The sequence below is a fragment of the Melozone crissalis genome, unplaced genomic scaffold (assembly GCF_028551555.1).
Source record: "Melozone crissalis strain CALT ecotype California unplaced genomic scaffold, PUWL_Pcris_2 ptg000013l_1, whole genome shotgun sequence".
NCBI classification, from domain to species: Eukaryota; Metazoa; Chordata; class Aves; order Passeriformes; family Passerellidae; genus Melozone; species Melozone crissalis.
The window spans coordinates 12774968-12841606 of record NW_026535791.1 but is presented as its reverse complement, the minus strand read 5'-3'; the positions used below and the strand labels follow the sequence as shown (position 1 = coordinate 12841606).

Genomic DNA, 66639 nt, shown 5'->3' with positions numbered 1-66639 from the left:
GTGTCCTGCCACGTATGATCTAGTGAGGAGATCCTGCAGGAAACACAGGCAGGGTTTTGGTGGCCTTTCTCAGGGCCACAAGCACAATTGGATGGGGAAGAACACTCTGCCTTTGCTGGACTGAGATGTGCTTGTTGTTCCAAGCAGATGCCATCTGGATGCACACTCACAACAAGGACCAGAACTACAGCTGCTGTTCCTGGCTCTGTGAAGGGTTGTCTCCCTGGAGCTGCCTTCCAAAGACATGGCACAGGTTGGAACAAATGTGAATTAATATAGTGATCGGGACAAAATCCCTGTAAGTGGAATGTTTGGGGCATGGGAAGGAGGGGATAATGTCTCCTGTATTGCTTGTACTGATTATTGCTCTTTTTGGGGATGAATATCTAGGAAGCAGAGAAATGCACGCCTAAAAAACAGCAAACAAATAAATGGACTGAAATTCTGTGAAGCTATAAATGGAATTAGCATTGCTTCTGAGAATTCAGGGACATGACACACAAGACAAGAACGTTTATTCTGTCCACAGAAGACACAGCTTGAATAGGGGCTTGAATAGGGGCTGTCCTTGTCTCTGAACACAGTGTCTGAATTATTTAGTACCTGGCCTTTCTGTTCCAGCAATAGATGCACTCAGAACTCATCTTGTCTGCTTTTACTTTCTTTTCTTTCATTCTTTCTTAAACAGACTTGTAATTGCTCCTATGTATTATTTATTGGAAATGCTCTGCTTTTGTAACATAGCTGTGGGCGGCACAGGCTCTGTAGGCACAGTTTGCACCCTGTATTTGGAATAATTGTCAGGAAGAAAGAAAATAGTCCAATACATAAGGTATAAGCATGTAAAGAAAAAGAAAAAGAACATAGAGTTTCCTCTCTTTGCCCATGAATTACTGTATTCTGTGCCTTAGATAACCTGAAGAGTTTTCAGAATTTTACTGAATCATCGGTAAAACTGTGCTTAGTTGCATCCTTTATTCTGACTTAATTTCTTTTTTTTCCTTTTCCCTTTTTCCTCTTTCCCTTTCCCTTTTATTTTTTGGGAAGCAGCCTTCTTCTGTAGCATGTGAGGGAGCGATGAAATCAAAGACTCCATCATATCATATTTCAAATGCTGAATTATTCACTGAATGGTAGAGTCTCCACCTCTGGTTCCTGTACCTGCATTTTAATTTACTTGAAAGAAGTTACAGTACTATGAATGTCTGGTCAGATGTGTGCCACCATTGCCTGCCAAGTCTCAGAGAGGATGAGCAGCAGCAAAGGCAGGAGAAACATGAAAAGATCAAGACACAATTCACTTGACCCACTGTTATGTCTAAAAATACCAAGTATACTGATCTGAAAGGACAATTAAATATTTGAAGGTTATTCCAAAATGGTGGACAAGCAGATCTAGGATTTATTTTAAAAAGTGAGGAACATGGACCAAAGGATAACCCTCAGGCAGCAACACACACTTAGGGTGTGCGAGCAGTGCCCTGAAGGGCCAGAATCCACTGTGCATTACAGATTTCTTTTCTTATCCACACCTAGGGAGCTTTCTGCCAGTTTTGCACTTACAGACTGGTTTTAGAAAAGATCACATGTGAACTGCACGATTTTATTGTTGATTCTTGAGAAAAAAGGGTTATGAAAGGGTTATTCAAAGGATGGTTACAAAGGAGATAGAGAATCCCTTTTTACAAGGGGTCTATGGAAAAAAATGAGCACTAATGGGTACAATTTCCTCCTAGGGAGATTCTGATTGCACACAAGAGGATAACTTTTCACAATGAGAACAGTGCACCATTGGAATCATCTCCCCAGAGAAGTGGTGTGTTCCCCAGCACTTGGGGACACTTAAGATTTGGCTGAGCTTCTTTTAAACCATGCTTTTGCCTCGAAAGGTTGGTTGGACCAGATAACCCTTGAGGTCATTCCAGTCTGATATTCCACAGTTGTTAAAACCCATCTTACACATCCACAAGCTGCAAAAATCCTGTGGAGGCTCTGGTGCCAACCAGCTCTGTGGGTTAACAATGGGAGAGGCATTTATTACAGAGTTATCTTGCAAAATGTGGTCTGTTTTGCACCCCTTGCAATCCCATGCAGCCTAAGTGGGCTGGACTCCCCGTGTTCTTTTTTTCTCATGCATCTTCCTTTCTGTAAAAAATGGAAAACTGAAGTATCTTGCCCCCAGAGGAAGAAATATGCCTCTCAGTGACCAGCTGACCAGACAGTCCCTTCCACATGCTGTGCTGAACTCCATCCCCAGCAATGCTTGTGACGTGGAGCTGTCATGTGGAGATTATTGCTGAGGAAACTGCATCTCCCACAGATGTGTTAAAAATTCCCCTGTGGGCCCAGGGAAGCAGGGCTGAATCCCATTTCTTTCTCAAATAAAGGTGGCTAGAGAGCAGCTCTGCCTTACTGCTGTGAGGTGAGCTCTGCACACCTCTGAGCAGCCTCTTAGGAGCCAAACCCAACCAATAAAGAAGGGAAATAAATATTGGCTTTACTGGGACTCTGCTGGCTGCCTTCAGCTGCTCTTGCACAAGCGAGGCTGGGAGTTGTTGCAGCAGCACATTTTTGCCTCTGGTTTGTAAAGTGCAAGGGGTGCAGTCTTGCTAAACAGCTTTCTGTTCTTTTAGGGGATTTTTGTACCTCCTCAGCCACATAACTTTGCTTCACTTGAAAAAGTTGAAATGTTGTAAATACTTTGATGTAAAGAATATTATGGATTTTGGCCCAGGAATGGCGTTTTGACTCATTGTATTTCCACAAGACTTCAAAAAAACGTGCTTGTGTGCATTTTTAAAAATTGCTGTTGTTACCATTTGCACAGAAGGTATTAAAAGCTGATGATACAGTGATTTGTTTTGTACTTTTTAACACAAGACTGGCAGAAAAATAGTCTTGTTGCTCAAGAGGCTTTGAATCCCCACCCTTGAGCTGTGATTCAGCAAATTCCTGGAGCAACCCTGGTCTGAAGCCCGGGTTCCTCCTTGTCCTGTCCTGCCGGGGGTGGATTTCTGCTAGACAAGCCAATGAACAGAAGCTCATTTATGTATGTATATGGTGAGGAGGAAACTTACTGCACAGTCTCCCCACCTCTTCCTGCAAAATATTAGCTCTCGTTCGCACCGATCCCTTCGGGTCCTGAATGGAAAGGAGTGAGCAGCAGCGGAGCCGCGCTGTGGGAGCTGCTGATGTGAGCAGCGCTCCCTGGCTCCGCTGCACACCTCGCAAACACTCGCTGTCACCCCATCTGAGCTACCGAGAGAAGCAAAAGCCGCTGCCCGCGCCTTTCTTCAGCAAAGCTGCGGTGCTCCTTCGGAGAGGCAGGGCTGAGCCCTCTGCTAATGACTGACATCACCGAGGAAATACGCTTGTTTGGTTTTTTCTTTTTGGCTGCATTTCCCCCCGCACCGGCAGTATCTTGATGGGGAAGCTGATCTCCAAAGGCTGGAGGAAAAGAGATGCTCGAGTTATCATGCTGGGGCTCGACTTCGCTGGCAAATCCACCCTTCTGTACAAACTGAAGAGCGGCCAGGCTGTGGAGACCTGCCCCACGGTGGGATTCAACGTGGAGTCTCTGAGAACTCCCTGTGGCATTTCCTTCACCCTCTGGGATGTTGGGGGACAAGACAGCCTGCGGGCCAGCTGGCCGAACTACCTGGAGGACATCAACACCCTCATCTTCGTGCTGGACAGCACGGACACGGCCCGGCTGGCCGAAGCCATGGCCGTGCTGGAGGAGGCCCTGAGGCACCCCGGCATGGCTGGCACCCCCGTGCTGCTCCTGGCCAACAAGCAGGACGTGCCGGGAGCGCTGGCTCCTGCCCAGCTCGGGGAGATGCTGCGGCTGGGGGGGCTGGCCAGGCACCGCTGGATGCTCCGGGGCTGCAGCGCCCACACCGGCCAGGGCCTGCAGGAAGTGCTGGCCATTCTGGGAATGCTGCTGCGGGGCTCGGGGCACTGCTCCCTGTCCCAGGAGCAGCTCATCACGGAGCTGGCAGAGAGGAGGCAAGCTGCAGAGCAAACCTGACCCTCACACGGACCCCTCCCTCTCACGACTGCCAGCAGGTTTGTCGCGGGGCATCCCAGCCTCCAGGCACCCCTACAAGGAGCAGAGCTGCAGCTGGGACACTCGGTGGTGTCGGGATCTCTCGCTGCTCAGAGTGACCCCGAGAAATGTTAGAAAGTTTCTTTTCCCAGCCCGGCGCTTGAAGAAGGAGTCAGAGCTCTTCAGTTCTTGGTCTCAAGGTTGTTTTTTGTATCTTATCTACAAAACTCTTTCCCCTGTCCTGCCCAGGTCTGCTCAGCAGGACAGTTCAGGCACTCTGGCTGCCCCCAGGGTGGTGTTATGTCTTTATACTAAAAATTACATATACAATATTTACAATTACTGTCTAATACCTATCACCTATGTTAGACAGTGAGCTTCCACTCTAAATCAATCTAAAAGTGCCAACATCACAGGAAAAGATGGAGGCCAAGATGAAGAAGAGGCAGAAAGGCTGGACACACCCAGATCCCTCTGTCTTGCCCCCCTGAATCCCCATTCTAAAAACCCCAAAGTCTACTTTTTCGCCTTGTGATAAATTCACTATCATTCTACTTAATTTGTCATGGCTTGCAGATCTTCATCTAAGGTTGGTAACTTGCTCCACGGGTCATAATCAAAGCCACAGGCATTTTGGGCTCTGTGCCAGGGTCTCTGAGCCCCCTGGCAGGGGTCTTGGCTGCTCAGGACAGCCAGAGGGATGTCCTGGGTCCTGACATGGGAAACACCCAGCTCCTCACCACCAAAACCCACCAGGAGGATCTCTGAGCAAAACTCCCGTCATGGAGCAGTTTTGGCCACATCTCTTGGACTCTCATCTCTGGCTGCAGCTTGTCCCGCTGTCACCATGCTCCACTCATCCACTGCACTTGTGTGTCCAGAGGTTCAGCAAGGATGCTTTTTAACATCTAATAATTTTAACAGAGCGGTGTGCAAAGAACAGAAGTTTTCTTCATTCTGCAGCTCTCAGCCCAGATACATCTATCCAGATGGGATGATCCTCACATGGAGGGAGCTTGGACGTGCCCCATGCTGCTCCTCTCTCAGCCTGGATCACATGTTCATTGGCTGGGAATGCAGGAAAGCACTGAAAGGAATGGCTGGATGGGAGCACTGTAAGCTCAGGACATCAAATGGGCAAGCAACTAATTGGTTTTAGTGTGGCATCTCCAGGTATAATAATCTTCAAGCCATGGAAACAAGCTGGGATTTGAAGGTGTAATGCAGTTTGAGGATGTGTGTATATTAATTTATGCATTTCTTGTAATGGTTCTTTCTTTCTCGATTCATCATTTTTTTTCAAAGAATTATTTCATGGAAATGGTCCCTCATTTTCCTTGGATTATGTTTAAATGTAAAGAAATCAGATGTGACTTTAGGATGCTTGGAAATATGTCACCATGGCCAGTCAACTTCTAAATATCCCCATGGTGGCCTGAACAGCCAAGACAAACCCTGTTTCTCAGACTTTTGAGACTGCATGAGACCACTCCACATGCATTGGCTGGTGACCATGGGCACCTCTGGGCACAGGCAGGTTGGTGACCAAAGGTCCCTCCATACTCAGCTCTGTCCAGGGCAAAGGAAAACACCTGTGCAGCTCACAGCAGGACCAGGTCCCATGTGGCAGTGATGGTCTTTGTCCAGTCCTGCTCAACCTACCATTGGAAAAACCTATAAAATGTGTATCCAAGATTCTGTGATCCAGTTAAAATTAAAATATTTCATAGTAGTCCCTGCTTCATTATGAGATGAATGGGGGAAGGGGATGGATAGGATTCAACATTTTTATTTCTATTTTCCATTTCTGTTTCTATTCAGAAATCAGCTGCTTTCAAGGAACAGAATACTCAGCCTAGAAACACCAAGGAGAAATACACAGCAAAATCCCCCTCTGTTCATACATTTTACAGTTGTTAAGGAATAAATTGTCCAGATGCTGCTGGTGCTGTTATTAGCTGCACTTCATAGAAGGCAGCAGCTGGAATAGAGAGCTCAGTCACAAAGAAACAGAATCAGACATTTATAGGAAAGTCTCAATAAAAGAATCCTTCCAACTGTTTTAGCTGCATTGATGTAGAACTAAAACAGTGCTGCAGTGACGATGTGGCCTAAGCAGTCACAGTTATGAGAGTATTTAAACAGCACTGAACCATATAATTAATTCCATGACCTGTGTGCATGGTGAGGAGGACAAAATCAGTCTTCACATCTTTGCAGGTGGCATAAGCTGGTTGATCTACCTTCAGCTTTTTGCAGGTGCTCATTTTTTGTCTCTAGCACCCAAGGCTCCAACACATCTGTTGGCCATTTTGGACACGAGTTCTAGAGGCTAGTATCCAAAATGGCCATAAAAGGCTCTGTACTGCATTGCCATGCCAAAAAAAAACATTGTCCTAGTTGAGTTTGCTGGTGTTTTGGTCTTGTGTCTCACATGGCACAAAAGAGAGAATTGTGCAGCAAGGTAAATTCAATAGAGACTGAAAGGCTGTTGTGGTGATGTCTTACTCCTAAGTGTCCCTTGATGCCTGCATTCGGTTCTACAGGATTGTCTGCTGGTAGTAAAAAGAGGCACTGAAGCCTTCCCATTTTCCTGAGTGTTTTCTAAGCTCTTTAAAAAGATAAAAAATAGGCTTTTCTGGCAGCAAATAGAGGTAACCACCAGCCTTTGGCAGACATCACCGATTAAAAACGCAAGCAGCAAGGTGGGAGGTGGGGAAGGAAGGGCGATGGGAATCCTGAGGGTCTGAAACTGATGAAGCAACATTCCATTTACTGAAATTGTTCTCACTTCCCCTGAAGCAGTAATTTGGCAAAACACCCCATCTCATGGGGCACCATGTGATTTACCCTCCTTGTTTTCTGCAATAAGGCTTTTCTGGACGCTGGGTCACATTACTCAGCCCATTTATGCCATTGTTCAGAGACTGTCAGAACAATGATGGGTCATAATATTTGAAATAGAAACACAGAGTTTACTTCCAATGATTTCTCTTTTCTCCTGTGTTGGACAGCTGCTAAAACAAGTCAGTCTAATGAGCACTGCACTGCTCTAATCAAAGGCTTGCTGGACACTCACCCAAGAGCACTTAAATGTTTTGGTGTCAAAACTCCTGCCTGGTTCAAAGGCAGTCTGCAGGAAGCAGCCAGCTCAAGGGAGGGAAGTTTGTTACTCTTTCCTGGCAATTCTGCAGGAGAGACCCTGCCACATGGAGTGATATTAATCCCTAAAACCTCTCTCCTCATGGATTTCAGCCAGGAGAGCACCCTCAAACTTAGTTTCCATCTCCATGGGCATGTGATAGATGTCACAATCTCAGCACCGATTTCTAAAAATAATATAGCTTCTCTCTGAATAGCAGGTAAAAGAAAAATCCTTAGAACTTTTTTCTAGGTTCCTCACAAATTTGAAGCATCCTTCAGGTTATTTGTCTCAGAGCCCACTCTGGTTGTCAAGACCCTTTTTTAGAAACTTTGCTGGATGCACTCTGGTGTGTATTAACCTTTACAGGGACATAACCAGAATCCATAGTTGTGCATTAACCTTCCCAGCCACCCCTCCACTGAGGTGAGCCTTACAATCATCTACTGTGCCTGGAGCTCTCACAGCAGCCTCCCTGCCCAGCCCTATCAGCAATTGCAGACCCTGGGCCTTCCATCCCTTCTCTGTTTTGCAGGGATCACTGCAGTGGGAGTTACCACCATGCCTTGCTGTTTTTTCAAGGACACCAAGACACTTCCCTGCTCTTTCACACTGTTGATGAAAGGACATAGCTTATTCCTCACTGATTTACTAACTTTTCTGTAGGACTGGTTTTTAAAGCAGCTTCCTGAGTATGAACACAACACAGATTTATTTTTTAATTCTTATCAAGAAGTTTTCCATCCTACTCCAGAGAGCAGGAAAGCAGCAAACTGGGGAGAAAAAAAAGCACAACCCCAACAACAAACATTAAAAGCAGGAAGGACGATTCATCTTTCCCTCTTCACCAGCTCAGGAAGGGTGACTCACCTTTTCCCTGCTCTCTTCACAACTTCCATTTTCCAGCCAGTCCATGACACAAAACAGTTTCTACTTGCACAGGAGCTGATTTCTGCTGCTGGCATTGTTGCTTTATTTTCAGATGGAGCTACGTGCCATTTGTCCTGCAGTTCCTGGTGGAGCTTCCCTGATGGGTTTCAGTATTGCTGAAGGGCCTGACACCAGAGGGGAACCATGAGATCCCAGGGCTGCAGGGTGAGGGCATGGACAGTTGCCAAAAGTATTTCAAGAGGGAACAGGCAGGCACAGGGTGCATGAGAGGGATCTGTGACCGGATGTAACACTGGGAGGAGAGTGTTTGGGCAGCAGCCAGAGACCTGGAAAATGCTCAGGGGAAGAAAGGTCAATAAAAAGTTCTTTAAAGGCTAATAAGAGCTTTCTTTTCAAATACAATATGGAAAAAAAAATTCTGATCCCCCTTTTTTTGTTAGGAGACAGGCTGTATAATGCAGTGAAATGTCTTAATTTTTGCTTAATACACCTAATACCTGTAAAGTAATTTCTTCCTCTTGAAGAAACCCTGAAATGCCACTTGCAAAGATTCTGCAGAGGTAATTTACCAACAAAAAACAAGGAGCAAAACCACGTGTGATGCCATCTCTTAAAAAAATCAGAACTGGTGCTAAGTGGTATTAAAAGCCAGTCATGCAATAATGATTAAGACAGATGACAAACTACTGTTCAATACATCACAGGCTTCAAAGGGTTAATTAACTGGCCTTCATCTAAGCTTTCCCACACTTGATTTTTTTCATGATGCATTTGCTTCAGTCAAAGCCCTGAGCCTGCCATCTGGATATTGTTAAAAATGCCAGGTGAAGGCTGGGATGTGGGTTAGGAACTCAGCAATGCATCCATGGCCAGGGGTGCAACATCCCCACATCTCATATTTCACACAGTGTGACTTGCATAAAATTCCTGCCAAAAGGGAAAAAGAAAAGGATAATTTAACCAACTGCTGTGACCCAGACCTGACAAGTGTGTCCCTCTCTGCCTGTGCTCCACCTGCCTCTCTGTGGCCCAAAGCACAAACCCCTACTCCAACCCAACCTGGGAACTCCTCCTCTCCAAAGTTCTAATGCTTTAAGCCAGACCAGCACCATCAATGTGTTGTCTGCTAATTGCTGTGAGGAACAATCTCCCTGGAGCTCCTGGAGCTGATAAACTGTTCTTTAATTCTCCCTTACACCTCAGATTTTTGTTAGGATTTTTTTGGCCTGTGCTGGCTGAACACATTTGGATGTGGCAATGAGGGTTTTTTCCCAACAGGCCACAACCACTTGCACAAAAGCCCTGCTTGGTGAACGGTGGCTCTGCAGCAACACTTTGCCTTGGGCATTAGAGAAATATCTGCTTTTTAATCGAACAGTGGTGGGGTTACAAAGCCACTGGTTTCTGCACAGAGACAACAAAGTCACATGGGTCCATGTGAGGTTTGATAATGGTGGGAAAGGACTTTGCAAAGACCAAACTGGGGGTTTCCTGGGGAAGAAAAATACCTGCTGGGAGGAGAGTTGTGACCCTTATTTCTGGGGGACCAGGGAACAGTCTGTTCTGCTTATAAAGACACAAAATTTATACCTCATGATCTTCTGGCTTTTGACAGCACTTAACAGTAGTCCTTTTGTTTAATAATGGTGTAAATGAAGACTAGAAGTCTTCAGTGCTAAAAGTCCACCTTTCAACACAGGCAGTGTTTTCAGAGATGTGAGATTTGGGTCAGTACAGGGCTGGAGCAAGGGTTCAGCACTGCACCAGCTGTAAGGTGTCTGCACAGTGTGCCTCAGGGTGGAGCTGGCACAAGGATGGAGATGTAGCTTCTCCCTGTTCCTTGGGGAAGACCAATACAGAGGGAAAACATGACAGACCACTCCTGAGGATGCTCCATTTCTGCAAGGTGGGGTGGACCCATCACTAGGAAAGCAAAGGAAGCTCAGCCAGGAAGAGCAGGTGTTGGACTGCAAGCATGGGAAGATAATCCTGAGTCTCCAGAGCTGCCCTGGGAAGAATGGACATGATGTCTGCTGTGCTTCTGAGAAAAAGCAGCTCTGCAAAGACAGTGCCTGGGAATGACTGGGAGGGTGGGGGACATGTCCTGCTGGAGATGGCTGCAGGCAACCCCAGGCCTTTGGGTGGTACAGGCACCTCAGCCTAGCAGGAAGGTGCTGATTTGACCCCTTGGTTCCTCCAGGCTTTCTCCCTTGGGGAGACCTTTATTCTCCTGTATTTCCATCCTGGGAAGAAGCACTTGTGATTTACTTCAATGAGATGCCACTCTGTCTTAAATTTAAAAAAAACAGATTTGTTGCGGCTTTTTTGTGCCCTACCTTTTTTCCACACCACAAACCCACTCACATTGCTATCTGTTCCCCCAGCACCATCAGCAGAGGAAACAAATGACCTTGTTGTACCCTTCCCTGGCAGAGCTGAAGACCCCATTGGCCACCTCCACCACTGCATGGGAGCTCAAGTGCTGCAGAAGACAGGAAAATCACTGGAAAACAGATCCTTAGAGAATTAATTCCCTGGGAAAGATGAGGGCCTCGACCCGAGAGAGAGGCTGAAAATGCCTCAGAATGGCTTCTGACAGGCAGTGCCTTCCTGTGCCCTCAGGGTTGACCCTGGCTCGCCCTGCCCTTGCCTGTCACTGGATCAGCAGCCTGCGGAAATGCAGTCCCCGACCGCCCGGTCCAGGCCACGCAGGAGCATCTCACAGTCCCTTCCATCTTCCTCCCACAAGATGCATCCTCATGGAATTATTTCAGTCTCTTTGGTGCTGGCACTTCATGGATCTCCTTGCCATTTTCTTGAAGGTAACACCCCAGGAAAGAGCTTTAGATGACATGCCTGCTGTGAGCTTTGAGACTGCCTGTTTTATCCATAATAATAGAATAGCAATCTAAATAATACAGCTGTTAAAAAAACCCAAACAAACAAACAACAAAAAAACCAAAACAAACACCCAAACCCTAAAAAACAGGAACAGTGCAGGAAATTTCAGCTGCAAAACAAAAGCTAGGCAGCCTCAAGTCAATGGTTCAGTTCCAGCCATCTGTTTTACAACCCTGAGCAACTACACACTGAGTAAAGAGCAAATTATGTCCACACCAACTTCCCCTGGTGTAATGGAGTGGGACAGCCTGACTTGGGCAGTCAGTCCCCGGGCACAGAGCCTGCACTGACACCCACCTAGCAAGGAGCTTTTGCTCCTCTGCCACTGCTTTCAGCTCTCGCACTCTCTTAGGCTGGAAGGAATATGGAAGCAGTCCAGCAGCCTGTTGTCTGATGATTCCCAACAGAGGGAGAAGAGAGGCACCAGGTCCTCAGTGGAAACACTTTAGTGCTTGCAGTGCTTCTCTTTGAGGAGGTGACTGGGGCTGGGGTAAGAGCAAACAAAGGCCCTGAGGAATACTTTTTGTATTCTTGCAACTGGAAACGTAAGAATCAGCCCCCAGGTTACACCAAGAGAAATAATGGACCTCAGTAAACTTCCATTTCTGAACATGCAGGACTCACATTTGCAAATTTTCTTTCCCATCTTTAAGGGCTGAGTCTTTCTTCTATTAAATTTAAACTAATACACAACTGAGGTGAGTAAAACTCCTGGAGAAATTCAAGAGTTTAGATGTTGACTAAAATATCAAATACAGAGCAAACTGTGACCTTTACAAGAAGTGATTTTTCCCTTTCCATCAGTTATTAATATTTCAAGAACAGACCTCTGTTTGAGTTCACACAAAACCACCTCCCTGGATAACAATAGCCACACAAAGCTCAGTGCAAACTCTTGGCTCCATGCTGCTGACAATGAGGTTGCATAAAACCCCAGCAGTTCAATGGCAAGGAGAAAGGAACACGCTGCTGCTGCAGGAGCAAGATGCCACCTTGGTAATTACTCCCCTTGGACTGGGCCCCTTTCTCACCAAAGGGTTAAATATTTTAGCACAGAGCCCTGAAATGTGAGAATTTGAGACTGATATTACAGAGCTGGAAGTATTATTGCTAAGTATCCAGCACATTCAGCTCCCTGTTAATGTTCACAAACGAGCCTTTTGGACAGAAATTTTTCTATGTGAGATGCAGCATTTCAGCAGCAATTGAAACAAACACACATTAAAAAAGTGGGAGGTTTAGCCACTTTTTTCCTAAAAAATTTTATATTTGTTCCAAACTGGTAAAGGCAGTGACTAAGACATCTGAAACAACTGAAAGAGCACTTTTCTTTTGAAAAAGCAACACATTTTTCTACATATGTGATTTAAAACATGAGAATCAGAGAAGTCCAAATTCTCCCTCTACACCCATCACCTCCTGAGATGTATGTGCTTCTGTGCTTAACATGACAAAACCTATGACCAGGCAAACCACTCTTAGAGAACCAGTGTCAAATAAATACTGTCACAATTACTGGGCCAAACCTCCTGCAAGCTGGGATCATCATGACAAGAAGGAATTTATCCCTTATTTTCAATGTTATAACATGCAGGCAGTATGCAGATTTCAGGGAGCTCTACTGGGATGTAAAAGTACAAAATGCAGGGGAAACCAGCTGCAAACTGCATCAAACAGAATAGAGATGAGTCTAATCTCAGGGCAAGAGCTGCAGCTTCCCCTGAGCATTTCTCTGCACAAACCTACAACTGACCTTGCTGAAGCCCACTGGCAAAATATTTCAATTTCATCCTCCCTCTTTGTGTACAAACAATTTTGTATGGGCGATCATCTGGCTCCATGAATCAGGATTAAAAACAATCAAATACAGCCACTAAAGATGATCAGCCTGCAAATAGCAGGTGCAGACATGAGCTCCCTTACACTTAATTTCAGCATATTAAAAAAATCCAACCACCAGGACCGTACTTAGGAAAGCGGCTGGTTAATCCATGTTCCACACCTTTGTGTGTCCCTGGAGCCTATTTAGTGTACGGAGCAAACGGAGAACCAACTTCCTCCTGCAGCTCCCCCAACACATCCAGGGAAGAGTCCTCCTGCAGGGTTCCTAAATGCTTCACAGAACTTGCCATTCTTCCTCTGAGGTTGTGTGGTGACATTCACCTATTCTACTGCTACAGATGAAGGCAGCAGCCTAAAGGCTCCAACCTTCATTTTAAAACAAAAGAATAATCTTATAACATTCTTAGGTGTGGTATACACAAGGTTGCTATCTCTCCAACATTAAAACTTCACAACTAAGGTTGGAAAAAAATCAGCTTTTAAGTTCCTTTACAAACTGGGCTGCTGCTCAAGAAAGCTGTATCCTGAGTGCATTTGCACACAAAGCTGCTGCCTGTGTGCCTGCAGCAGCAGCTGGAGAGCTCCAGGCCAAGGCAGCAGCACGGAGCAGACCTGCCCATCACCGCTTCTGTGGCAGGATGGTGCACACACAAACTGGGATCAGGGAAGCAGAAAGCTGCTCTAGCTCCTAAACTGCATCTTGACACAGAGCAGTTTTCCTGAGCAGCCTCAAACAATGTCCCAGCCTGAAGCAGATCAAACCTGTGCATCTCAGGAAGCTCCAGCTCACGCTGCTGTCAAGGTGACACTGACAATCATAACAAACCCCTGCAGCAAAATCTCCCAAGGCTTTGCCTGCTGGAGCCCACGGTTTTCTACTGATTGGGTTTTTATCCTTCTCTTCCTGAAAAGGGCTTCCTAATGGCTTGGCATAATTTGTTGTCCTACATATGTTTGAATAGAAGTATAATTATGCCACAAAAAGGAATACATTTTATGCAACAAAATAGAAGGAACACAACACACTGCATTTGGTGGAAAGGACTAGTTTGAATGACATTCAGAATCTAGAGGGCATTAGAGAAGAGCAGAATAACAGAGTGGGCCTTAGCTATCTGAGATTAAAAAAAATCAATGGAACATCTACCTGTCAGTGGCTCTTCTTACTCATTTCTCTGTTCAGCAGATCAAGCAAACAAAATGGAAGCGTCTGCTTTTACAAGTATGGGGAACATTAAGATCATCTGCATTTTACTTTCTAAACAAGACATGTCCTTAAATAATGCATTATTTATTTCAATGTAGTGTATTTCATGTCCTCCAGGTAGGATCTAGAGGATGATTATCAGGTTGCAAAAACCCAACACAGTTCAGTTTGTCACCTGAAAGCTGAAGGAACCAAAGGGATTAAACAGTTTTTGGAAATGGGAGTCAGGTTCTTATGAAATCTTTTTCCTTTATATCCCCATGGACAAACATTTGTAAAGACTTAAACAGAGCACTGGAAGCTCTTCTCCATCTCCCACCCATGGAGACAGGGGTTTCTCCAGGTGGCTCAGCCAACTGACACAGAGAAAAGATGGCAAAACCACAGCTGCAGTCACAGGCACCTTTCAAGTGGTCTCCCCTTCCACTGGTGCTGCCCTGTAATTAAAGCAGGACTGTACTAATTAGGAGGCTGCTGGACAACACAAGTCCCTGACACTTCCAAGCTGTTCCCAAGCAGCACCAATGGGGTCACTTGTGCCAGGGGGAGGGATACTGGCCATGAAAGGCTGTCTGGCCCAAGGCCAGTTTTGGTGCACACTCCCTCCCAACCCACACTGGGCAGGAGCTGGGCCCCCCTTGTGCAGCATCCTGAGCTTAAATTAATGCTGAATCAGCAATCAGCCTCGCACCAGGAGCCTGAAAGGATGTTTCTGGAAGTAGAAGACAACTGTGGAAGTTCCTTGACATTCCTGGTCCTCCTTCAAGCCCTTGAACTGAAGTCACTATTTCAATAATTACATGGAACAGCTGCAGCCCACTTACCAGAGCCCCCTGTACACACCTGGGAAATATCTCCATACAAAGTATAAAACTCCGTATCCAAAGTTTCAGAGATGACTGCATTAGCTTGCTTTATTCATACTTGTAACATACTTCAAACTTTGATGCGGAGTTCTGCTAACTAATATCTAGTCAAAGACAAAAACCCCTAAGTCAATCCATGAAGACTAAGCAGTTCCATAACCTTCAAAATAAGTTCTTGAATGTTTTATAGTATTTGATAGCAGCTTTTTATTGGTTACAAAACCTAAGCCCATATACAAAATTAGGAACACATTTAGATGCCTCTTTGAAAGAACGTTTTAGTCTATTTTAACTGATAGTTTAAAAAAATAATAAAAACAATGCAATTTTAAACACTGTTCTGAAAACGTAAAAGTGCAGCAATATACTTTGTTTCCTTTATTAACTATGAAATGGTGCAATCCCAATCAAAAGCTGATAAGGTCACAGCAGAAAGAACTGAGCAAGCACTTTGACCTGCCTTACCCAGTTCTCCGATGTTCACTTTTATTGTAATGCATTGAGTGCAAGAAAAGGATCGAATCTTGACAGGAGAGGGAAACTGTTGTTTCAGCATCAATTTGCATGTAATCTCTAGAACAACAGTGAGCGTAGGCTGAACCGGGTATGCATCAGTCTATATGGCGTACTGGAGACTAGACTGAATTAGAAGGGGGAAATATTTGTTCACAATAACATCTGCTGGAACTCTAATTTCACAAAAACTTTGTGACCTTACCTAACTTTGACTTTTTATTGTTTAGTTTTTTAGCGAACACCACACAGTTTCAAGATTTTAGACTATAGTGTGTGAATAGGATGCAGTTACCATATGAAGCTTCAACTCAACTTCTGGGAAAAGAAAAAAGGCACAATGAACTTCAACTCAATTTTATGTGCACAAGAGTTGAAAAATCTGAGCCACCTTAAAGAGAAATTGATTCTAAAATTTATAAAACCTATAAATAATCAGAGGCCAAACCACTATATTAAAACAGATTATCTAGCAAGTAAAAATCTTGCAGTTTAAACATACGCTTGTATCCAGCTGAGATACAAGACAACTCACTCTTTAAAGTGGCTCCACCTTGGCAGATATATATTTAATGAATGCACACCTGCTATGTGTTGTTCATCAGTGGAAAAACAGCTGATCCACAAAGCTCTGATGGCATCTGTCCTTATCTTCATCACAGTAAATACAACCCACATCCAATAACTAAATTAGTTTAGATTTTTCTATCCCTTCACATCAATGCATTGGGAAATTACACCCAGTAAACAACAGCAACAAAACCAGTTTGTGTGATAGCTTACAGAATTTCAAAATTACCGATCCTCACCCCAGCAATACCAAAATCCCTTTGAGAGTGACTGGGTCAGGCGATTTTCCAAAAGCAATGACTTCACATACCCTATAGAAAGTTATTTAATGTGCGCTGCACATCGGGTTTACGCTGAGTAACGGCAGCTTCGATACAGCCTCACACATCAACCAGTTTGTATGTTTTTAATCACATGAATAAGATTTGAGACTAACTTGTGAATTATTCTTCCAATACTCCAAGAATGAAGCTTTTATGACGCTTCTAAGTAGTTGCTGGTTTGTTGCCAACCACATCATCATAAGCACTGGTTACTAAGTAAAAAATAGTTTAAGACTAAATTACAGTAAACATGAAAGCTCCACAGTTTAAACCCAATATAAATCAACCATATCCAATTATCAATTTAAAACAGAAGATATTGACTACTGAAAGTTGAAAGCAAGATTCTTTTTAACTAATACATTTTTGGACAAAATTTTTTTCTACAGTCTGGGACTCTTGCTTTCAGCTTAAACAGAAGTTCAAGTCCATAACAGGTTGTAGCTCAGGTAAAATACCATGCACAGCATTTGATTACTTCAAAACAGCAGGAACACACAGGCTGAAGTGAGTGGTCAAATAGGGCTCGCTGTTCTCAAAAATTAGGTATAATGGCAAAAGCTTCACCAGTCCAAATCTACAGTTCATTCTCCAACCCTGGTTTCTGAGGCAGTTAATGAACACACATCAATTACTGATAGCTGAAGTAGTTTTTTTTGTTTCTTTTAAACTTAAGTGTTTAATCAATTGCCAAGTGTTGTGTTTCTATAAGTTACTTTTATTTCAGTTTCACCAATGAAATTCATTTGGCTTGTGTTTTTGAATCTATTCTTCCACATAAAGTTTATGAAAATATGTTTGTGGAGGATGATGATGGAGGCTCAGAGCAAACTGGGCCCCTGTAAAGTCTTCCAAAATGTATGCATCATACCAAAGTGTCTTGATCCACAGCGCACCATTTTCCAAAGAAGCTACTTTTCCGTGGAAAGCCAATGTGCCACCACTATGGAATATTCTTAACAAAACTGCAGATTGCGGTTGTCAGCATGTGGCACCAGGAAAAGGCAAAAAAAGGTAGTTGGGACTGTTAAAAAGAATTCTGAAACAGTTTAAGAGATCATGCATATGCATTTACAGTCCATGTGATAGTGATGTTTGGCAACTGCAAAGTGACCAATACATGGTTGCTTTAGAAGCATCAAAACGAAGAGGCATGTGTGTCTTGGAGCCTTTTGTTTCTTCACTTGGTAGCCATCTGGTGGTGCTTCGTACTGGTGTGGGACAAGAGAAGCTGCACTTTTTCTGAACTTAAAAATTAAATTCTTTTGTTTGAAGGTTGGCCGTTGGGTCGAAGTTGTAAGTACCTCCTTGAGTGGCTTCAGGAATGAGACTGGGGTCTTCATCAATCTACAAAACATAACAGCAGAAACACATGAGAGGTTGATTTCCTGCATCACTGGGTACACAGAGAAAAAATTCACAAACATTCATGTTTTCTTTTTTTTCAAAGTATTATCGCAGCAAAATTAGATCTGTTTTTCCAATTAAATTCTCCAAATATGTTTAAAAAGAACAACACATCAACTCTGTTCTAATACCATTAGGGAAACAGAAAATTTTTATGGTAATTTAGGGCCAGTGCTGCTGTTTGGTCAAAGCAGTTGCTATTTTAGCTATGCAGTATAATTTCCAGTGCCAATTTTTAGTACTTCTGGAGTAGTCTAATCACTAGTTGTGGATTCCAAAATTAGTTTTGTATTTTCTCCCATTTCCTTTCAAAATGAAAATATATTTTTATCAGCAGCTGATAGAAATACTTATATAAAGCTTAACAGACTTAGTATCTCCTATCAGAATTTGAAGGATTTAGAACTCATTTCAGAGCAGTCTCATAAGCACAAAATCCGAATTTGGTTTTACATCAACAGTACTTCATTACTCTATTGATACAGAGTGAAAGGCATCAGCAGCCAATTTCCCCCAGCTTCCTCTGAGCTGTTACAATTTGGTATTTACAGCCTCAAGGACTAGCAAATAACATGGTCAGTAGCAACAAAACGGACAACTTCAAACCCTACTCATCCTCCTGCAAATCACCAGCTGCACTGCTCTCTGAGCCTCATATGAGATCATGTGTCATTCTGAAGCAGGAAGAGCCCTTGTGTGGGGGGGTCTGAACAGCTGTCCGAGACCTGGCCTTGCAGTAATGCACACACACATCAGAAGTGACTCATCTAAAATCCCTCTCTTGACTTTGGGTGACACTGTCTAAAGCAGGGGGAAGAGATTGAGGCCTTTTGCGACCACAACAATCTGCACGTCACGCCCACATGAAGATTGAGTCTGGTTTCAGAACGTTTCACTAAACATTTTTGTCTTGATAAATGAGCACTTCTGCCTTCTGCAGGGATACTAGAAAGTAACCCCACCTAAGCTCACCTGCCTTTAACACACAAAACTGAAGTCAGGAAGCTGTTAGTGCTGGTCCTAAAGTACAGGCTGTGCACTTTACAGGGCTCAGCAAAGGAACAGATGGGATTAGCAATGAAGGGACATCAAGGAGTCAGCAACGTCTCATGAGAATACAGAAGCTCCTGAAGTGACGGAAGGCAAGAACACTCCTGGACAGTCCATCATAACACTGCCAATCAGGCTACCATAACCAATCTCTTGTCTCCCTGGAGTAATTATGGATATTCCTACAATTCTGTGTCAGAAGCTCAGAAAACATAGCAACAACATAATAATCTGAAGGAAAGTCCTGCTCTTGAGTAAAGCAGGCATATTCAGCCCATCGGGCATAGATTAAATTGTATTAATGTAAAAAGTAAATGCACAAAAGGGAGTACTAACCTCAACAGAGATATTTTCCACCCACATCAACCAGACTGCGCTCTTCAGTTAGACACAGAAGTTTTAGAGTCTCTGTGGAGACTCTAGGACACTTCTCACAGAATCACTACAGGCATAGGGAACTTCTCACATATCTTAACCTCTGGTGACTAACTTTCCAATCATATAATGGGCCCATGAATTGAAAATTATTGACTCCTGAAGTTAGAACTCTCTAAATGCCAGCTCTATTTAAGAGAAGTACTGAAAACAGTTCTACTAGGCTGTAGAACTACAGACACCCTGCAAAGCCTAGAAAAGGTAATTTGTCTTTGAACTGCATGTTGAAGTGCTCCTCAGAAACTCACAAGCAGCCAGTAGCAGGAGGAGCTAGAACCAGAGGATCAAAACACCTATCCTAGGTGCAACAAAATACTAGCTCAAACAGCTGCAGAAAATGTTAATAGTTTTGATGCCTTCTCACTGCAGAATCCAGACTGAGCAAATACAGAGTTGAAATACAAACATTTTTCTGTAAGTAACGATCTGCTGCCCCTTTCAAAGACTGATGTAGGAGAAAATAAAAGAGGAGAGAAAATAAAAAGGAGAGCCAGAGAACTGTTTAGATTCTAATCACAAGTAATTGCATGTCAACCTGACAAAACTAAGTGAGCATTGATCAATTTGTTAGGCAAAACTAGAGTAGTCCTCTAGATTTTGCTGAAGGAAAGTCCTGGCATTGAGAAACTCTACAAAGACTTTAAATTGAGGGAAACTACTGAACAAGGACCAGGAAAACTGACTTGGGAGATAATGTATATTCATGACCACTGGAGCTGAGGAACAGTGACAATGTACTTACTGAGCTAAGAGCACAATGCATATACTTTTCCATCTTTAGCATACTTACATCATCACCAGAGAAATATTGATCTATAATTTCAAATGCTAGTTTATAAATGTCTTCATTCTCGTGCTGTTGCAAGGCTTCAATTTTCTCTAATCCTGAATAAAAGAAAATGGAGAAGAGTTTTGCAAGATTAAACCAGAGTTACTGACTACTTTAAAAAAATAAGAAAAATAATTAAACATTACTACTGAAACACACTAGAAAAGATGTAGCTCAGTTTGAAAATATGATGTACACAGCAGCTATCTTTGTCTCTAAGAGGAAAGAGAAGTAGTTTGTGAACTTTATATGCCAGGGAATATTCCATTTTATGAGCAATGGATAATGGAGTCTTCTCTTTATTTAGATAAAACTCTTTTGTTTTTAAAACTTCTGTCTACTAACTAACTTTTAGGTTAGTCGCTGTGCTTTCTATGTATCCCCAAAAAGAAGTGGCTATGCTTGTGTGTTGGCTATAAGTTTTAAACAGCAAGGTGACAAAGCAGCTAAAAGACTACTCCCATTTTCAAACTGGATATGAAATAACACAATTGTGCATTATGTAACAACAGTGCATTATGTTCTTTAGTATCTCTTTATTATAATACAATAATTAGCATACATTACAACTTGGATTGTGATATTGAAAAGACTCCTCATCCTGCTTTGCTCTGTAATGAAATTATGATCCTAAAGCTGCTTCCAGGGCAATGAACTGGAGCAAGAATTGTGTGTTTTACCACAGGACAAAGTATGTGCAATTGTCAAATGAAAAGAATTACAACTCTCATTAAAACCTAAAAAATACCTATGCTACAGAAAGCTCCTTCAATTGCCTCTACACAGCCATCTCCAAACTGAAATAAACAGAAAAAAAAAAAAGGTAATGTCTCTGATTAAAAAGTCTCCCTTGTTTACTCAAATAGCCCATGTTAAATAACACTACAGTAAACATCAACAGCAGCAAGGGGAGGACAGAATAACATCCAGCCAATTAAATTTTTTAAAAGCCTAGTAAGCTCTTACCTCCACACTCTTCTATAATTTCAGCTATTGTGCTAGCCTCATCACCAGCCATTATCAGGATGTTTTTCAGGCCATCCAGCACCACCTGCACCACTTGAGAATCCTTTACTGAGAGTAGATTGCAGAATGGTGGGATTACATTTTGTTGTACAAGGTATTCAACCTAAATAATTAAAAACAAAAAACAACAACAAAAAAAATTTCAGCATTGTGCTTCTTACATAAATGGATGCATATGCAACATTTTAGTGACAGCTTGAAATCCCACTACACATACCTGATCTTTTCTCCCACTTATTGTCAAATTGCTAATTGCCCAAGCAGCTTCCTTTTGTGTCCCAAAGTCCCCCTGAAAAATAAAATTAATAGCTCATTAAAATCAGCATGGAAACATCTGTCAAACTTATTAAAAATCACAAACTCCTCATGTCAGATTTATAAAAAGAGGATGACAACTTGCATAGCTGATAGCTTGACTGACCTTAGCCAGCTGGTGTATGATCATGGGGATTAGCCCAGCATCTATTACAGCCTGAACTTGTTGCTGGTTTCCTGCTGTGATATTGGAAAGGAACCAAACTGCTTCCTACAATGGGATAAAGCAAAAAAGTAGAGCATGTTTAAAAACTAGTCAGCAGATGAAAAAAGAACTTAACCAAACCTGACCACCTCAAAACCTATCACACAATGAGCAATCACTAGACAAGCCTCCTCCTCCTCAGTAGCACTGCTAGCACACAAACTTTTATTGTACTATGAAAGATAAAAGGAATCAACGTAAAATTAATATGATTGATTCACAGGGCCAAATTCTCTCTCACACAAGAAGTGTCCCCATACCACCAGAAATGTATGCCTTATATCCACTTTGCACTGCTGGACTCACAGACAGGCTTTAAACTTTCAATCAGTTTTATGAGGAAAATAGGAAAACTGCTAAAGCATCAGAAAAAAAAGGACTTGCCCTGTAATCCTACTACTGACAGCTCAGTAGTGCCTTTCTGCTATGATAAAAGGAAGACTCCACCTCCCATTTTCTTCGTGTAACACAAAGTGGTGTCCACAAATCCCATTCAAGTATCACACATGACACCGTCCTGTGACTTTGCTCAGCAGTTACTCCTTCAGGAGGTTCATCCACATAGCTACCACCTATCTGATGGCAGTTATAAATTCCCAGTTACAAAGGGGGTACTTGTCATGACAATCCAGAACATCTTAAAAAGGTTCCAATCTTAAGTAAAAGATGTGGCAAGAAGGCAATTATGAAGCACTGCAGGAAAAAAACCCATGGGTTTCCACTTTTTAGGGACATGTATTTTATTTCTATTTGCCTCTCACAATATAGACTTGAAACAAAACTGAAAGCATTTCTGGACTTTTTTTTTTGGTACAAAAATAATTCCCTGGCCTTCAAAAGAGCTCTTCATCACTCTTTTGTGAGAGTTAAGAGGGAAGGCAAAAATAAATCGCATCAGTTTGACTGTCAAAGATAACTTCTTCAGAGATCTTAACAGCTGACAGGGCCTGAAGAAACAGAGATTCCTCACAAATAGATTTTTCCTCAATGATACACTGTATGGGGGAATTACATAATTGAAACAAAAAAGCCTTCTCCTCAACCAGACCATCTCTGCAATGGAAGATAGCACAATGACTAAAAAACCCCAAATAACACAAAATACAGCTCTGGAAAAGGAAGCACTGATCACTTTGATCAAACTCTCCCTATTCCACCCCAGCCTTGCAGCAGTGAAGTTATTTCTGCCAAAAGGAAGGAGAAGAAATGCAGAGACAATTTTTCAGGGAAGAACAGTGATACACCCTCCTTCCTTGAAGATGAACAAGTGAACCAACTTTACTATGAAAAGGTGAAGTGGGAAAACTGCATTGGTCTTATGCAACTCACTGGACTCAAATAAAATTATGAAAAACTGTAACTGAAGTTAGCCAGTTATTCATTTTGCAAATTAAAAGTATCTCACTCCAAAGCAAAGCCCTTCAGTCCTCCCAGAAAGCACGAGGCATCAACACCAATGCATGGATACTCACTATGGCTGTTTGGTTTCAGTCCTAATTAAGCACCAGCCTCAAAGGCTGCATCGTTATACAAAATTGCTCACATGCTGGAAATAACAGCTGTAGGAAATTCTTCTGGAATATTCCACAGGCTACTGTTTTATTTCTTAAAAAAAAAATACTAAGTTAGGAAGAAACAAATCATACCTTGTTTATCTTCTCTTTTGGATGCGTCAGGAGATGTGGGAAATAAGACAAAACATCACAATTGAGAACAACTTGTGTCTGCTCATCAGTACCAGTTACTATGTTGCCTACTGCTCTCAGTGCTGCTGTCTGAATATCCAAAGTGGGAAGGAAAAAAAATTGCATGTTAAAGACATTGCTGTTACTCAGGCTGTAACAAAGAGCATTTTAAGATATCTCTTTATAAAAACACTTTGCAAAATACAATTTAGCACTTCATCCTCTGAGCTACATCAAAAATTGGATACTGGTTCATCAAAATACACAGTACATTACAAAATAAATGCACTGCAGCTCAACTCAAAAAGTGCAAAGATTAGAAATTAAAAGAATATTAAAACCTTAGAAGATTGTTCATCATGTACCTGATCTGTGCTACAATTCCAACAACAGCTTCTAGGCTCTATGTCTGCTGAGGTTGCTCACTGCTCCGTTCAGCTCCCCACTATGGCATTCAAAACCTCACAACTACTTATTGAGTCTCAGGTGATTTCAGAAATGGACTTTACATCTTTATGTATTGGTCAGTAAATGCTTTACAAGTGACAGAACACTGGAGACACTTCTTCCATCAAGTGAACTAGTCTGACAAATTTGAAGACAGCCAAATCTCATCCAAAGTACAAACTAAACAAATGTGTCAAAAGCACAGATATACAGAAAATCTCCGTATTACAGCAGATAGGTCATAAAAACCCCAGTACACATTAACTAGCTTTTAGTTTCACATTGTCTTTAAAATTAATCAAGTAAGCTCAGTTAACCTTTCACATCTAATTACAAATATACTTTACTAAAAGGACTCAGCATTCACAAATATTTCCATACTGTATAGGTTCCAAAATACTGACTTCCGTGAACTATTCAGATAGAACATGCACAACCATGTATGCAGCACCAGAAAAAGTGCATATTACTTGAATTCTGGAAAACATAAAATCTATTGTCATTAAATATTTTAGGACTACAAAAGGAAGGCACCCCTGCTAATCACATAATGGAAGTTAATGTTTAACCTGTCACTACTTAAAACTGGTTTAGTACTGTTTTGCTTGAGTTTTATTTCTTTTTAACATTTTTTTCCCCAGTGTAGGTAATATTTTTTGTTCATTTTACCTACACAAAATGTAGCTATAAATGTTCATCTAACTCCACTAATAAATACTGTAAGGCACATTTTTTTAGCAAACAGCATACAAAGGACTATTCAAACACAACTGAATCAGACTTACTTGAACTTTAACCTCCTGATGACTCAGAAGGGGAACTAGAAAAGGTACAACTCCCGAATCAATCACCATTTGTATCTGCTCATTTCCACCATCTGTTAAGTAGGACAAAGCCCAAACAGTGTCCACAAGAATCTGCAAATTGGAGAGAATATGGTTTACACATTGAACAGAAAAAATCTGTATAACGAAGGCTTAATTTAGTGAACAACATTCTACTGTCTGGGGTGAAGAGGGGAAAACATGCAATTTAGTTATAGGAAAAACTTGAACATGATTGTGATAAGACCTAATCAGTAATATGTTTGATTATTTGTACAACTATGAAAACCGGGGCCATTTGTTCCATCAGAGTAATTTCTGTATGTCATGTATGTCCACATTTTGGTGCATAAAGTGACAGCATACATCATCTCACAAAGGTAAACTGTTGGGCTTGATTTACATTTTCAAGATAGACAACCAGCTCAGGTAAGTAGTTGTGCTAGTAACTTTCTGAAGAAAATACCAATACAGCTTCCTTAGCATAGCTGTGATTTGTCAGCTGTGCTATCTTATGATTACAGAATATATAAATTCCCTTAAGTCTCTAATCCATTGGACATCTTAGCATTTCTGATCCATAGTGCAGTTCTGAAGTGAAACTGCAAACAAGTCTGGATGTATGCCTTTTCCTGCCTTCATATTAAGAATAAAAAGTAGCAAAGGAAAGGAGTTCTCATACCAACTAAAGGACTGGCAACTATTGTAATGTGGCAACTGTTGAAGTGTTCAAGCAAAGCAAAACCCAAAGAGAAACGCCTATCATGCAGGGCCATCTGAGAATCTTAAAAGAAAAAAGTCACTGATGACTTGATAAGGAAGATTACATGCCCTCAAAAACAGACAGGTACAAAAGTTAGTCACTGAAAGGTAGTACCTGAAGCAGAAATAAAGCGAGCAGAGAGGAATATCACATCACATAGACATGATGTTAGGAACTACAGGAAAAGAAATCTGGACCCTACTAAGGACATAATCTGTTGACGTTGCTAGATCTAGCCTACTTTAAAAAAAGATAGCCATTTGCAATTTCCAGCTATGAGAACAGCTGAATACTTCAGTACTAGAGCACAGGAAGGACTTCACAGTCCTGACCCTGCTGCAGCCACCCAGCTCCGGATGCCAGCCAGCACAGCCCAAAGGCTTTCCTGCCACAGCCTGCTGCTGCCCTCACCTCCTGTGCTGCAGTGGAGCCACTGTGGCAGCAGAAGCAGTGAGAGATGGTGCCTCACCAGTTTGCTGCCCCACAGCCCTGCTGGTGACGAGAGCAGCAGCCGCCAGAAGCGCTCACAGGACTGTGGGCTGACCTACCTGCATCACTGACTCATCTCCAAAGATAGGTTTGCTGCTCCAGTACGGAGAGGCTGGGACCAGACTGGTACCTCCAAACTAGCACCTGACTCTCAGGATCAAAATGACAGACACCCTAATTGAGATCAGTCAAAACCTGGCATCACAGTCTCATCTCTACATCAATAAGCTCTCATACAATCATTGCTTGCAAAAAGCTTTAAAATTTGGCAGAAAACAAGAGCCTACAGGTTAGAAGTGTATTCGGTTTTGCAATGAATTCTGTTCAGCTTTGTCCAAATTACTCATTGAAAAGTCACCATGTGCTGTCTCCCACTCACATTACACTGGGAAAACCCTGGCAAAATCCCAGCTTAAACTGTACAAATATTTTGTGGAGGCAAGCCCACTTCACCATTAAAAAGCAGCAGAAGCACTGCTACTACAGTGTTGAACTAACAAATGACAGTCCCACTGATCTCATGCTTTATTTTATCCCCAAACCCAACACAAGGGTTCAATTCCTTCTTCCCTAAACTAAAGGATCACTACAGGGATTACAAAGTCCTGATAGAAAGAGGAGGAAAACAGCTCAACATCTGTCAATTACACAGATCTCTGTTCTGAAGCCCCAATATATAAGGCTTCATGAGGTAAATCCACTCCCTAGGACATTACTTGGAAAAACACAGGCAAAGTGGGAAGTACTGAAGGTTTAGTTAATAAAAACATGAAGGTTGTCAAAGGTGCCACAAAACAATAGTTTATTGCTGTTTGTTTAAATATATTTTAATACGTGATTTCTTTAATTAAACGTTGCAAAGTCAGGCACCCAACAACTTACAGAAGTCAGGTTTACCCTTATGATCACAATATTTTACTGGACTGATATACAGAATTACATCTAATTTTTTTACACATATTACATATAATCTAGGCAAAATTATAAACCGGGGCAGAATTAAAGCGCAGCTGATGGTAAAGCTGACACTTTAATTTTCTAGTGCTCAATTAAAGATAGGATTTTTAAAGCTATTTCAAATGTACAGGATAAAAAATGCCATCTTCTACAAAAACTATTTCAGAAATGGTATCTGCACTTTCTTTTTCATTCTCCAAATGGCTACAATCACATTAGTCTTAATATTTAATTATGTATTTATGATTTAATTATACATAAATTAACGTACAAACCCAAGTTTACTACTTTAACAAAATCCTGCAGCATTATCTTTCTAGAGAAAACAAAGAATCTAAATATCTAAAACTTTAGAAATTACTTACGTTTATATCTGTATGGTAAATGAGAACACACAATGCTGGCAAAATCTGAAAAGAAGTTTATCAGTCATTACAGCAGAACAAAATTGGTGGTAAAATTATGAATCCAAGTATTGCAATCACAAAGCTTAGCTTGAGTCTGCTTTAGTATATTATAATCACATACTTTCCAGCAGCTGCTCATTCCCTCAAAGTATGTATAAAAATATCTGTATAATCTGTATTTCAAATTTCTGAAAATATGAGACAGTACTAGATTCCAGATACAGAATGTAGACTGTATTTTGAGGGAAAACAAGCAAATAACAGAGATAAGATACCCGGCTGATATTTTAGAAGTTTAATCATCACACACAAAAATTATTAGCCAAATATCAATATATAAACCTCTTGGATTAAAGTTTAATTTTTTATAATCACAAATGGAGAAAATATAAAACTGGCCTGTGATAAAACTGCTTTGAACAGAGTGCTTTATTTAGTAAAGCATTACTTGCAAAAGTTTCTTTGTTTCTCTGCTTCATTTTTGAAATGTCATTAAAGTTTAGCTGTTAATAGTAACATACTTCATATGCCTTCAAAAACTGTATCTACACTTTTGAATTTATCTTAAAATCAAGAACTTTACTTACAATTACAGTTCTAGTCAAATAGCTCAATTTTACTAACTGTGCCAACATTATGAACCAAGCATTTGCTCTGTTCACCAGCTTAAAAAGATTTTCAGGATTTCTCCTCAGGCTGGGACTTGGCATTGGCTGCATGTGCACACTGAGTTGAAACACAAACCGTACTACATGTCACTGTTTACTTACGCTTCCTCTTGCTGAAAATAACTACATCTGAATTCTTCTATGTACAAAACCACATTGTGGCCTTTTTATTTTTAGTGAAAACATGTAATGCTGAGTATTTTAATACTTTTTAGTATGTAAATTTTTTTGTTGTATAGCTCATCACTTTAGTCTTACTCAGTTTCAGATGTTACAAATACCTTTATTACAGCTGTAGCAAGAACCACCAAACTGGTCAAATTATTTCATCTAACATATGATAGAGTGGCACAACACATGTGCAGTGACAAAAAACATGCAAAAATTCATAATATGACAATGTAAAACATTTGGCCTGCAGCCCAGAGTATAAAATAAAACATTATCTGTCTCATAATTCTTTATTTACCTCCTGAACTGTCTCCATAGGCGGTGGGGGGTCCTTATTCCTGCAGAGATTTACAATGACCCATGTGACGTTCCGAAGGAAGGTGATGGGAATGGAGGGATTGATGAAGGACAGAAGAGGTTTGACAACTCCCAGTGATATGACATAATCTCTACACTGAGGACCATCACCTACAGAAATGAAAATTGTTGCAAAAGAAATTACATTAAAAATGGAGAATCTTGAAATGTATGCAATGACATGTTGGGATACTGAAATTCTATGTTTCCTCACCAATAATCTACCACTAAAAGGTCATATTTAATTAAATATACATACGTAAAGTTATGTATGTATATTTTAGGAAACACAAAAGTTATCCTGTTAATATTTTGCATCGCAAGTGATACTATTATTTAGAGAAAAAACAGGATGTACATATGTAATTCTGGCCATGTTATATACTTTCAAAAAAAATCGCATCAAGACACAGAATTCAGAGGAAACATAGTCTCTTATGATAATGCCAATGTTCAAAAAGTCAAGTTCTAAAATGAAATGTTCCCTGAATTCAAATCATTAAAACAACAAGTTACCTATAATATTTCCAAGAGCCCAGACAGCTTGCTCACAAACATTCTGGTGTGGTGAATGAAGTAGTCTCAAGAAGAGGGGTACTGCATCTGCAGAATGCAAAGATTAGATTTGTTTAATGCTGAATCTTGGTATATGAGCAACATGTTCACTAATTTACACAAAACACATTCTCCAACATGCCTTATAAATGTCTCTATTATGAAGGGTGCAAAAAACCCGAGTTGAACATTTCTATATGTATCCGGAGAAGGGAAAAATAGACTTAAGAACAGAATTATTAATCAACAGTGCTCCCCACATTTAAACATTCCCCCATAACTCTCAAAGCGATAGGCAGACCCTCAAGTACGCAGGTGCAAGGTTTCATGTCCCGGTAACTCAGATTTTCCAGTTATCCAGGATCACAACACATACCAAGCACAATGACATGCCCACTTGTGCAAACGTGCTTCATATCCTGACTTTAAGAAAATAGTTTCCTCCCAAGAGGTGGCTATAGTTAGTTTCCATATGCAGTGAAGATTTACATCCATCTGCCAGGCCAAGACACGTTTTAACTTGCTCTTATATAATGCCAGCAACATACCAAATTTAGGAAGTGGTACTGATTTTAGATATCATTCTCTGTGGAATTAAATACATTTGATAGAGCTAAGTAACCATCCCACTACTATCCCCATGCACTGTTTTCCTTCAGACAAGCCATGCTGTTTGAAAGACAGTAACCCTTGCAGCAATTTTTAAAATCTATTTATGATTCATACTCATCCTATAGTCTGAATAAACTAGATCAATTTATATACCGTTAAAGAGTATTTTTCTTGCAGAAATAGCTTCACAGATTTTTTAAAAGTGCAGTTTGTGAGTAACTGTGAATCAATATTTTGTTGATAATGTAAAATGATAATAAGCCAAAAACCTCTGATATATTTTCCTGAAAAATACAGAGCCATGAAGAACAAAGACAACCTAAAATTCCCTGCCCACCCCAGAGGAGTGATTCAGCCATGGCCTATAACTGACAAGCAGGGACAGCAACACACCGTTGCTTAAGAACACTCACTCTTGTAATAAAATCACCCCACTTCCATTAGCTCAAGTGGAATATTTTAGCTTCCTTCTCAGCAATTACTGAGATTACAATTCGGCCACACATGCGTTCAACATCTTTTGGAGAAGAGGGTCAACTATGTAGTTTCTATTACACTGCAATCCTGGTATGCTTTCAAAACCAGGAATGAAGCTATTCCATAATAGCACTCAGGCAGGAGGACAACCTGAGACAGCATGAGTTGAAGTTATCTGACCTACCACTCTCAAAAAATTAATTATCCCTGCTCCAAACTGGCTTCTGCCAGGAGCTATTCTGTGCATATAGTACTTCTCCTCCTTTGCTGGGCCTCCCAAGTACCATCTGTCCCTCCTGACTGCAGGAGGATGCCTTCTTTTGTATTAAGGCTGCATCAGCCTCTTCTGTAGCTGCAAGGGCCTAGTGCTTTGTTTCCTCAAACCCTTCCTTATCTAAAGGGAGAAGAGCTGGGAGACTGATTTCCCTTGGTCATCTCCCAGTCAAAGCAGCAAGACTTTCAGACTAAACTTCATCTTTTTCTCTTCATGAGTAAAATGCTTTTTGATTCTCTGAAGTCATTTAGCACATTTTCTTCTTTTCAAGCATTAACTAAACAGATTTTGGGAGAAACATGTCCCAACTTCAACTTCTAGCAATTGTTCAGGTAACAATAATGCTTTTAGCTCTGCTGTACATACTTTTATTCTACTTTTAATTTTTACTCTGAGATTTTTTTCCTGCAAAGCTAATACTATAAACATCCTTTCTTTTAGCTTCATCCAAACAGGACAACATTGTGGGACATGAAAAAGAAAGAAAACAATGACTAACCAATGAACAAGTTGAGAAGGAAGAAAAAACTTGGGAGTAGATTTTCAAAGGTACTTAGACACCACAAATGCAATCTAAAAATAGAGGTGCCCAAATCACACCAGAAATTTTTGAAGCAAATTCAAGATGTTGATTTTTTTGTTTTAATGCCTTTGGATTTTTATCCAAAGCTCATTTTGGTAAGACAATTTTATCCAAATCTTATTTTGGATAATAGTAATAATAACAACAATAACAATAATACTGCTCCAATATCTTAAATGTACGGAATCTAATAATTATTTTGTTATTTTCTTAGCCATGAAAACATATAAACCACCATTTTAATTTTAAAGGCAGGTTAATACAGTAAAAAAAAATTCAAACAACTAAGTCACCACTTTGCCATATAAAAATGAGAATATGAGTAAGCTAAGACAGCTTATTATATATTTTTTATCTATTATTTAGTGTTTTATGACAACATATTCTATTTAGCACAAAGGTGATTGCTTTAAGATAAGTAAGCTGATCCATAAAAGCTATAGATATATTCCTTAAAATTTTTTTTTATTAATTTATCTTCATTTGACTTTAGAGTTTCTTTCCTTTCTCACTGTCTGGTTAAACAAGAAATGAAAGCAGCTCAATAAACTTGTGTGTACAGGAGATACTAATCATACAGACAAGGAAAGGATGGTAATTTTCCTAACAATGTATTTAAATGTGCAACCTTACATAACTGTATATATTTAACAACTTTAGTAAGATTTATGAACACACCTTTGAGGCAGAAAGAATTAACTCCTAACTTAAGTGTTAGCCACAGAGCAATTCATGATACATGGTTTCAGAAATCAAACTAAGAACGAGAAAGGACTTAGATTTTTGTCATAGTTATTGTGTCATCTGTCATTCTCTGTCTTCTTTATGGGAAATCCTGTCTAGCATAATTTAACATTAATTGTTAGTGACAAGCAGATCTATGTTGAAGAGCAAATGTAGAAATCTTTCAGAAATCTTCAGGACAAGCATGTATTTATTACTTTAATGGTATTTATAAGAAATGGCATTTGTTATCCAAATACTTTCTTTTTCCCACAATATGCAGCCCAACTGCCTCCTTCCCAAAAAAACAAATTTGTAATACTTACTTGACTGTACAACAGCTTGAGTCTGTGCAGAAGTGCCTGATGCTATGTTAGTCAATGCCCATGCAGCTTCAAATTGTAATGAAGGACTGTAATGAAAGAATTTTATACTAGTTATACAATAATATATATAGATGATACATCATCTGAAGACTATTTTATGGTTCATTTCAATATTGCTAGCTGTATCCATAAGAAATATTCTACATTTAGGCAGTACCACTGGGCTAACATTAAAAAAACTCCAACATCTAAGCCCGGACTTTTCAGGGGAAAAGCTGTAAGAAAAAAAGAGATCTTGCATTCCGTAACCTTTTGTAAACCATCCATCACTCTGAATTAATATTTGTAACAAAAAACCCCAACCAAACAACCAATTAAACTTGATTCTCCTGCCATTACATTCCAGATCAAGTGCAAGCTGGTATACTTGGATACAGACATTTTTCTGCACCATCACTGACAGGCAAAATACCTACAATCAGTATGAAAAGACAGCATCACACTTGTCTTATTAAATACCGATAAAATTAGTTACAAATGTCATGAAAGCTGAGACAACATCTCTTCCAAGATGTCTGTCAACTGCTGTCTGTGCCAACAGCAGTTTAGTAAAACAGTTTGCATGAAAACTGCTGTTTAAGTTAAGAGTTCTACAAGCTACAAAAGAGTTTACAGCCCATGGTCATTAGCACAACTGTAAGTGTCTGGATTCAGGAAGAACAGAGAATATTTACTATCAGGTGACTGTTTCATTTACATGGGTTTTTTGTCTTTATCAGTCATGTTTTATATACAGTTTTAAATATCTGCTTCTTTGAAATTTTTTTGTGCATTAATTTCCAAAGCAATTTGAGGTTTTATTTGGGATGGGAAGAATTAAAAAGGAGGTAAAAACAAATCACATCTGTCAGCAGCTACCTATAAACCTTTAAATTATAGGATCGAGTGTATTAAAACTCTAGTTTCAGGTTAGTCCCTTTTTTCTTTCTCTCATGATACGCTTTCAAGTATAACATGAACAACAGTTTTAATGATTTGTTATGCAAAGTCTTTTCAGAGTTTAACTCTGCTAAATATTATACAGCAATCCCAATTAAAAGGACTGCTTAAAAAAAATATTGAGCTTAATTTTGAAAGACTTATTAAATATTTACAAGGGTAAATCATACAAAAACTAGCAGAAGATTCAAATTAAAAAGAATTTTCAAAGCACTGAACCATCTACTTCTAGAGCAGACAAGCATTCATGACCCATTTTAAAATTCTTTCCTGATTTGAATGTTATTGTCAGCTGCCTTCTAAGCAACTCTTTTGTTAAACAAGCTCAGAAAAAACCCTACTCACAGTTCGTAGTTTTGCAGCCATCAAAATACACCAAAAATACCACAACATATTTTTGAAATTCTTAGCTCTCATAGCTGCAGAAATAACATTGAAAATGGAAATACTATAAATACATTCATGTCTGCCTGAGATCAAAGACAGGCTAAAATATTTACCTCAATTGTGTTAATCCCTATCTATTCAAATCAGGGGCTCAAGATTTGTTGAATATGGCATGTTTTGTTTCTTACATGTCATTAAATGCCTGCAGCTATATGCTCAGTGCTCTCTACGTTCTTTACTGAAGCTCTTTGTTTTTCAATAGACTCAGAGAGCATGCTCACCATGTTCTGCCATCACGTAAGAGAGCAGCAGAGAGCCAGAAGGAAAAACACCTTGCAGTGAGAAGAAACCAGAAACTTCAGCTAATAATCTTAATGGAAAAGACAAATGTATCTGCAAAAATCCCCTGTTCACAACCAGGCATGTTCTCTGCCTTCACACAAATAAACCCAAGTCTGTGGCAGTTTTCTTCAAAAAAGCTAGTAAAAGGCTGAAATATTCAAACCCAGTGATAAATGTGGTAAGATTTTCTCCATTACTTGGATATGCTCAAACACGCTCGAAAAAATTCAATGACATTTCTGTGGCAGAATAAATACTCCTGGAGAACTTCTGATCTATCACCATGGAATGTGATCCACTCTGTCAGATTATATGGTGCTGGAATCCTCAGTTTTGTTTCAAATAATCATTTTTTTCTTAATGCAAATTTCTAGTAACAGTGAAGATTTTAAAAAGAATACTTACTTATCATCCCTTTCTAGGCATTTTACCAGAATTGGTAAAATTCCAGATTTTATTAAGTCATCAATAGGTGGATTTCTGTCACTGGATAGGAGTTTTCTGTGAAATTGAAAGCAAAAGTAAGTAACTTTTATAATAAAAACCTTATATAAATTATGTTTCTGTATCTTTATTTATTTTTACCTTGCAGCTTGGACAGCGCTCAGTTGGATCACTGGGTTGTCACTTGTGGCATTCTGAAAAAAAAAATTAAAAACACAGTAAAAACTAAAAATGCACAGAACACACTCTTCTAGTTAAAAAAAAGTTAAATGTAACATACCTGCAGTATAGCTTCTAGTGTTACATTTTGCTTGAAAAGAAAAAAAAAAATGTTTTAGTAATTTTATTGATAAATTATAACCTTCTTAAACATTTAATACAAGAAAACTTATTTTAACAGTGTATCAGTTCATAAATTTACTTTCAAATAACTGCAAGATAACAGAATATATTGTTTAGAGACATCACCAAAGTTTTAAAAACAATTCCAGAATCAAGGAACTTACTGCTTTGAAGTCAGCATCAACATCAGAATCTTCTAAGCTTTCCTCTTGAGGAACATTTCTTTTTTTCAAAAGATGTTCATCTCTTTTGTTCTGTAAAGAAATGACAAAAAATAAAGCCACTTTTAATGCTTATTAGTACAAGGTGGTGATGCACAATGGACTCTTTCAACATTTAAGTACAGATAAGGTTGCTTTTTTTAAAGGCATTTGTAACTGCAAATAGAATTTGCAGTATTTTAGCTGTAATAATCTGGCAGCTTGCTAATCAGACAGATCTACAACAATCCATGACATTTGAATTAATTAAAACTCACACTCTGGGGATCAGTTTTCTAACAGGCATTCACAATACTCATAGCTCCGCATGATATTAACTTTTTGCCACACGTAACAGAAATTCTTTTTCAGTGAAAGATTATTTTTCAGCTAAGCCTTGTTTTGAAGCTCCCTGGTCACATCTATTTGCATTTTCTGTGTCAAGTAGCATGCTCCATGCACACTGGCACTTGCGGTATTTCCCACTCAAGCTATTAGCTTAATTTCTGACAAAAAACAAGACACCCTCCAGTCTTAGTTCCTTTAAGGAATTACAAAAGAATAAAATTATCTTTTCAGTGGTAAAATACCCATTTAACATTTCCTTTTAACATTCCTAATTTAATGAATTTGAAGACATAAAACAGTAATTTAAAAAGAAAGAAAACAAATCATCAACTGTTTACACTTTTTTACAAATTGAAAATGTATTAAAAGTATTATACCAAAATTATGAAATGGTCTCTTCTAAATTTTAGACTTTATATTTTTTTGGTATGTCTAGAGGTACAAAGACAGAAGATGCAACGGAAGATGATGATGATGATGATACAGTACATATATCTGAACACCTATTTATGTTTGGTTTTGGTTTTTTTATATGTTAATTAAGATTTAATTCTTTAATGGTGCAAAATGTTGAAAAAGAGTAAGAGCTAGCTCTAACATCTAGAAGAAATCTAGTATACTAGCAAGGAAAGGCAGGCTTTTCAGTCTCCATTTATCTGATAAGCACAGTTCTCATTAAGAGATTTTATTATACCACACCTGGTTTGTAATATCTAAAAAAGCCTCTAAACAGAATGATGTATTGAAGGGTCCCCAGTATTTTATGTTATAAAAAACAGCAATTCCAGGTCCAAAATTTCTGGGACTTGTTTACCTTTCAGACATCTCAGAAATAACTTAAAACAAGTTTGAAATCCTCCCAGTCAATATATTTTTACTTTCAGATAAAACAAAGCTAGAACTATAAACAAGCATGAGAACAACCTTTTAATGAAGAAGACAGTATCTCACAGACCTAGCATAGTTTAATTTTAGTCAAGCTGTAAGAACAGAAACTAGGTGCTCAAAGAGTGCACAAGACCACCTAGACTGGCCCCAGAGCCGTGCAGCAATGGCTGCATACATGGAGCACATCAGTACAGACAAGCAGCACAGGCAGCTTGTTGGCAAGTGCATCTGCAGAGCAGCAAGATGGGAAGGAGCAGCAGCTGAGCACCAAGAAAGCAGTGTATGCACACCAAGTGCATCAGGCAGGAACACATTAACTGATGGCTTCAGCAGAAAGACCTGTAGTGTATTTACCTGATTTTCCCACACCAGTCACTGAGCTGAACAAGAGCCTCTCCTGTTCCAGTAAGCCTTCTATACCTGCACACACAACTATCCAATCCTTCAGCACCATAAGCACACCTCCCAGAATGCCTCCTACTGTTAACCTTAACTAAAACAAGTACCAGTAACAGTCCATATTCTAAGGCCAAGATATTACACCCCTTAAGAGAGAAAAAGAAACTTAACAGGATGTAACTGATCACAGAGTAACACCACGATTACTGTGAGTGCAGGCAATGTCTTCAGGCCATCAGTCATATGGTGTGATAGGCTCCAGAAAAAATTACCTCAGCCAAGGAAAGAAAAAAGGAGCAACAATATTCCTGTAGCTACTCACTGTTTGCAGGTGGCTGGGTTGAAAAACAACTGTCAGCACCAATATAGAAGAGTTTCCACAGCAGCCTGAGGCAGAGAGGCTAGTACTTACTGAGAAGTACTAAAAGTTTCTATTCTAATTAGCATTTCTTATAAAGTCAGTGTTCATGAAATCTTTCAGTTCTAAACAGTGTCTCTAAGGGTATTTGAAATACTGTTGTCCATCTGCAAGTGTCCAATCCCTAGACAAGTAAAATGCTCTCTCCAGTATTTGACAGGCCAATCACTCTCCTACAGAAGGTAAAAGAAGATGATTTGCAGCCTGCCATGGCTTTAAAATGCTGGTATTTGGACATATTGTAGCAAACTCAAAAAGGCTTTGCCTAAATCAAAGCACCGGCCCCTTCTGCAGGCTCCTGTGGTGAAAATGAAGACAAATGAACATACCTGGATACAGCTGTCCTGTTCAAAGCCTGGGGAGAGAGCCCTTTCAAAGGTACAAGCACCAGAGAAGAATTCTGATGAAGGGTAAAACCTCGTCACTAACAAAATGCAGCAGATCTTCTTCTAAAGGGAAGATCCTCAACAGTGCCTGAACCATGTGTACTATGTACAGTAAGCACAGAAGTTCATAAACAGGTGCTGACTGATGGTTGTAAGTATTGCCAACATGCTGGTAGAGATCCCACTGCAGCAGCCAACAAAGGGCATTGGTAAACTTGCAAAATGAATAGATAACAGTAGTGATACCAGGAGAGCACTTTCTTGTCCAGTTTTTATGACAGATGCCCATCATTTGCTTCACTGACAGCAGGATGGTCAAGCTACGTGAACAGGAAGTATTCAAGTCCTGCAGATCCTGGTACTTCTTTTCTTTATCTTCTTGGAAGATGGCCACACAATTTAAAAAAATAAAGACTAATTAAAGGAAGTTTCAAATGTTCAAAAACACAATTTAACAGAAGACTCCTAAAAGCTCTGTGCTACACTGAACTTAGTACGAGGGGACATGGCCAATGGGATGCTCTAACAGAACTGGGAAAGGTGTCAAATATGAATTTCTACATATTTTTCAGCACTGGACACGCAGGAAAGCTCTGTGAAGAGTGCCAGCTGTTGCGAGGTTCCAAGACTCAAAGGGAAAAGAAATTAACAAGAAAATATTTGCCTGCAGATAACAAATACCATTACAAAATGTTTCTTCAAGTCAGGGGAAAGTTTAATAGGAGCTCAGTAGCCAGTAGACGTTCTTGAGGGACTGAAGTTAACATTATTTTGTTTGAGTCTTCTGAGGACAAAAAGCAGAACTTCAAGAACATTTCAACATCAAAAATTGGAGTTCCTAATGCTAGCCAGTACTAGATATACTCACAGATGACAACAAGCAGCTCTTGCCCCTGCAATTACATCCAAGGAGAGACTAAGGGTTCAAGCCACTGATGGAGGTAGATTCAGATTTTCTGGACATCCCTTTTAAGCTACCACTGAGCCCAAGTCAGATTCCAAGATTCTTCTTCAGATAAAGATTTAGCTACAGATACACAGTTAGAAGAGGTAGGCAGCTTCCCTACATTTGAGTTCTGCTAATTCACCTTTGTGACAACAGAGAGCCATCATAATGTTCCTGTTTGGTTAGTGCTCATCTGTCTCAGAAAAGGAGCAAATTGACTAAAAACAAGTAGACAGCAGTGTATGGCCTAAGCATGGATTGCAAAGATTGAGACCTCTTATGTCAGGGAACAGCAAGATCTCACTCAAAGATTCAAGCAAATCTCCAAAGAATTTCTTCATAGCCCTTTTCAACTATGCCGTTAAAAGAATCCATTAGGAATGTAATTTTCCTCTTAGGGTATTTTTTTTAAATGAATTAGTTGAGGCAGAGTAAATGCAAATTCTTTTCCAAGAATTTATGCTACTAACACTTGATAAGGAAGCCTCCAGAAGAACATACTTATAGTGCTTCAGTGTCCCTGTCATTGTAGTCATTCTTCAAACTGGCAGACTTATATTATGTACTAAAATATGTTCTTTACAGCAAAAAAAAGCTATACATACACATTGAACTGGAAAAGACACTTAACTGATACAAGTTTTACTGTCCTGAAACTAAGTACTTTCTTTTTCTTTTGGAGTTTCAGACTTACTGAGAATCAGAAAAATATTTTTCCACCCTAGCACTCCCGGCAACATAAAAGACAGATTCCTTTATTCAAAGAGTCTTCTACTTTATTTAGGAGCTATCATGGGCATAAGCAATCTTTAAGAAAGATCAAGTAGTAGAAACAAGGACAGTATGCCAGGGCTTAAAGAGGTAAAAAAAGACATGCCCATGACTCTTAATCCGCCACTTATTTAGCAAGTAATTGCTTTGCCTTGCCCCAAACTTAATTGGCAATTAAAGCTTTCACGTGCTCATGTCTGTGAGCTCTCACAGGCAGCTGAGTTTGCCAAGAAAGCCAAAAATAAACCTTGTGAGTGATCATGGAAGTTCTTAGGATTCCAGTTAGCAGGACAGTATCCTGTGTTTCTGCTGAAGTTAGGAGTGCTAAGACTTCCTTTGAAGGGTGACATCTAACTCAATGACTGTATGTATCACTGACCTGGCTAAGGACTGACTGCCTTTCTTTAGGCACACAAGTGGCCCAACACCAACTTCATCTTCAGAGAAAGCCAAGCACCAAGAATCAAAGGATGTCTCAGAGCAATGGAGTTACAGGGTTCATTTAGATATAGAACCTTAAACTGAATCCTAACCATTGCTCATCCACCATGCTCCTCTAGATTCAGACTGACAGACTAAGCCAATTAATTCCAGGATCCCTGTTACTAACAGAGCAGCCTTTGGGTTTCTGGGATGCTGAAACCAAGTGATCAACACTCTAAATCAGACTTCACCAAGACACTGCACTGAAGAGCTTCATATTCTCCATCCTGATGCAGTCTCTATCACCTGCCTCTTACAGTATCAGAACTGACACTGTTATCGGTCAGGAAAGGGAGATGGCTATTGTTTAAGCTCTCAGAGCTGTTGCTGTACAAACAATATAATCAGAGACCAAGACTATCTTTCCAGAAATGTAGTAGGTCCATTCTCAAAATGCACAGAACACCAAGCCAATATGGAATCAGTAAAAGGGCATCTGACCCTGGGGAGTGTCATCTGACTGGCCCATGATGCCAACCCATGCCTCAACCTGGAATCTGCCAGACTACTGCTACCTTTTCATGTCAGATGGCTTTGCTAATCTTTGTCAATTAAATTCCTAAACAAAGAATAAGTGATTGAGAAATAAAAAGCAGGGGAAAAAATAGTTTCTTCCTGAGTAAGAGCTGTGGTGTGAAGACAGTGAATAGAGATAATATATTCTTGAAACACAGAATGTGTTGCAAATGCACCTTGATGTCTGTAATTTCAAGAGAATAAACACCTCACACTGATGCATGCAGAAATTGTTTACTACTGTTCAAAGCCATGATTTTTTATTTATTCCATCTTACTAAACAGAGATGTGAGCAATTTCATCAGATCCATTCATTTAATATTTATATCCACATTGATTCAAAAGACAAACTCATGACTGTGTAGTGCTTCAACTGTACAGAGCAAGAACACACTCAATTTGCCTCTTTTCTTCAAAGCCAGGTGTACATGCAGCATCTGGGTAGCTGGGATGAAGAGAACACATCCCTTTCCTTTGAAGAGGCACCAGTGGATTACTAAGGTCATGCCAAAATTTTCCTGATTTTGGCATACTCATGCTAGAGCAGCAGTGTGAACTGTAAACACTGAAGCAATATTACAACTTATCCTTTCCACTGCTGGAACCTGATAAAACATATCCCTTAACATTTCAGTCTCAATTCTGTACCAGAAGCAATGGCACACAATCTCATCTGCCACAGAGTTCCAACTGTAAACCAGTCGCCCACTAGCACCAGCTGAGCTGACACACACTGAATTTATTATTAAAGCAGATTTTTTCTGGTCTCTGCAGTGAAGATGTTTAACCAACACTCAAGAACATCAATTCCTGCATTTAAGAGTGCTGCAGCTGCTGCTCACTCTTGATTTACAGTCTGACCTACATCCAGTGCTCAGGCTTCCCCTTTAAATGTGTAACTGATCTTTGCATGTGCAGGTTTCAGTGAGAAGTCACTGGCAGCTCACAGGCTTCCTCATTTTCACTCACATATTACTGGCACATGCTGGATTCCTTCCACACAGGATAATATCTTGCCTTAAGTGTCTGACTTGCTCCCCACCACACTTCTGTCATAAACTGGCCTTGAAATTGTGACCTGTTACAAAAACCAATTATAAGAATTAATTTAAAATTAAAACTCTCACTTTGCACTGCAAAGTTCTCTTCCAAGATTGCACAGGAATGCTCACATTCCATCTCAATTTAACAGGATGTATAAGGATATGCTGCATTAGTTAATCCATCTTTTACAGGTTTGCTTTGCTAGCAGGCACAGGCTGCCCAAGTGCAACGAATGACTTTTCCCAGTACAGATTTCACAGTTATACAGCAAGTTTTACACCATTTCTGAAAAAAGAGGGCCTCTAACATGTCAGGATAAACTTCCACTGCTGATCATTTTCCAGTCTTCTGGGTCAAATTAGATTTCTTTGACTAATTATTATAGTCTCAGGATGAATCTTAGAAAAGTTTATAGTTTATATTGTAATGAGATAGAGAAGTTTTTCTGTAAGACCTGAAAAAACAAAGTCCCTTTTTCCAAGAGGAACAGAAGGATCCCAGGAAAATACTATTACAAGATTTTTTGGTTGCTCCTACATAATCAGGTGATAAGTGCAGACAAAATTTCTCAAAAGTCAAGCTAATTTCCATCAACACAGTTTCTATTTACAAATCCTTCACTTTGATTTTAGCGAGGATTTTGTCTTCTCAGTTTGCAAATAATGAAAAAAATAAGAATTTGATGAGAGTGCACTTCTAAGCAAGCACTACTCAAACTGTCAAGGAGTCAACTGGCAAACTGAAGATAAGCATCAAATAGGAGACCAAAAGGAGTTTGGGCTATATTGAGAATATTAAAACCAAATACTTATCAGGTCATTAATGAAACTAATAGAAAATACAGGTTATACCAAGTTAGAGAAGCCTGGAAACATACTGGGGAACAGAATGGGAAAGCCTGGAAAAAGCAGATGTAATTCAGGAGACAGAAGTCAATTGTAAAAAAAAAAAAAATCTGCATTTATTCAACTATGCAAACAAAATAACTATATTTGCTTTGTGGTACTCTTAGAAGTGTACAAAGCATACACAGACTGTGTGCCTGTCAACAACATACTTAGTATAAAGAGGCAAACAGTATCAGGAACTGGTTTTCACTATTCCATCTAAAACTCAGCTGCAGCCTGCATCCTTTCAGATTTCCACACTTCCAGAAAAATTCAGGCCATTTGGATCTATGAAGCAGCAACAAGTCAAATCTAGGAAAGAGAGTGTTCAAGAAAAGGGTGAAGAACTGAATCTGTCTCAACAGGATAAATGTAAAGGGGCCAGTATGAAGTCTTCAAATACACTGAAGGTACCTAAAAGCAAATAAAAGTTTACCCCTTCTCTCTGAGATGCTGAGAAAGGCAGCAAAGGAAGAGTTATGAAAGATGAGGGTGTAACAAATGCTCTAATTAGGCAGAGCAGTAAACTAGATCAGCTCTCATACTCATGATCTTCCCAGCCATACTGACATTTACCCAATGCAGCCAAAATCTGACCCCCAAATTAACTCCCTTTACAGCATGGAAGCAATAATTTTCAGAAAACAAGATAAATTAACAACCTTACTTTCTAAATGCTAAAACTCTCCCTTTTCCCATTCAGAGATTTTAAACATTTGAACAGCTGAGAGCTCCACTGTAATAACTGGTACAGAAACTGAATATGGATTATTTCCAAGTGATACACTGGAGTAAAGCAGTACTGTTCTGTTGTACTGAGCTTCACAAATTGGAGATGAAAAATAAATTAGAATCCACAGGTAGTATTTACCAAATTTACACCTTTTCTATATAAGTTTGGGGCTATAAAGCAAAGCTTATGGAAAATATTTATTTAAGGCACCAGAGCACTTTTAGCAAAGCAACATAGTTGATAAAGAAAAGCAGACTCACCTTCCGCAATTCAATTGTAACTTCATTTCTGTGTCTTCTCATAGTCTGTTTAAAAAAAAAAAAAAGTATGTCAAGAAAGTAGTATTCAGTTTGGAATCAGCTGTTTCTAGGTTAAAAAAGTGCAGTTATTCATCAAAAGACATGGAAAACTGTGCATAATTTATAACTCAATCTTTTCTAGGAGGATGCACATGGTTTTTGTGATGTTTTGCTTCGGTTGGGTTTTTTTTGTTTGTTTGATTTGTTCTCTTTTTTTTTATCATACACCTTACAGATAGCTTTTACCTCAAGAAGTATCCCAAAGGTACAAAATATCAACTTCCCCATGGAGTTTTCACTAGAATGATTCTCCAGGTGTTTTCACTGAAATGACTCTCCAGGTGTTTATATGTGCAGACCATAGGCAGCAGAAAATCCAGGTTCTCATATCAGACAATCTCATATTCCCATATAATTGCATTCACAACCTAAACACATAACCTATACCAGTTCTCTGGCCAAAGTCAATCATGACTGAGCTCTATGCAACAAGACTGATCAGGCTTGCAGAAAAAGGAAACAAAGTAGTACAGTGGTACTGAGTCTCCTTAGGATCTGCAGCTGAAACACTACAAAGGAAAACCAGCCCATAAGTATCTCAGCTCCTTAAAGATACTGCACACTCCGAATGCATTCCTGACAATGCTGCTGCACCTCTCAGATAAGAGAGACCAGAAAACTGAAAAAGAATTTTAGCCTACTGAAGGCAATCTCCTTAGGTTCATTCAACTATCAGTGGAAAAGACATACACCATCAGAATGCAATTCAAAGGAGAACAGGACTGGATGACTGCTGGCAGTCCAGCAAGATCACCCACACTAACTAAAATTAGCCTTTTAAAATACTTCCTATGTCCTATCCTACTGACCCTCACTGCCACTATCATGTTCCTTTTGAGTTAGGGCAAATAACTCCCTGAGCAAAAAAGATACCAGTGAAGACCAGCACCAAACAGTAAACACAGGCACTCCCCATCAGCCACCTAAGAAAACACCAAACATGCTAAAGATGAAACACAGATAGAAAAAATGAGTTGATTTCACACCATGAATATATACAGGACAGAACTACAACAGCTTCACTGCTCTCAGCCAGTTTGCACAGCAGTGCCGTGGGCAGGGGTGCTGCTCACTAGACCAGGTTGCTCAGAGCCCCATCCAGCCTGCCTTGATCACTGCCAGGGATGGGGCAACTTCTCTGGACAACCTGTGCCTCACCACCCCCTCAGTAAAGAATCTTCCTGACATCTAATCTAAACCTCCTCTTTCAATTTAAAAACACTGTCCTTTGTCCTCTTGCTACCTGCCCATATAAACACCCTCTCTCCCTCCTTTTTGTAAGCCCCCTTAAAGTAGTGGAAGGCTGCAATGAGGTCTCCCTGAAGCTATCTTGTCTCCATTATAAAATTCATGAAATTCTCCATGAAATTCACTACCTTACATTCACTTGAGAGTAAGAAAGGCTTGTCTTCCTGCCTACTACTTGATTAACCAGCTCACTCATGTAAACATGGACAAAATGCTCCTTTTACATCTACAGGATTGAACTCTACTGCTTCAAACAAAATAAGTCCTCATCACTGTCAGAGGACACCAGCACTACAGCATCCACCAGAACTGCATGTCATTTCCCCCCTCATCATTTTGGTAAACCATTTGATATGTGACCATCTAAGCCTGCTGCAACAGCTCAGTATGATAGGGACTGGATAGCTGGGGAATGGGAGGGCACTGTGTAGGTTCATTTGTCTGAACAAAGAATCCAAGAAGTCATCATATGCAACTATCAAGACCAGTCATGCAAATTTCTTGTTTTATTAGAACTTTATATTTGAATAATCTTAATAACTGTGTCAAATTTAAGAACACCACATAGCCTGAAGTTTTTCAACACTTCTTCCCTGTGACAGCTGCCTCCCAGTACTAAAGGGGGATACAAGAGAGCTGGAAAGGGATTTTTTACCAGAGCACGGAGTGATAGGACAAGGGGGAATGGCTTTCAACTGAAAGAGGGCAGGTTTACACAAGACATTAGGAGAAATTCTTTACTGTGAGGTGGTTAAGGCAGTGGCACAGGCTTCCCAGAAAAGTTGTGCATATTCCAACCCTGGAATTGTTCAAGACCAAGTGGGATAAGGCTTTGAACAAGCTGGTCTTGTGGAAGGCATTCTTGCCCATGGCAGGAGGGTTGGAACTGGGTCTCCAAGGCTCCTTTCCACTCACGTCATTTCACGATTCTTTAACTCCACATTTCAATAAAAATGTAACTAAACAATGCTGTAAAGTCTCCTTTTCTTGATCATTCTGTATTCTAAACACCAAAACTCTTTACTAAACTTTTCACTAGCAACACCATCCCACCTTCCCCTAAAATCTCACCTTTTATTCCTACTCATCTTAAATTTTGAGTTTGAGGTGTACCCTACCATAACCAGTCAACTCAAATGTCCACTAGAATTTTCCTCTCCAAACTCCAATATTGCACATGCCAAATTTGAAGTCTCAGTGATTAAACTGATGCAAGGCACAATTTACTTTTAGATTTGCTCCCTACCTACAATTTACTCATTTATCTATGCAAGAATACTTTAGAACACTTATACTGAACAGGGAAAGAGAGAGACTAAATCTGAAGTTCTTTAGAAGACAATGATAACATTTATCACCTACCACTCTTCTGGAAGCAGGGCAGATTTAAGGAGCACTATATGCTGTGCTCAGCAGTTGGATATTTCTGGTTTAGAAAAAACCCAAATACAGGGCAGTCCCAGGCAAGACATTACTACTCATTTCATCAATTTACTCTAAAACCTTCTCTAACAATATTTTGACTAAAGACAGTTACTCGAGAGTCAGCCATCACTAAAGTCTCCATTGGGAAGACTCCAAGCTTCTTTCTAAGGGCAAATCTTCACTCAGATTTTCCATTAGGGTTTTATCTTTGTTTCATGCTTCCATTGCTTCATCCTGTCCGATCCTACCCTATTACAAATCTGTCTCAATATTTTTTTACTCTTTCTTCTTTTTTATCAAGTTGATCTTCAAAATATTTCACTACTCCATTACACACAGTTTTCACATTTAATGTACACAAACCTCCCATCTTTTCCTCATTTAGAGAGCTACCACTCTTTAGAAAGATTGATAAAAAAAGCTATCACCTCTGAAGACATTTTTGTTGTCCAGTACCACAAATTTTTTGAGTTCTAATACTCTTTATGCAATCTCCATATTACCTGGGTTTTACCCTTTTAGGAGTTTTTTTGTATTTCATTTTAAACCTACTATGAGTGCTTTCTCCTTAAAGCAGCTCTGGTACTTTTCACCTTCCTCCTTTTAAAGGCAGTACAGGTTGATAAGTGGGATACCAGTTGGAACCAATAACTGTTACTAAACAGTTTAGTGCCCCCCACTGAACTAAGGGCTCCCAGGGCTCTCCTGCTGGCACAGCATCTTTTTCAAAAGAAGTCCATTTGTCAGGGCCATCAAGATCACCAAGAATCAGTGATAGAATGTTGGGGGCTAGAGGCTTCCTACAAGCACATGGGACTGAAGTTCCCAAAGAGCCTGTGGTGCATTCTGGCAGTTAAACTTGGTTGCCATGGCTGGATCATGAGCAGTGCTCCTTGCTTGAGGTCTGCTGACACTGCTTCTAACCCAACACTTTGTGTCCCTGACACATGACATGACCACTGCATATCAATGTGTTTAATCCCACGGATTCCACTTAATTCATACTTGCCAATTGTGGCAATCACAGACATGAAAAACACATGAATGCACTTCACATTGGCTTGATTACCTAATTCTGTTCAAGCTTCTTACTGGGGATTTCTCCAGACTGTTGCCCAGCTTGATTTTCTCCTCTTTACCATTGGTGCTGATACACTAGTGACAGACTGCTCTACGGTAAGACTCTGAATGCCCACAATCTAGTCATCCTTGCCTTGAAAGACCTAAAATATATTTCAGCTTCATCCAATTACAAGAAATGCAGTTACATATATAGCACCACATTCTGCACACTCTTGCTGGACTTTTGGAAGTTTTACTTTAAAACTTGCAGACCAAAAGGCACAATTTCCAATCTTATCTGGTAGGGTGAGGTGAGAAGAGTGGGACAGGATAGGACAGGAAGATTGACAAAGCCCAGATTTTACTCCCCAAAAAACAGACCTAAATGATTCAGATAATTTTTTGTCCTGATTTGCTATTTCTTGAAAGTATTTAAAGCTTGTGTTTCAGAAATTTTAGAAATACAGCAGGTCATCAGCACCTTCCTACAGCCTCAGAAAAGACACACATATTATAATGCAATAGCATATAAAAGAAGCAGTCTTAAGTACCACTGCTAGTCTCCCTTCTAGGAATCATTACCACTGTAAGCAGAATAACACGCTTTTACACAACCTGCAAGACCCAGCATGTAGGGGACTGAGAGGTATTTACAAGGGATTTATACCCTAGTGGAAAGGCTAAACATTTTCATGCTAATGCATGTCAGATAAGACAGAGAGAAGAGATGAAATTATTCTGCAACCTAACCCAGGATTCATTCCCAGGTTCCAGGCTGGGAGGACATCTGCTGAAGTTTATAGATACCACACCAGTTGAAGCCTAGCAAGAGGTTACCAATGGCTCTAAACCAGGGTTTGACATCCACAGCTTCTGACTGTGATCACATCTCAACATAATGCGCTCAAACAAGTAACTTCATGGAACACTGAAACAGCACATCTCAACACTAACCCCCAAGCTAAGGCTGAACTGTTTCACTGGATAAAAAAACAACAGTCTCCAAATCTCAGACAGGGAAAATATGGCACAGGCAAAATCCTACAAATCACAAAATGATGACAGCTGCAGCATCTGAACCACGAGGACACCCTAAACACAAGGTATTAATGCACCGTGCCCTACGTGCAAACAGTAAAAACGAGTAACTGCCAGTCAGCAGTAAGAAACAAGAACACAGCACTTATCAAGCTGTGCTACAACATCACATCCCAATTGTTATACATGACTCAAGGCAGACTTAAGTTCATAAGGCTTTTGTAACAAGAGATTTCTTCTCCCCAGTTCACCATATGTAAGGAACAATTATTTACCAGTATGTTTGATAGGCTGACATGACCACAGTAATGCACCAAGTACTCTAAGTCTTGTTACAAGTCAAAGTAGATGTCGAGCAGTATTTCTAATTTCAAATTCCTCAGCATTTTGTTATTTTATAAAATAAAGCATAAAAACCCCAAAAGATCTGCTAGATGTTGTTGGATAAATCAGTGTTTCACTTCTACTCTGAATGTTCTTACAAAGTCAGACACAGTTACCTATGAAGAATCACTCCTTACCACCTTCCACTTGAAGGAAAAATAATTCCTAGTTCCCTCAAATCTGAAATTAATTTCATATGCCAAAGAAGAAAATCACTGCACACATTAGGGTTGCTATGTTAAGGGCTGCAAGGGAACTTTGTTTCACTGTGATATAAAACACAGAAACGCGAAGCTGACAAAAGACGAGAGATTTAAAAGACACTAGACCTTGAGGGGAAAAAAAGAGGAAAAGAATGCCACGGTCCTTGTAAAACTGCCTTTGACACACTCAATGGGCAGAAGGAACACAGAATACAGCTGTACTCATCAGATCAATGTTTCAGATCTCTCAACAAGGGTGGCATCTCTCTCAACAAGATGACAAGAAACTCAAAAGTTCAGTTTCAGCCACCTGAGGTGAAGAGAAATGTCTTCCTTATTTTTCAGTTGCTACTTGTTTTATGACAGAACACAAAACTGCATCGAACTCTCGATATCAAAAATCAATGGCCTCTGAAATTCTGATTTATCAGCATAAGCTGTACCACCAGCAATTCAAAGAATTATTTTTCAAATATTTGGAAGCCTTTTACCGAACCATACACACTGCACAAGCACCATTTGTGAAACTGCATATGAGAGTGCACAGGATGTACGTGCTCATCACATGTTAAAGAGCCAATACCACTCCTGTCACACTGCCACTTGGTGCCCTACCACAAGCCATGCAGACCTTTCTGGGAAAAAAGGATTACTTTCAAATGTTGAATAACATTGAGATTTTATGGAGGTAAGTCCAACAAGCTTTTCGAGTCTTTGTTTAACATAAAAACTATTTAACTGCATAATCGTTATGCAGTTATAATAAAAATACATTAAACTACTTGAAAAGACAACCCATATAGCTTCTGCAGACTAAAAAAGAAAATAAATTTCAAGGAATCCCAAAAACAATCAGCTGTACTTGTACATGAGAACAAGATAACATTTTTCAAACTCCTCTGTAGCAAATACATAAAGTGGTGTACTGGGGCAGGGGAGGAAACGGGACAAAAACCCAAACCTTACTATAGTTATACAAGGTTGCAGGGGGGAAAAAAAAAAAATCAAGCTAATCCAAAAGGATAAAAATCACACCTTAGACAAAGCAGACAGAGTAGTCATCCATTTATGACACAATGTTTTAAAACAATGTTACTACTTTAAGCAACCAAATCTCATCCACAATTAAACATGAAAACTAGTCTTAGGGTTTCGGTTAATTTTAAATTTCTACTTCATACCTAAAAATCAATCTTAATTGACTATAAACACTTTGAAGTCCCTTAAGTATATCACTTCTGGAGTCACAGAATTCTGGACACTTGGTAAGACTACTTCATCCCCAGTTACAGCAGAAATCAGCAAACCAAAACTATTTAAATATGTGGGTGATACAAAATGAAATGTAATGACCTGACCTCCTGACTAGCTGTACCCTGGGACACAGAATCCTTAAACAAAATTAAAAATTAAGTTTCATGTACATAGTGCTTAATAATGTAGATTTGCTGCACAGAAAAAAATAATCAAATGCTGCAACAGTAAGTGGTATGAATTCTAATAATTTTAACTACTTTTAGCTATACCAATTGTGTCAGAAGGAAGATTAAAGCATAACCAGCATTACCAACTAAAAATCTATCTACCATTGTAACAACAACATAGGGAGCTCAGTGGGGTGCTCATCCTGAGCATCCACCTCAATAAGTGGGAATTAAGTGGGATACCTCAACAGTGTCAACTTTTAATCAACATTTAGACCACTTCCATTACAACTTCAGCAAGCAAGTCCACAAGCCATCAGAAATTAAGAGGGAGGAAGCAGATGTTTTTACCCAGGCAGCACGTCAATACTGCCAGCTAGCTGCCTACCCCCACTCTCCTGCGGGCCAGCCTCCAGCTCGCCCATGGCAGCGGGAAAGACAGCACCCTCTTGACAAGACTCACACCTTAAGTTTTAGCTTTCATATTTTTCATGTTCTGTACTGCATTGGTACATAACTCTGAACTTCATATAAAGTGTTAGCAAGTTCTCCTCACAGTTTAGTTAGACAAAACAATCCATATCCAGCTTGAGAACCAGGACACCATTGCAGCTTCAGGCCCAAAACGTGTAAACAACAGAGAACTGAGGAGAGCAGTCTGGGAGGATGGGACTGCATACCCTGAAGCTGGAATTGGACAATTAACCCCAATATGTAAATGGACCAAAACTTATAAAAGTGTGAAAATTTGTGGCCCAGTGTCCACCTTGGGTGGAGGCACAGCCAGGCTCTTGCACTGCCCAAGCTGTATCCTTTGAGGGCCTTTTAATAAATCCCTACTTTATTCCTTTAACACTGTCTAGCCTCTGTTCTGGGCAGCCTTTCAAGGCATCAAGATGAACACCACACCTCAATGTCAGCTTTGGCTATCCTCTGGATACACAAGTTATGTTTCCAGGAACTTTAGTAAGATGTGTATTTAATTCTTTTGAAAATTCAGCTATTAAATTGAGAGAAAAAATTCACTGACCAATTCTAATTTCTCTGAATCTACAAACATCATTAAATTCTCTATTTCTGCTTTTGTCTCTCAACATTACAGAAACAGGTCTCAGAAAATCAGAAGTTACATGCTTAGAGGAAAGAGCTATCCTGAACACATAGCTGGGTTAGTAAAGCAGCTTGATAAAACATACAGTGAACCCAAGCAGCTTAGCATTTGCAAGTCAGTTCTAGACTACTTCCACCTCCCTAACTGAAAGACAAATCTGGCTCAGTTCCAACAGCTGGACTGGCTGTAACTAACGCCTTCCCTCTTGCATGTGAGCATACCCTTGTGTACAATTTTTATATTTCACAACATAGGTGTAGGTGCAAGACAATAAAAGGTGATGCTTGTATAGATGAAGTAAACATCAATCTTCCCTAGAAATTGCTTTATTGGCCTTTTTTCCCTATTCCTTCCCTGACACCTCTTCAAAAGTACAAAATACTGCAATGCACATGAAAATGCAGAAGCCTCAGGAGCCAGGCTGATTCGGGGCAGGAAAAAACCCCATCAAAATGCTTGTTTGCATACAATGGATGAGATGATTAAGATTGACAGCTGCCTATCTTTGGTTAACATCAGAAGCTAAATATTCTCAATTTGCACAGACATATAATTAGTACATGCAAAGTGGAGGCTTAAACTGATGATATTCTACTTGTTCTGATAACAGCTGGCTTCAGATAAAAACAAAGACTAAGAGCACTGACAGGAGGTGACACTGCTGTTCTACCTGTTCACTTTGTGTATATCCCTCCAAAGTGTATATCCCTTACTCCAAGAATTGCAAGTATCTCACAATACAGGAGAGAAGAATTCTGGGATAGTATCATGATGATCTGAATGCAACTACTTAATCACAATTGGAGGAATTAAAAGCAATGATGCTCTGTACACCAATCCCATCTCGTTCTTTTGGACACACAAAAAGATTTGACATCCACGCCAAGTAAATCAAATGTTTAGTCCAAATTAACCCTTCTAGCTAGGTTTATTCCCTTACTCACCAGCATCATGGATTATTACCCATCTTTTCTCCCCTAACCAGTGTATGTTCTAGGCAGACTTCCTCCCCAAGCCTAATTTTCAGACTTACCTAATTACCAAGTGCTCCTATATAAAGTTCCAAATTGTCCTTCTAAGAAAAAAAAAAAGGGGAATTTTTCCCAGTTGTACAGACAACAGAGTTAGAACAACTTCACTTCTGGCTTTGTTATCATAGCTCCACATTAAATTATGCTGACCCAGTTAAAAATGCAGGCAGGGGGCATGGATTCCACAGTACAAAGCAGCCAAACAAACTTAAAATGTATCTGTACCTTGATCTGATACTCCAAGACAGTTTTATTTCGTTTGATTACTATTTGACCTAAAAGGTATTTGCTCTTCTTTTAGGTAAACATTCTATTATTTTGCAGAAGGTATTAAAACTTAGTTGAGATTCCTTGTGTGCTGCAGGACCATAATATTTTAAAATCTTCCTTTTGGCTTGTAGCATTTAACACAGTACTAGGTACATACAGAGCAGAGTGCAGAGTTTATGCTACTTGTCTTATCTTACTTATCTTATGCCATGATTTGTCTGGGACCTATATTCCTCAGGGTTAATAAAGGCCACTAAAAGAAAACTAGTTCTTTTGCAGTTGGAGATGCCACACTTTTTTTTAAAATCCCCAGTTTGGGGCCCCTGAAATTAAGCCCAGCAGCCTGCTGTTAACTAGTCTGTGGCAAGATAATTCAGGTATCTGAACATGGCTAGCCTCAGCAAACTGGATGAATGAGAGATCTACTATAGCTCTTTTACTTAGTGGAGGGTAATGCCTCACTGAAGGCAGATTCTCATGCCAATATTGAAAGCCACAAACCTCCAATTATTATTGCTCATGATGCTGACCCACCTGAAAGCCCCGTGGAAGCAGACAGAGCTGCCCATTCACATTGTCTGCTTCTACTGCTCCAAAAGATCTTAGCAGAAAAACAATTGCTATGTTTATTTATTACCAGCTCTTTTGTAAGGATATTTTTCAAGGTCTTGATATCCTGTCTGCAACTGTTCAACCTCCATACTGAGCTACTAGCAGCAAAGAAGCGAGAAGTGAGCACTCCTGTTTTCATTCCCATATACCAATTATCCACTTTACAAGTACAAACTATCAAACAACCCTTAGGAGACTGGACTCCAAGCAAGTTGGCTGCATTCAACACAAACTGCACCAATACCGGAATACAATGAACATGTTATCTCCTGGTTTGACATAGAATAAAAAAGCTGGAATTCTCTATTCAACATCACAACTCAAGGAAGGAATACAAAATCTAGCTCATTTCCAGTTGCTACTATTGTGTGAATCAAGGACATTATATCCTGTCAAAAGTTTTACAGGACTTCCATTCAGATGTAGATCTTAACAGCGTTAATCACACTTTTACTGACACCAGACCAAAGACCAGAACCATCCATTTGGGCTCTACCTGAAGGCAAAATCAAGTTTCCAGGTAATTCAACAGCATCTCCAGATAAAGTCACCAATGTGCAACAGCTGGTCTGCACAAACCAACAGATAGGCAGCAAGGATCACCAACTAATTCCAAGTGCTACTTTTGGCTGGGGGTCCTAAGTGAGCAAGGAACCTCTCCACAGAATGTCACAAAAAGTAGTGGCAATGCTGTCACTTGCCATCTCCATTTTGACACAAGGTCTACCTTGAAAAACTTAACTGCAGTGTTTGGTCATTTATGCTGCAGCCAAAAGAAACTGATGGATACTTGCATAGAGTTTTTCTTCTCCTCTCATCTCTTTTGGACAGAGAAGGGGATACTGAATTTCACAAAGATGCCAGCTCTGCCTTATCTGAATACTGTATACACCAAATAAACACCAAGAAGAGTGGAAACCAAGATAGTCTAATTATAAGTGATTCCTATTCATACTTCTTTTGAAAGTTAAAAGATTAAGGCTTCTTGACACATTAAATAGGTACAAGCAAATCCAAGGATTTGAGATTCGGTACTTTTATGTTACTGGAATCTGCTTTTGCCAGTACACAAGCTTCTAAAAAGGCAATTAGTTATTTCACTAAATTGCATGAGCAGGATAGTAAAAGCTTTAGAGTTTCCTGGAAAGAGAAGCTTAACCCCTCCTTTAGGGAGAACAAATGAAATACCTACACCACTCCTTGGTCTTGCCTAAGACATGACACCTCTTCTATTCTCTCCTAAAGTTTCTAAGCAAGCATCCCTCCCATCCCTTTTGAGCAGGGAAAGCAGCAGACCTGTCTAGTCAGGCAGAAAAACCTGACTGCCTCCACAAAAGACAAGGAAGCCCTTTCCCATTCCATAGTCCAGAAGACTAGAAGAGTCTGAAGAAGAGTCTACGAGACCATCTCAGGTACAATTACATTTTTTTACTAACAGATGTTACCAGAAATCAAACCTACCACCTAATGCCATATTTCATAGACAAAATACCATATTCACTGGTGTACAGGACATCAAAGCAGCAAAGCCAAATTAGGATCTTTCATGGTAACTAGGTGCAAACAACTGACTAAAATTATGATCTTCAGATCAACATAAAGATTTAAATACTTTCAAATGTAAAAACTTATATTGTAGATTGTAGAAATTGTAGATAACCACTTTTAAGAAATTTATTACAAAATTAAGTGTTTGGTCAGAAAGGCTTCACAGATTTCTGGGGCAAACACCAGAAGACCAGAGATTCTTAAGCGTGCCAAATATTTATACTAGTTTCCCTTAGCAAGAAGAAAAATAAAGAAAACATACAAGGCTAAATACAGCCAGATACCTTCTTGTGCAATCTGTGTTTGAATAAAGACACTCCCTTTTCAAATACGTAAACAGTCTTCAACTGTAATACCAAAGTACCTGGGATGATCATTCTATGAATCCATTATAGATTTATAAACACTTCCCTGTGAACTGGGGAAAAAAAATTTTGTTATTCCATCTATAAAATGAGAAAATAATTGCAATTTGCATACATTCACAGGGTGCCATGAAAAAAAACCAATAAATCAGGTCCCTAGAGAGCTAGGCTATATTCAACCACAGCAGACTTTTTTGGTATACCATTACATGGCCCAAATGAAATCAGATTTTCTTTGCTGTTTTTTTGAAAGATATAATCAAAAGGCAGAAAAAAAAAGATTAAACATGTGCTAGCTGCCTAATTAAATCTATGAAGAGATCATTCTGCTCAAATGCAAGAGAAAACAACAAACCCAGCTGACAACGCAGGAAGAAGATGGAGCATTAGGAACTAGAAAATACACTCTAGCAACATCTCAGTCTTATGAACCTTGTCAGCTGCCCTTTTGATTTAATCATTTCAGTATCCTAAATTCTAGATGCTTCTACCTCACTTTTTAATGTGACAGAAACAGAGAATCCATGTGCTTACATTACTTGAACATTTTGGGTATCATACTGCTCTCCTTGAGTATTCCTTCAGTTTCTTAAAATTCCAGTTTACACATCCTTCCACTAAAAGAAAAGATGCTATCACATTGATTGCACATGTCAGTGCTCCTTTAATGCCTCTCCTTGTCTGGAAGGCTGCTCCTCAGTGCTGTTTGATCAGTGCTATGAACACTACAGACTCTTCTTGCACACATGGCAAACAGTGGTTAACAGGATCCTGATGAATCACAGCAGGGCTCTCATTTCAGGACGCTCTCCTGATGTGGAAAGCCTCCTGTATCTGGCTGAAAGACAGATTTTTATTGCAGAGAAATCACTACCACTGACTTTGCACCTAACATTACATGTGCATGAGAAGTGAGAGGCCCTGATGATAAAAATCTGCATGCAAAGAGTTATCTGCTGGTGAGTGGTGACCTCAGTTACCTAAGCAGGACACAACAACTCTCTGCAGAATTTCATCAACCTTCAGACTTACCCTGTAGCTGACTAATAAAAGGCAAGGACTGGCACTCCAGGAGCTGCAAACCTGAAATCTGACATGGTACCTACTCAGGAATCCCCTACTGCACCTCTGAAAGCCTGGGCACACACCACACTAGCACCCTGTGTGACTGACCACCGTCTCCTCACACAGATGAGCTCTGTGTTCCACACTAGCAAGTCTGCAGTGGGACTGGAACACTCAACAAAACACCTCTCCATCAAGGCTTACAAGTCTTGAAAGGAAGCTGTTTTCCCAAGCGCATTTTGAGAATCACTTACTCTATCACCACCTCCAAAGTCCACCTGTTACTGAATCTGACAATAACAAAGGTTAAAAATCTCAAGAAGAGGTCCTCAGCTGATGAGACATGACAGAGTATGAGGGAAATGAGTAATTCAGTAACAGGTGTTTGAATGAAGAAGATACAAATTTGTCTCCTGTTCTGCAGAAACTAGTACATTATATATTCCTATTTTGTACTTGCTGTACTTCTTAAATACACACAAAATCAAGTTCAAAGCTGACTGCAACATTTGCTTTGCCTGAGAAGGGAGACAAGTGTCAGGTGAGCCAAGGAGCCTCCCCAGCAGATTTAATGGTGTAAATCAGATTGTGAAGGGATAACAATCCAACAGTTAAATACTACTAGACAAGATATACCTTCTCCCCTTCACACTGACCTCTTTGAGCCACCACTGGTCTTCTCCAGATGTGAAGGGCTGGCTCAGGAAGCTAAGGGAGCAGAAAATTAAAGAAACATGAAGAGCTTTGCAACTCATTCACTCCAAGGCACAGACAGTTCTGATGCAGGAATAACTTTTTGGAAGATACCAGTGCTTTTGACTACCTACATCAAATTCTGTGAAATGGAATACAAAGCCCAGTTTCTGCTACTATATTAGTAAGCAGGAACATCAATTCAGTAGCAGAGTTTCCTACAGCAGGTACTTTGGAAACAACTGACAGACTGGAAAAGATACAGGTTTTGGATTTCTTTTTCAAATCAGGTCAGTTGATAATCTGTCTTTACTAGTTGATGACCAACCCGTTATCTACTAGTTCATCGCCTCCTCTAGCCTGTTATAAATTAGATGCCTCATTCCACTTCTAATCCCACAACAAATACAAATCTGATCAGTTACTTGTAGCTGCTGTAGCTTCCTAATTGCTGTCTTTTCACATAACGCTGTTTTAAAGGACAAAACATCCTGCTTAGATATGTGCTGGAACAGTACAATCACAAAGGCCTCAAAGAACTTATGTAAAAAATAGTTAAAGAGCCCTTTAAAACTAGTCTGACTGTTACTCTGCTACCAGCTGTGACCAGACTTCAATATTCTACAAATTAAAAATCAACCCTTTCATAAAAGAAGCTCTGGAGATACCAGTGGCACTGCTATAGTGTTAGAAATACACGAGAATGAAGAAAAACAAATTCTGTAATTACAGGAAGATTACCAGAGGCTTGGTGTATCACAACAGCAAACAGCAATAATTGGGCCTCAATACAGCAAGCACAGATCCCAATCAGCTTATGAAGATTATGTTCATCACAAGACACCATCTCCAAATAGCATTCTCCACAGGTATTTTGGAAATAAACAATGATTTCCTAATGCATCTGTGTATTTAAATCTTTTAAAATGCAATGGATTCAACTGATTTTGAACCTCATAGAAGACACTACACAGTACATCTAAATGGACTTATCAGGTGTTTGCTTTCTGCCAAGAGTCACGAACATTTCAGTGTTGAACTCTTTACTTGCAGACTAAAGCTTGGAAAATTCTGCAGCAATAGCAACCTCAGAGGCTTCCCACATCTGTACCTTACTTCCTACCCATGTAATTCTTTCCAAGGTACAAACATGTACACTTTTGTTCTCCCAAGAGTATATATATTGGGTTTAAAGGGTAATAAAGAAGCAGCTGGAGTTAAAAAACTCTTCATGAGAGTACTGGATCATGTATTACATCTAGTTCCCAACAGGAAGTTACCTGACACCTGTGTTTTCACTTTACCTGAGACTCAACAAACCAGTGAACCTTACAGCAGGCCCACAGTACCTTAAACCCACCTAAGCCAGCTGTTAAATCCCTACTCCCTTCTGGTGTCCTTTCCTGTGTCCAAATGAAATGCAGAGAGCTGACCAATCCGTACTGTGAAATTTTGAAAGAAACTGCATTGGTACAAAGTAGCTGGGAGTAACAGGACTTCTACAACACTTGCTTGTTTCATGAAGCCTTGGAGGGGAATACGGGGAGCCAGCGAAAAGCCAGCAAAAACTCTCCTTAGTGCACAGAACAGCACTGAGAAACGAGCTGGCAGCAGCATGTGCACTATTCCTAGCACTGTGCAGGTACAGAGCCTCCACTGCAAAAAGCCTTGGACACCTGACAGGAGCAGGGCTTTAAGCCAGGCTGCACCTTCTCCCTGATGCCCAGAGACTGCACCGATTTGGCCTCCCCAGAACAACATTCCTGTGTTCACAAAAAACTGATGGCAGCATGATAGAAAAATGGGGCTGAATTCAAGCATCCTCAAAAACTAGATCCTCACTGTTAGCCATGCAGGAACAGTAAATACACTGAATCTGCCAGAGTTGATGATGGAGATCTGGGCTAAGGCCACTTGCTTCCTCTGCCTCATTTGGGGTGAGAATGCTGAAGGCACAGAATAAAAATGTATCCTTCAAAGTTCCTGATCCCAAAGGTGATACAGACTTAAAGATCACACAACTGCCTGTAACTGGGAAAAATACATCAGTGACCAGCACTTCAGAAACTAAAAATCAAATAGAGCAGGAGCAGGTGAAAGATGACACAGTGGCTACATTTCCTCCTGGTAAATGGCCCTCAGCAAATCTCAGAAGGATAACCCTACAGCCTAACCAACATAAGATCTAGGACTTGTCTTCTTTTGACTTACGACTAGGGGTATGGCAAGTACACAAAAAAGAAATTTTAATCCCAGTCATTGAAGTGTTTTTACATAAAGTTATTCAGTTTATAAGACAATAACTCCCTTCTAGGTTTTGGGTTTCTTTCACTCCTTGGCTTTCTTTTAAATGAGAGCATTTAGAGTTTTCAATTTAGTATGCACTTTGCTAATTTCATGACCACACAATCTCATTATATCACACACAAAAAACACCAGCAAATCATGCAGACAGCCCTACAAATTATAACACCTCTGCTCACCAAGACTTTTTCCTCAGTTTTAGTCAGGGATGCTGACTAATCCTGACAGAAAGAAATGGGCTGATTGTTTGATCCGCCACCTTAAACATCAGAACTGTGAGTCAACAAATGGGTGCCTGCTACTGTAATAAAGAATAAGCAACAGTTCTAATCCAAAACATTGAAGAAGTAAATAATGCTAGGAAGGATGTTACTAAGCAAAGAATGAAGCTGAAGAACTGCAAAAATCAGAAGGTTCAAATTAGGTTTTCTAAAAGCTAGGCTAGCTTAGATATCAATAAACAAATAAACAGCTACAATGAGTGTCACAAATTAAGTGATTGCAACTGTTTAATTTTGTCCTGTGAAGCCCCAACTGTACTGGAATAATTAGTGCTGGATATTTAGGGAAAAAAACATCACGGAGACTTAAGACTCATGTCCATAATCAACACAGGAAAGTCTTCTCATTTTATGTGTAACAATTCAAAAACCTCTTTCACGTCTCAGGAGAACATAGAATTCAGAAGACAGTGAGGAGAGAACTGGCAGCTGTTTGTCCAGATGAAGCCATGAGAGTCTTGGCTCCTTACTGATCAGCTCTGCATGTTGAGGTTAACTTTGTCTGCTGCTAATCACAGGCCAGTACCTATAAAAATAGAAAAATCTCACTAATTAAAGAAAGAACAGAAACTCCTATTAAGTGAAGAACACTTAAATTGTGGCATTTGATACTGCTATTATCCTTTCTGAGGGCTAAATATTTTTTTTAATATTAATATCTCAAAATCAAAATTCCAGTTCAGTATCAACAACTTTACCTCCCTAAAAGAGGAAGACAACAAAGAGGTATGGAACTTCCACCCAAACTTGAAACTAGAAGAAGGAGAATGAACCTGTACAGGTCAAAGATTCAGAACCTTTGATTTCTGCTCAACACATCTGTTCCTCTGCTCCTAGAAATTCACAATGAGAAGCTCCATGGGGTGCAGAGCGAAATCCAAAAGTACTTACTTATCTTTTGTTTCCCTTAAAGTTGCATTAAGAAAAAGCAAAGACAATTATATGTCCCAGCAAACCCAGTAATAAAATATGAGTTAAGTACAAATTAAAGGAGTATTAAAGTATTTTGGTCTGCCAGAAGAGTCTGTACCCAGAGGGGATCAATAGTAACTCTCAAGTATTTAATAGCAGTCAAAGGAAGATTACTAAAGAATGTGTTCAAGCCTGCTGTGTTCAAAGGCAATGACTGCTTCCAGGCAGAAGGTGACTCAAGTGCCACTGTTTTCAAACTGATGCTGAGACTGTACAGCTTTGAATATTTTAAATTATCCAGAGGATATAATCTAGAGATCAGACCATGATTTATTATGCCATCATTCTAAATACTTCATTTCTCCTTGGTGGAGTTTGACAAAATGAGGCGGTGTCAATCAATGCCAATGAAAGCACTGATGCCTCCTGATTTCCAAAGCTGAGCACAGAAAATTGGAGGCAGGTTCTCTATGTCAAACCCTTTATTGCAGTACAGGGAGCAAACCAAGTGTATTTAATGGCTGACAGTTGGGAATTAGGTATATTTGATTTAGAAAACAAACACTTTGTGAAGAGCCAATAACTTTCACTACACAGAGACAATCTGTGCAATCAGCAGGTCAGTCTGTGTACCAGCTCCTCAAGAGAGGCACAGTAACTAATGGCAATTATATAGCTCTGCTGTGCTCATTCATTCTCCACTCTAAACTTCATCAACATTGTTTTACTTTTAGAGGCTTAAGTTAGATAAAGTTTACTCCAGAAGGGTATTTCTAACATGAACTTTTAAATACCCAGATCAGAAAAGAGTCAAAAAGGAGGTTTAGTAGAAAATCTAAGACATTTAATACAAATTAAGCTGTTTGGAAAGACACTGAAACATTTCCAATCTTTAAAAGTCCTTTAAATGAACCTATATTTCATTTTAGCATCTCTCCATGGGTATATGACTTTAAAATACCTCTGCATTTTATCTATTTGTTAGTGCAAAAGAAATACGTTACCTAGATTTGAACCCTTTTCCAAAGCAGATCTGACAGCTTTAGCTGCGGTACTGGAGCTCTGCACCACTCTCAGCTCAGCCACAGAAAGGGAATCACTCAGCACACGAGAAGTCAGCCCTAGGGATATGCTTCTCCATTAGAGCAAACACACTACTCCAAAATAATTGCTCCCCTTCAGGGGGAAATGAGAGCTAAGCCACCCTAGCTGGTCTGGCAGAAGGCAGTTCAGTCCCTCCTTCCTCCCCGTGGAGGCAGACATTCAATTCCCCCAGTCTTGGGCATGCTATAATATAAGCAAGCGTGGATGACAGATCAGTTCACACCAGGCACGAACATACCTAACCTTTCCCTGTTTAGAGCTCTGATGGATTCAGGCCAGTGACTGAGAAAGCAGCAACAAAGCCGGTAACCAATACGGAGAGATGAGACAAGGACAAAATGAATGAGGAGCAGCAGGAAGAGCCTCACTGGATGAGAAGGGGGAAAAGAAATGCACCACGCCCCCTCCTCACCCTGAGGAGCAACTGCTAAACAGAAGGATGGGCAATTTTTAGTTACTTTCTAACATTTACTAATGTTAGCCGTAAGTGTTGAAGTTACCATACTCTTTACAAGCAAGATTTTCTGTAAGAAAGATTCACTGTTGCAGACTTAAATAAAAATTAAATATTACTTTACACTGTGAATGTCATCTTAAAGACACTGCTGCTGCTAAGCCTGACCTGCATAAAATTGTCTCCACCCAAACAATAGCAGCAGAAGTGTGAATTCTCCTAAAATACGAAATGTGCTTTCAGAGGACTAAAATTCCAGTCTACCGATTACAAAAGTTAAGTGATAAAATCGACAGAAGCATGGAAAACATCCTCAGGTGAAGTCAAAGTAATCTGACACATATTTAGGTTTTCACTCTAGCGAATCCTAAGCCGATTTCAATCCTAGCCTGATTTCAGAGCTCCCTCCCCCTTCCTTTCCTATTAGAGAAACTTAAACATGAGATTTGGGATTTCCTCTTTCGATTGCGAGTAGAGCTGAAGATGTGTCCGAAAATGACACGCTGATTCGAAGACCTCTGGAATATCTCTAGGGAATAAGCTCCCAATAACCCTGAAGCTCTCAAATTCGGGGGAGTAAACTATTACCCCATCAGCCTTACCGAGCACCGCACTCCTTCCCCATTTAGACGCAGACGCCCAGCAAACCATTACTGATGTGCCTACCAGCATTTGAAAATAAAATATAAAAATTGAACAGAGGGGTTGATACACGGTAGCACAAGGAACAAAACGGGCCAGCACAGCACACCGTAACCAGGCTCACCGGAGCGTGGGAGCGGTCCCCGGCACCAGCACAGGCCCCCGAGAGCGGCAGCGGCACGGCGGGCCGAGGGCAGGGCAGCCCCGAGCCCCGGCGGAAGGGCCGCCACCGCCCCGGGGGGCGGCACAAAGGCAGCCGGCACCATTGTCCGAGGCCCCATCCGAGCCCCGGGCACGGGGAAGGCGGCGAGACGGGGAGGCCGCCGGGCCGGGAGCGGGGAGCGCCGCGGGAGGAGAAGGTGCCGCATCCCGCCGGCCCTGCCCGGGCCCCGGCGAGCCGGGCGGAGGGGCCCGCGGGCGGCCCGGCCGCGCTAACCCTTCCCCCGCCGCCGCCTCCGCCCCCCGCCGGCCGCGCCCGCCCGCATGACGGCGAAGAAAAAACCCCCCTCAGGCGTTCCCCCGCCGCCTCCTCCCGCCGCGAGCGCGGCCCAGCCCGGCCCGGCCCAGCCCCTTCTCTGGCGGCCGCCGGCGGAGGCCGGGCCCGGCCGGGGCCCCGCCGGCCCCACACGCACCTCCGCGTCGCGGCCCTTGTTCTTGAAGCTCTTGATGCGGTGGCTCTCCAGGCCGGTGGCGGCGGCGTTCTCGGCCATGGCGGCTCCCGGCGGCTCCTGCGAGGCGGCTCCGGCGGCTCCCGGCGGCGGCTCGCGCGAGGGGCGGAGGGAAGCGGGACGCGCTCCGTGACGAGCGCGCGGGGGGGAAAACGGGCGGGGAGAGGAAAGGGGGGGCCGCTGCCGCGCGCGCGCGCCGTTGCGGAGTGACTGGGAGAGGGGTGGGGGGGGCGGAGAGCGGGCGGTGCGAGCGCACGTGACGCGGAGGGCGGGCGAACGCCGTCCAATCGCGGCGCGGCCTCGCGGCTCCGGCCCCGCCCTCTCACCACCCCTGTCCCGCCCCCGTCTCGCGGGGCATTCTGGGGAGTGTAGTGCGGGCGGGCGGCGGCTCCGCACGTGGAGCGGCGGCCCGGCCGCGCGGGGCCGGCTCGACGTCAGGCGCTCCGGGAGAACCGAGGGCCTGACGGTGCTGGGCAGGCAGAGCCGCAGAACAGGTCCAGTTGGAACGGACTACAGTGGGACATCTGGTCCGATCCCTCTGCTCAAACAGCACATGGCACAGGATTGTGTCCAAATGGTTCTTGATATCTCCGGTAAAGGAGACTCCACAGTCTGCTCTCCGGGCAAACTGTTCCAGTGTGTGGTCACTCATACTGTAAAGAAGTTTTTCCTCATGTTCAGGTGGAGCTTCCTGTGCATCAGTTTTTGCCCATTGCCTCTTTCCCAATTGCTCGGCACCACCACTCAGAGCCTGGCTCCATCCTCCCCCCAGCCTTTCCTCACAAGAGATGCTCCTGTCCCTTCATCATCTTTGTTGCCCTCCACTGGACCTGCTCCAGGAGCTCCCTGTCTCCAGTGTGCCGAGGAGTCCAGAACTGGACACAGCACCCCAGATGTGGCGTCAGCAGGGCTGAGTAGATATGCAGGATCACCTCCTTGGACCTGCTGGCCATGCTCTTCCTAATGCATCCCAGGATTCCACTGATCTTGTTAGCTGTGGGTTTTTCCCGCAGATGCACTCTGGGGTGACCCCACTGGCACAGCTCATGCACAAAGTGGCCTCAAGCAGCTCTTCCAGCCAGGGCTGTGTTGTGGATCTGCTCTGCACCTCACTCTGCTCCCCATGACTGCACTAACATCGTTGTACCCAGCCTGGGAAGTCCTGCACAACAAGCACCTAGGAAATCCAGGTGTTTTGGGAAGCCTCAAGTCCCCTTTGCTGGTTCTGCCATGCAAGCAAGCCCTGCCTGGAAAAAGCAAATCCAGCGCTTTGCCAACATGCCCTTCATTCCACACGTGCACGTGGCAGCTGGAGCCACGTACCTACTGTGATGCAGGGCACAAAGGGGCTCTGCCAGCCCAACAAATTGTCCCCAAACTGTCAAAATTATTGCAGCACAACTCCCCACATGCAGCTCTGGGAGTGTTTGGACAGACTGCAGATGCAGCACCCCCAGATTGATGGCGGCCTGGGCACAGCAGTTTGGGTCAAATACGGTGCCCTGAAGTCACACCTGGAATTTTCATGGTAGAAAGGAGGATGTAAGTGGGTGATGTAGTTGTAGTCAGTGGTAAGCAGTGATCTAACACCTTGCATAAAGCAGAGTATTATCCAAGAAAACCAAAACCCCAAAATAATGAAAACATGTAACGTTCAAATTTAGCTCATCTTACACTGCATCAGGATGTGCTACAGATCCTTACAGCTATATATAATTTTTTTCTTTCAGAGGTCTCTAATTGACAGCTCAGCTTTTTATTTGCCTTCTCCCAACCCCTCTTTGGATCATTTGAGTGACTGTACCTTGTACCTCACAGCTCTGGCAAAACAAGGCTTGCAGCCTGCTGGAGATGAGTAAAAATCTGGAAGAGGAATGCTCTTCCTCACCGTCATTGAGCTGCGTGCCAAATGTCCTTATCTGAGGGATCAATATCGCATTTCCATCCCTCTCCTTTCCAAGTAGTTCCAGCTCCCAGCACACTTCCCTCTGTGCCTTTTCCCACAGCTTTATCTGGGTGTGCTGCACCATTGCTGCTAGGGTGGAAGACAAGAAGGAGTCAGAAACAGGCAAAGCCAAAAAGGCACAACCAGCATGGCTGGCGCTTGTCAGAGATGCTTCTAGGCTACCTGGAATTTTGAAGGAAAATTTCTCCAGCTATCCAGTTGTCTTCAGGAGAGCTCCTGAAGCAGATTCAGCAGCGAGGGCTTTGTTTTAACCCCCCCAAGGAAGGTGGCTGTGGCAGTCTCAGGCCTGGTAGGGCAGTAGAGCAATGCTGATATGATCCCTGCTAGGCAGGATCAGTTCTCCTCTGGAGGAATTGGCCACTTTTACCATGAACAAAGGATTACTGTTCAGCACCACTCAGCGTAAACTGAGAGGTAAAAGGAAAACTTGCAACTAAACATCAGGTGTCTCCAGGTTGGGATTACTCAATTTACCAATCCATATATCTATACCCATTCCACTAGATAGGATTTATAAATTCACTGTTCTTTTCTTTCCCATTTCTTCCTGTACATAAGCCCTTCAGAGTTTCTATAGCGCATTTCATTAGTCCTGGTAGACACTCTGGAGTTGAGCACCTCTTAGACAGAGCTACATGGAATTTTGCTTGGCTTTGCTGCCTGAATAAATCTTTGTGGTGAAGCTCTTGATTTGCATCAGGGAAAACATATTGATGCAGTTAAGGAAATACTACTTTTTGGCACAGAAATTAACAGACACTACTGAAATATAAGGAATGAGTAGTTTGCTACTTTAAAAACAGAACAAGCCATGTGGATCTGGGTGGCTCATGGTTCTTCATCACCATGACTTTCATATCATTGTGTTCATGTTGTCAAGACCTGCAAGATATGTGTCAGGGCCATGAGCACATTTGAAGGGCCTGAGCAGCCTCCCTGTGCTCCATTTCCACCCCTTGCCCCAGTGATGCTGCAGTGGTGCCAGTCTCAAGCTCCATTGCAGCCCTGGCCCAAATGTGGGTGCTGGGTGTCCTGGCTGGGTGATGGGGAAGGGTGAAGGGGAGCAAAAGAGGGTGATTAGGGCCACCAAGGCCTGTGGGTGCTTTCAGTGCCCTGACAACATAAAATCTGTAGCTTAAAGAGCTGTGAGGAGGAAAGATCTTTCATAATTCAAATATAAGGGCAGTAAGAACTTTTCAGGTGTCCCATTACTGGATGAAGTTGAGTAGTGCTTGTTTCTGGGATGACCTTTTGGCTCCAGCAAAACTGGAATAAAAAAATTCATTGGGATCACCCCAATGAATATTGCTATATTTTGGGAAGAGCACATGGTCAGCTCAGTGCAGTGTCAGAGTCAGAGGCCTCTCACCCTGTGCTTGCCAGTCACTTGTTCTTTTGCAGTCAGCAATTTTGTCTGTATCCACCAGTCAACAGACCTGCAAGGAAACCAGCATGTAAAAAAAAATGTAATGAACCTGAGTCACGTTCTTGCTGGCAATCCCTTCAAGAAGGATTGGGGAGGTTTAGGTGCACTGCTTTGAGATGCAGTCCCACCCTGCTAATGGATATTAGAAGGCGAGGCAGGAGAGACAATTAAACGTGTCAGCTCCTCAGTCCCTGCTCACAACCATGAGCAGCTGCAGCCAAGACCTTAGGGTGGAGGAGGCATGGATGCCTCCCCAGCAGAGCAGCAGGATGGCTGACAAGGTGGGATCATCTTAAAACACTGCTGCTCGTTTGGCTACAAACCACATGCCAAGAACAGTCTGTAAAATTGTGTAATTTGTAATCACAAGGTACAAGGATTGCTACAGAAGTTCAAGCTCTTACCTAAAGCACCCATGGGTCTCATGCCCTGCTTGCCCACCTCAGAATGGGATACCCAAGCACCTCTGACCTGGGATGCACGACAGCTATCACCACGTGTTATCACTGGCATGGCATACTGAGAGAAAGCCTTTTTGCCTTATAAAATCTGCACTGTTCATGTGCTCTCTGCCTCTCAGCAGATATTAACCTTCATGCCTTGCCTTCTAGTACCTCTAGAG

General features: G+C 41.0%; 2 protein-coding genes across 2 annotated transcripts; one reads left to right on the top strand and one right to left on the bottom strand.

Annotated features, from left to right (window-relative positions):
- Positions 1–3409: 3409 nt before the first annotated feature.
- Positions 3410–4111, top strand: ARL11 (ADP ribosylation factor like GTPase 11). The gene has a single exon (XM_054272021.1). The coding sequence runs from the start codon at positions 3425–3427 to the stop codon at positions 4028–4030; it is 606 nt and encodes a 201-aa protein (XP_054127996.1). The 5' UTR covers positions 3410–3424; the 3' UTR covers positions 4031–4111.
- Positions 4112–14918: 10807 nt separating this feature from the next.
- Positions 14919–62719, bottom strand: KPNA3 (karyopherin subunit alpha 3). The gene is made up of 17 exons (XM_054271688.1): positions 62590–62719; positions 42683–42727; positions 34567–34656; positions 34341–34370; positions 34202–34254; positions 34022–34117; positions 31889–31974; positions 28855–28941; positions 28280–28449; positions 27101–27145; positions 24488–24619; positions 23217–23345; positions 21472–21576; positions 21268–21339; positions 20991–21153; positions 19986–20080; positions 14919–17650 (listed from the first exon to the last, which is right to left on the bottom strand). Exons 1-17 carry the CDS (start codon positions 62665–62667, stop codon positions 17552–17554), a joined length of 1575 nt encoding a protein of 524 aa, XP_054127663.1. The 5' UTR covers positions 62668–62719; the 3' UTR covers positions 14919–17551.
- Between the last annotated feature and the right edge of the window lie 3920 nt (positions 62720–66639).

Excerpts from the sequence above, each read along its gene's own strand:
- KPNA3 (XM_054271688.1), bottom strand. The coding sequence starts at position 62,667 with ATGGCCGAGAACGCCGCCGCCACCGGCCTGGAGAGCCACCGCATCAAG. Across the intron at positions 28,450-28,854 it reads GGCTCTTGGAAATATTATAG|GTGATGGTCCTCAGTGTAGA; the intron begins GTAACTTGTTGT and ends TCATTTCTGTAG. Across the intron at positions 21,154-21,267 it reads TAAGTGGGAGAAAAGATCAG|GTTGAATACCTTGTACAACA; the intron begins GTATGTGTAGTG and ends TTAATTATTTAG.
- ARL11 (XM_054272021.1), top strand. The coding sequence starts at position 3,425 with ATGGGGAAGCTGATCTCCAAAGGCTGGAGGAAAAGAGATGCTCGAGTT.